The sequence below is a fragment of the Thermobia domestica genome, chromosome 11 (genome assembly GCF_964235325.1).
Source record: "Thermobia domestica chromosome 11, izTheDome1.hap1.1, whole genome shotgun sequence".
NCBI lineage: Eukaryota > Metazoa > Arthropoda > Insecta > Zygentoma > Lepismatidae > Thermobia > Thermobia domestica.
Window position 1 is genome coordinate 46,408,681 of NC_137464.1, and position 72,089 is coordinate 46,480,769.

Consider the following 72,089-nt stretch of genomic DNA (forward strand, 5'->3'; position numbering starts at 1 on the left):
AACATGATTGTGTGATTGCCGACTCTAACCGTCCGAGCAATAGTAAGCATTGTGTAAGTAATTAGCATGTGGAAATTGCAATATTTAGATAGTGGTGCGTGAATTGTAAAATTGATATTTATTTCACATAATGCTTTAATATTGCAGAAGTAATTTTTTACCTCGTATTGTTTGGTTGGTTTGTTTGGATTTTAATGTCTGTTGCAGCATCAAGGCTATGTAAGGTCAGTATCTACAGCTTAATACGAAAAACGAACCATATGAGATCTAACCAGAAATCGAACCTAGGTATCACGCATATTTATAATATGCTAATACATACATATTAAAAATATTGAATTACAAATTCCTATGTTACGATCTATAATAGTTATTGCTTCAAAATACACTTATTTTCTATAAGTTGACTATCTGTTTTTGTTTGCTATTTCACTGTGTTAATAAAGGATTTATTTAGCAATAGTGTATTTGTTAGGCTGGAGAGATAGATAGCGTTTTGAAAGTCTATCTTTGGTTATGAAATAAACTCTTTAAGTTTTACGTCCCACGATTATACTGGCTAGGTTAAAGTAGACGATGATGATGAGAAATGAACGAAATGGTGGAATGAAGGAAGTGGGAGTAAACGAGAGTACCCCGAGAAAACCCATGCACATGGTGTTTGTCCACCACAAAGCTCACTTGGAGAGAGCTGGGATCGAATCAAGGACCCCATGCACAAGAGGTGAACGCTGTACCACTGAGCCACCGCGACCCCCAAATATCTTTGTGTAATTAACCATATAAACAATTTAGTTGTAAATATTCGAAACATATCACGTTAGTCACTACGTGACGCCATGTGAAAAAGAAAGAAAAACGGTATTGAGTTAAGCGATAATTGTTCCTGCAATAAACAATCAAATACAATTAAAAATTAATGAAAATCAAACATTTCTGTTTAAATTATATATTTATAATAATGGACTATTTGCAACAAATATTTGCACCACTCTAATCATCCGATTAGAGAATTATCAGAACACAAAGCCATGTTGTTGTGTTTTTGTTTTTGTTTTTCATACAAATATATTTGTTTATTTCTTTCATCCTTTGGGACACTAAGAACACTTCATGTTTGCTAATATTGTGGAGGGAACAAAACATTTCTGTTCCCATCTCCGGTTTGAGTAAATATATTTTCAATTTAACGTTAAAGCTCTTAAGGGACTCAACAATGATGAAAATTGTCATGTTAAAATATGACAGAATGGGAGTAAAAATTTCACTTTTGAAAGTACAAATAACAAAGTGTAAAAAAAGGATATTGTTGATTATATATGAAAAAAATGAAATTTTTGTTTTTGTTGTGTTTTAAGCATTGTCTCTAATCGAAATTAACAAATTTTAAAGTCTCTTGTGTAATACTGATAAAGATTTCAAAAATAATTTCATTAAATATATCCTATTGTGCTTTCATCAGATAAAAATGAGTGTACTTTAAGAAAGAAGATGCTAAGTTACTTGAAACTTACAATTTGTGCTTGTTCCTATTAGGACTATGTGTGTAATTCTTATGTATGACTGTTATAAGTATGTGCTTTAACTCCCTTCATATGTTTCATATGCGAGCGCGGTCAGAAGCCTATGAGAAAAGAGCTTAGCAAACACTATTTAACTAACAAATTAGCAAAATGGGCATTAACTGTTCTACCAAACTAACCTTTATAGAACTTGTTCTGAATAGTAACTATGAAAGAAAGTTTCAAATTATAGGAAATGATTACAAATAGGTTTAAATTAGTCGTATTTATAATATCTATATCTATCTATATATCTAAATATAAAGAATATACGATCTTACAAACTAAACTGACAATCAAATTGCTTCTAAGAAGTAATATACCGAGTGTTTCAAAATACACGTACGAAAGTATTCACAACACGCTTATGATTTTATATGAACAGTATGACTTCATGATGATGATGATAATAATGATGATGATGATGATGATGATTATTATTATTATTATTATTATTATTATTATTATTATTATTATTATTATTATTATTATTATTATTATTATTATTATTAAGTATTTTGCCTTTCGGAAGTTTCTTGGACTAACTTTTTTTTTTTTTTTTTTTTTTAATTTAGTTTTGGGACTGGAAATGATTCTTCTACGTTTCTCGCTTTTCGGCTTCCTCCTTTAACCTCCATATTTTCTTGTATATTTCAAATCATCGATCAGTTGTGTTCTTTGTCTTCCTATTTCTCGCTTTCTTTCCATCTTTCCTCCTAAGGCTGTAAAAAGAAGATAACTTTTTCTCAAGATGTATCCAATCCAATTTGCCTTTCTACGAAGCATACTGGCTAAAAGCGTCTTCTTCTCTAGTATTGGTTTTAAAACATCATCGCTTGTTACTCTTTATGTCTATTTTATCTTCTCCATCTTCTTCCAATACCTCATTTCAAAGCTCTCTAATGATGTCCACGTCTCTGAACCATACAGCCCAGTGCTGCATATAAAGTACTTGATTAACTTCTTCCTTAATCCAATATTACGCCTGCTAATAAGTTCATTACATTCCAATAACTTTCTTTTCCTGAGGAAACTTAGACACACACACCATGCGAGATGATAAATATTCCATTTAAAAAAAAATATTTTAACAATAGTACATATATAAACTATCCAAGCGGATTTTGTTTGCTGTAAGTTTCTTTAAATGGAAATTAGTACACTTCAATATGGCGATGAACAATTACCACATTACACTCTCATTGTATTAAAAAAACAAAAAAAAAAAAACAATAATTGAACTAGTGAGAAATAGCAAACGTTACGTTCAATTTATACAACCCGTTCGGGAGAGTAACACTACCGGAAGTAACTTTTTTCGAACGCTATCCTAACCAGGTGTTTAAAGTTGATCACAAAATTTATATCATAGGGGTCAAGGTGGAACAAAACGAGCCCTGCGGGGCTTCTAACCCGTTCCTCCTCCTCCTCCTCCTCCTCCTCCTACTACTACTACTACTACTACTACTACTACTACCACTACTACTACTACTACTATTAGTAGTAGTAGTAGTAGTAGTAGTAGTAGTAGTAGTACTAGTACCTCTGCACAAAAGTAAATAAATAGCTGTTTTGAGTATAATTTTCATCTTATTTTAATGAAAACAAGTGTTATGAAATTTAAGGAAAAATCATTCCTCGTGCCGCTCGGTAGTATTGAATTCTACCACTAGATGGTATACAAATCGATCAACATACATAATCTAGATCAGTGATCGCTAAACCGTCACTCGCGAGCTACTAGTACCTCGCGGTGCATTTGCTAATTTGGTTTATTTGATTGTATATGTACTATGAATGTAAGTTTATAGGCAATAAAGAAATGTAAGATTTTTTTTTTAAAAAAAAATGGAAGCTCTTTTGATTTTGAGCTCAGAAACTTCATAAGTTTGACGACCACTGATTTAGATCTAAAGACTTACAAATTGGCCATTCCGTGACTGCCTCATCTAAGAGGATCCATGTTACACATATGTAACAATCCATCTTTGTTTGCAGTATGTGTTTCACCATCTAGAAGAAGAAGATATGTAAAAATTTGTTATTTAACAGAATATTATGTTTAATTATAGCCTATAGATAGTATATAAAAATAAATAAATATAAGTCTACTCCTTTAGTGCAATTAACATACACACATAGCTGTCAGACACTAAGTCATTAGCACATAGATGTTCTTTCACACTGCGTTCTACAATTATTCTTTTCAATCTCCATTCATCTTTCCTACCAAATCTCTATGAATTGAAGTACTGTACATACTTCTTATGGTTGTTGATAGATTGTAACACTGATTTTTTTTCTCTTTACTCTCTTTTCTTATTATTCTCAGAAGGAAGGAACAATTTTTTTGAAGTTCTCCGAGGTAGAGAGTGTATCCCATGGGCCACTTCGTATCTTCCTTCATCCATCACCTTCAATGATGTATCTAGAGATAAGTTGCTGAGGAAAAGATCCCGACGTGAAAATAAGAAAGAATTTAAAAGAAAATGAAAGAAGTAAAAGGAAAGAGGGTAGAACGAGAAGAATAAGGACAGATGGAAGAAGAAGAAGAAGAATTGCAGTCAATGTAAGAGAGGACTGATGTACTTTAAGAGAAAAAAGGGGAGGGCAAGAAAGAAAGAGAGAAAGGGGTCTTTATGAAAGACTCTCCTCATCTCTCTTTCCCTCTCTTCATCTCTCTCTCTACACTTATTCTTTTTAAAAAGTTTGTTTGTTCCGATTTGTGACAAGTGAGATTTATTCCACTTCTTCACCTCTATTTTTTTCATGTTCCTCTACTTTTTTCCCAAAACGATCCAGATTGCTTTGGGAATTAAGAATGAATTGGTGTGTTCTTTTCGACAAAAAAATCTTCTCTTTCTCTCAATAGGAACTTTTCAGATCCTGATGCTTGACGCGTCTCCCTTTCTCTATCTTTACTCTTTCCATCTTTCCAACCCTACCTATCTTTTCTTCCTTCGTACTTTTCCTCTTTTTTTCCCCTTTTACTAGCTCAAGAAGTGAATTACTTTTCGTTTAATTTCAATTATTAGTGTCAAATCATTGCTACTCTTTCTTTGATTTCTTCTGCAATCTAAAGTAGAATGTTAGCTACATAAAATAAGGGAAATGAATAACCTGTTTACTTATCACTTCAATTACAGAAAGTAATTTATTCGTAATGCCTCATGATGGAAGAATTGAATTATTTATTAATTATCGTTACGGCGAAAGATAAAAGATAGAAGAAAGAACCATATTTAAAGGAGTACCTGCATGGATATGGTTTTTCTAAAGTCAGGGGTAGATACAGACAAAGTAATTTAAGAGAAACATTTTTTGTATAAACGGAAGGTTGTTGGCTTCAAACTTATACTAGTAAGTTTGTGATATGATTGGCAGAAAGTGCATAGATTTGTGAAAATCTTGGGATGGAAAAAATTCATTTATTAGTAAATTAATTGTTATTATGATTATGTTGGGAGAACGTTATGGTGGAATGGCTGACATAGTAAGATAGTTATTAAATTTTATCTAGAAGTTTTCTATGTAAGGGGAATTTTCTATGTAAGGGGAAGTTTCCTATGTAAGGGGAATTTTCTATGTAAGGGGAAGTTTTCTATGTAAGGGGAAATTTTATCTAGAAGTTTTCTATGTAAGGGGAATTTTATCTAGAAGTTTTCTATGTAAGGGGAAATTTTATCTAGAAGTTTTCTATGTAAGGGGAATTTTATCTAGAAGTTTTCTATGTAAGGGGAAATTTTATCTAGAAGTTTTCTATGTAAGGGGAATTTTATCTAGAAGTTTTCTATGTAAGGGGAAATTTTATCTAGAAGTTTTCTATGTAAGGGGAATTTTATCTAGAAGTTTTCTATGTAAGGGGAATTTTATCTAGAAGTTTTCTATGTAAGGGGAATTTTATCTAGAAGTTTTCTATGTAAGGGGAATTTTATCTAGAAGTTTTCTATGTAAGGGGAATTTTATCTAGAAGTTTTCTATGTAAGGGGAATTTTATCTAGAAGTTTTCTATGTAAGGGGAACAAATGTTGGAAGACGTACAGAAACGTCCAGAACAGATTAGATACTTAATGATTGATTTTGTTTTAAACTCAAAACAGCTTCCTATGACAGCTTTTGTTTACAACGGCAGATGTTTTTTTTCTTTTTACCGTATCAAGAGCAGAGCCGTAGCTAAGGGGGGGAGGGGGCAGCGGGGCGCCCGCCCCGGGCGCTGATAGCAAGGGGGCGCCGAACAAGCAAGGAGAAAGAAAAAGTGGTGTTGGGCATGAGTAAAAGATGAGTCGCCCCCAGAAAGTATTGACGCCTTATTGGATTAATATTGCTGTCTTTTATCAATGAAATACGTAGATTTCTTAAAAATTTTCTTGCTCGCTTCGCTTGCAATCCAAGAGTTTAAATAAGTCACAACAGATTTTTACTTATTACTTAAAGAGTTATTATAGACGATTTTTTAATGACGTGTGGTATACAAGGTGTCGAGTAATGACTTATAGTGTACGCAGGAGCATTTGCAAAATCCGAAACGAGCAAAGTCGTGTTCGGCGTTTTGACAGTGATGAGTTTGCTGAGTTCGAAACGTTTTTCTACCCAATCGGATTAATCACGAAGCACAGGGGGGCCAAAGCACTGAATTCTTGGCAAAAATAAGAATTCGCAATATGAAGCAGAAAATTGAAAGAAAACCAATTAGTTCGTTATGTGTAGTGGCTACAATAATGTTATTTCGGCATTATTTCATCAAGAACATGGAGTTTTACATCATAAAAGGAAATATTCCTTATATTCGCGCCTAATTATATAACAGATTATATGATTGGCATAAACAAACGCGTGTGCAATATGCTTTGATTTGTCAATTTACGATTGGCTTACATTCTTACACATGAAAGGAAAAAGTGTACTTATTCATTTTACAACTGAAGAGTAATAAAATTGAAGAAAAGTTCTTGCTCCTTAAAATTATTTCAAAGTTCTGGAGGATTCGTTATGACAATGAAGATGCAAGGACGCTTCAAGACACAAAAATTATCTCATTACAAGTTCTCGATATTAATATATTATCAGATATATTAAACATAGTATGATTTACACGCATCGGTAACCTGCTCGAGTTGTTTTATATATTGCATCGTGCGTTACGTGAGCTCATTTCAGGGCTTGATTGGAACATTCTGAGCTGGAGCGAGCGGAGGTCATTACAGTTGATTCCAATGTCACTTTTGTGCACGCGTCACAAAAAATAAAAAATAAAATAAATAAATAAATAAAATAAAATAAAATAAAATATAATATAATAAAAAAATGTTCCGTAGATTGTTTAGCAAATATTGGCGTTTCAAAATGTCGCCACCATTAATCAAATATGTTTGACTAGAGTTTAGTTCTGTTGGTGAATGCCAGAGAAATATGACTAGATGTTGGAATCAAGATGGGTCCTGGGGACAAAGCCCCCAACGAGGCCTGGGGGCAAAATTCCCAAAATCGATCTATAATCAACTTTGTCACTGCGTACATGAGGATCACAAGTCTAATAACCTAACACTTGTTCTCACATTCATCCCAGCTCAATTCAAAAGTAGCATTGCATCCAGAATGCGGTTTTCCTGAAGCATTTTCATGTGCTATTTTTCCCAAAAGTGTAAATATGTGCAGGTTTTCTCTTTGCATACAGTAAGAACAATGTTTCCGCTACGACATATTAAAAAATCACAGACTTATTATGCCATATTTTCTACTAAAATGCCATTCTGTCGTTTGACCATAGTTTATATGCTTTCAGTATCACATCATTTTCCAAATATGATATTAAGTAGGGGATTATCATAGGGATATGATAATAATATTAGCATCATTCCAAATATGATTATTAACTACACATCACATCAACATCCTAAATATACAAAACGATATATACATGTCGGTCGTGTCACCATGTTTACCAACCACTGAATATCTACACGCAATGTAGGAATAGTCGCATTCAAAGTCAATTTCCTATCTTCTGTCACTAAGCGTCGTCTCTCCGGTTTCCGCGGATTACCAAATTTACACGTCCCATGAGTTCATTGTAAACTGCTATCACTTCTTTTCCTGCACACTATCTTATGTGTACACTATTAAGGTTTCATTATAACAAATTATATCGAGTCAATCTTTTACTTCAGTCTTCGAGTTTTTGCTAAGAATTGCCTGGTTTGGTCCTACTGTGTGACGGTGAGAATGAAGGTATGAAAGTGAGAAGAGTGAAGAGACACATTCAAACTGCTGTATGCGCGGGAATACTAAAAAATAAAGGTAAACGAGGGGAACAATAACATTTTCGTACTTCAAACAGTTGTAGAATAGGGGCTTATCCCAACGAAGTTCGACTTTTTCAGACACTAATCACTATCAATGATTTATTTTTACATTCCATTGACATATCAAATGCTTCCAATTTGGAGGAATTTATTTGGGTCATTTTTTCATCATTTTTTTTGTATCGCCAGCATATTATTTTGTGCATACGTGTCCAGTTGTGTGGTGTTTTTATCTATCTACATACATACAAAACATAAGTACACACACTATATATGTACATGTTAGTGTATTTTAATATATTAATTAATAATAAGTACCTTAAATTCGGAATTTTCATTCATTAAGAAATTAAGTAATTACTATAATTTCAGACATATTTTGTACCCAAAGTATATTTTGGATTTTAAGTACAAACACTGAACATATTCTTCACCTCCATCGATCAATATTTAGAAATTCACAAAGAAGGCTCCTTCTGAATTTCCATTATATTTCACAAAATATTTCTTACCGTAAAAAGATCGAAATTAAAATGCTATTGATGCGATCACATACAGAATAAAATTTAATATTTTACAATTGTTACTGGAAATTATTACTCTCACTCATTTCGAACAATTTAAAAGCACATAGTTCTTAATGTATTGAAATTTCATTTCTTATCGATAGTATGAAACGTAAATAGTAGTAACTTTTCATAACTGTTCTCCTACTGAATCTGTATACAACCAAAGGCAGTTTTGTCAAGTTTAACAAAAAGTCCAAAATAACACTCTTGAAAACAGCTCCTATTTTAAAAAGGATACATGATGATCGTTTTTGGTTCTTGCAATGGTCTTCAAAGAAGATTAATAAAAATTCAGTGTAGCATAACAACAAAAGCTGCTTTTCTTGTATATATATATATATATATATATATATATATATATATATATATATATATATATATATATATATATATAATTGTTGGTGAGTGTAGGGGGCGCCGAATTCTACTTCGCCCCGGGCGCCGAAATCTCTAGCTACGGCTCTGATCAAGAGGCGTAGTTTTTGTGTGTGTGAGTGTAATGCAAATCTGTATTACAATTTTTACTCTATATTGATCAACGTTATAACCAGAAGTGAGTATTTTCTGTCACTTCCGATTTGAACAGAGGATTAAGGGAGTAGATGATACTTGTTCTCATATCGGAAAATTGATTCTTAAAGGAAATATTTTTTCACTCTTATCTCTTTTAGCTTTATGTACATCAATATGGAAATTGGAACTTGCAGTGAATTTCCGTTACTTCCGACTTTAGTATGGAGTATAGGATGAAAAAAAATATATTCTAGAGAAGATTAATCGAAGAAACCACTTCTTGCTATCTATTACAATTCTTTCTCTATAGTAATGAACGCTAAAACCAGAAATGTTGGATTTCTATTACTTCCGTTGAATAGATTACCTCCATAGACGAACTCAAGTTTAACTTTTGTCTATTTACATCCTGGCAAAAAAACTGATGGTGATCTATTAAGAGTTGTTTTTAAGATTTTTCTCCGAGACGGACAAATTTACACATGGACAGACAGGTGGGGCGCGAGGAAGTGATAGCTTTTGAATCGCGTTGTTGTTAAATATGACAACGCTGTAAAACCATGATAATGTAGTATATACGATGCAATTTTAGTTGCCATGAACCGGTGTACAAGTAAGCAACGCGCTTTTGCGGTGAATTTCGGCGTCATTGTCAACTGCGGCGTCATAATATGGTTCCGTAAGTTCACGCTGTAACTATATGGATGGAAACTTTATCAGGAATAAACTACAGAAGTATGCAATGAATGAATCCACATGATTTCAACCATGGGTAAAAGTGTAGGGGAACGCGAGGAGACGAAGTCCCCTCACCTCCAAATAATATGTACGGTGTCCCCGCAGTTCCTAAAAATTTCAATGAGCCAAGATAGGCAAGGGGACGGCTTGACGACATGCCGCCACCTACCGTCCTCCTACCTTTTGAGATCCACTTTTACCCATCGTTTCGATATCGATCGCCCATGTGGCGAGGATGTCGATCATCGTTTTGCAAGACTTGTTTGAAAGGCACATCATGTCAAGAAATGGTTATACGAACTGACCTGCACGATTGCCTGATCTGACAGAGTGCAATTTCTTTTTATGGGGAACACTTAAAGGATTGTGTGTTTGCTACTCGTCCTCATACACTGGATGAACTCAAAATTACGATATAGGAAGAGATTTGATCCATTATTGCGGAGATACTGCAGAAAGTTAAGAAAGGAACGTCCAATCGGAAATGCAGGAATATAATTGCCTCAGAGAGGGACAGTATTTTCAAACATGAATTTCTTTTTGTTTTCGTTTAAATGACATACATGTACCTCCTTCTGTTCAGAGTTATGTAATAATAATAATAATAATAATAATAATAATAATAATAATAATAATAATAATAATCATAATAATAATAATAATAAGTATAAGTATAAGTATATATAACATTACCGTGGATTATGGTATTTTCAAAATCTTCCACTCCTGCGCGGCTATTAAAGGGGTTTTAGTTCATGAACTAATCCCCTTAAAAGTTACAGAAACAAAATAAACAACCAATTCATCTTGATTAGTTATTATTTTACGCAAAGGAAAAATAATCATTATTATAAATCTAATTAGAAGAATTGTATTATTGATCAAGTATTCACGAAATAAATGTCTTTTTCTTAATGGTTTTAGACAATTCATCATTGACATTGAACTCATAAATACTGACTGAATGATACAAGAAGAAACGGATACAAAATTTAATAATTTCCTAACTTTGTTTTAGCACTCTGTTGTCCATAAATTTGCTGATCATGTTTTGCGGTTAGAGAAATCGAATTTGTCAGAGACCATTTCGACACTCTCTGAGTGTAGTGGACTTTTAACAACTGAGAGAAGCGTGGTGGGCTAGTGACAATCTGATTTGGGACTTTGGGGAAGATGTAATGGGTTTCTCCAGTGACACAGGCAGACGCCAATTTCTGATTGATTAGCGGAGTGTAATTCCACCAAAATTAGTTTAACATGTGCGGTCCTCGTTTGCTCGAAGATGGGACAAACTTCTGTTGCTGACATAACTGGATGATTTTTTTTCTACTTTTCCAATTCCGTAACTCTACCCTTTTTCATTGCGACTTTTCATTTTCTACTAAGCTTTCGGTGTCACTTTTTCTTTCCTGTTTTTAATCGTGACTGAAAATTCAAAATGAATAACGCTTCAAAGAGTCAAACTGAATAAAATACTCACAGTTAAACATATTTTCTTTTTCTAAGTACCGTATCGGATGAGATTTTACAACCACCATGGCCACTTCCTTTTTCATGTTATTCACAAATGCATATGAAAGCAGTTTTATTTTCCGAAACCACTTTTCTTTATCGAGAGAAGAAAGAAAGGATCTATCTTATAAATCTTCATTTTAAAAAAAACAGCAATATTTAAATAAGATATTTTACAATATGTCACTTTTAACAACCAAACTAACAGGAATTATGTAATAAAGTAAAAAACTCAATTTCAGAGAATAACACAAGAAATTAAAGGGGATCCCAATACAATGTATACACCTTAACATTTTTTACATTGTTAATTTTGAATGTAAATGTTACACTTTCAAACATCTCTTAACTGGTAAAAATGGTATTTTCAGTACCTTCCCATTATCATTGTGACGTCAGAGCCTACCTTGACGAACGCCTACCCAACAAATGGATTGGACGAAGAGGCTGCATCGAGCACCCTCCTAGCCCACCGCATTTGATCCCTATGGATTTTTATCTGTGGGGACATGTCAAGCACAATGTTTACAACACAGGACCAGCACAATGTTTACAATCAATAAGTTGAAAGGAGCCATTGAAAATGAATCTGTCCAAATATCAATTACAACGACTTAAAAAAAAATATAAAATGAAACAGAAAATAATTTAAAAAGAATAGCAAGACAAAAAACTCATGAAAAGGAAAATCTAAGAAGAAAATATTAGTTGCTATTAGTTGAAAATATTAGTTAACTATTGCAATTGCATGAAGAAAGACAACCGCCGTAATTCTCCAAAATCTGTCATATCATGTACAAAATGTTTATATAATATTATTATTATTATTATTATTATTATTATTATTATTATTATTATTAATAATAATAATAATAATTATTATTATTATAATTATTATTATTATTATTATTATCCAAAATGTCAATAAAAGTTTTGATTATATTTCAATTACATTGTATCATTAAATCACAGCTGTTCTGGTTTTAAAGAATAACACTAATTCTCCTTTATGAGATACTTAGCTTCCATTCCTGGTGAGAATCTTTGTACTTTGGGTTCCCCTAAAATGTATAAGTTCGCATTTCATGTAGCAACATTAAAAAGGAACACTCCATTAAAAGTGAAATGAAATTAAATGAAATATTTCAGTTTAACTTTCCACGATTATTCCTTTGAGGCTAAGGGAGACGATGATTAAATCAAGTGAATGAGTAAATTGGAATGAAATGAAGATTACCACGAGAAAACCAACCGTCACGATGTTGCCCACCACAAGCTAATTTGATTAGGGATCGAACCAGGGACCCCCACGCACCAGACGTAAGCGCTCTACCACTGAACAACTGTGCCCACACTGTATTTAAGTAACTACTGACTGAAAGAAACAGAAGTGTATAAATAAATACTTGAATAATATTTATTAGTTTTTCCTTAAAAAAAAAAAAAAAACTTCAGGCATGCAAGTTTTAATGACGACCTAAAAGAAAACTAAAGTCACATTTTAGTGAGAAAGTTAGTGTAAATGAGACAATACCGCATTTAGGTAACTTTAGTATTACATATATTTATAGGATCTTATATGTAAGATAGGAAGAAGAAAATTTCCCTTTACTTCCTAGACATTTCCTGGTACTTGAGTCCAGTTATCTTCTCACAAAGGGAAGAAACCCACCCATTACATCTTTGACAAGTAAACTTTAGAAATTGTAGATACATTTGTCGGTTACCAAGCTTTTGTTAGTATTTTTTTTGTTTGTTATTTATTTGTAAGAGTCAAGTCTTGTAAATTAAATTTTTAACACATTTCCATACTAAATAAACCTCTGAAATTTTGCATAAATGTGTAAATCTGATAACAATATATTTTAGCAAAATATTTACTGTAGCTTCTAGTTCTACCGTAAAATTCATTACACAGATCTGCAAACTGAAACCATTCTTTCTGACGCTATGAATCTCTTATCTCATTCTTATGCATTTTGACGTAATGAAACCTAAAATGACCTCTATTTTCTCCTATAATATCAGGTTTTAAGGCAAATTAATAATATTATTATACATTACATCCTAAGGTGAAAAACCAGTTCTTGCTCTGGAACTTGTAATAGAAATATGTGCTTGCGGGAAAATTTGGTGAATACGGTTCATCTACTTGCCAGTCAGAAGGTAAAGAACAATTGTAGACTACAATGCGACATGTATTATATTAGCGAAATAGGAATAATAATGTAATACGTGGCCCTCAATGATGCTTATGGAATGATTCTCTTTTTCATTGTAGACTTCTTTTGGTGCCTTTCCTTTTGTGAGATGTTATTGAAATATTTTTATAAGCACCCAACAATAGTCTGCTATCATGTTAACATTCTACTTTCCTTGATATCTTCTTTCCATCACTTCACTTCCTGATGAATTAATTCCTTTGACCATCACTATAGTCTCCCAAATTTTCGGGGAAGTAATCTACATGAGTATTCAAGAAATGGACTTTTAAGCTCATGAATTAATGATTTTTTTTTTCAATATACAGCTTAGAGTTCAGATAGAACATATTCTTAGAGCGCTTAGTTGATTCCTGAAAACTACTTCTCGATATTTGTTCTGTTTTCAGCTATAACAATCACCGTTAAAATCGTGTCTCATTTCTATCACTTCCAGTTTGAATAGGTCTTTAAGAGAGAAAACGGTATCTATTTTTAGAACTCTAAATCGTTTACATAAAACAGCTTCTTCCTATCTCTTAATGCTTTTGTTATAAACAGATCAATGTTGAAACATGAAATCCTAGTTGATGTGCACAACTTCGGTTTTAATTGAGACTTAAAGATGGAAATGGAATGTGTTTTTGGAACACTTAATCGATTGCAGGAAACCTTCCTTCTATATCTATTACCGTTTTTACTCTGTAGTCATCAACATTAAAATCGAAAGTCGTTGATTTTTTTTGGCATTACTGATCTTAATATAGATTACAGTGGGGAATATATTCTAGGGACGATTAATCAATTGCACAAAATCGGATTTTGACTATATGTTATCGTTTTCTGACTATAACGATGACATTTAAAACCGTAAGTGGTTGATTTCTGTCACTTACGTTTTCACTGGTGTATATATATTAGAGTGAAAATGACTCTTTATTTATTACGTTTTCTTGTTCCTAACTATTTTGATTTTCTTCCATTTGCGATTGTAATAGAGAGAGTAGATTAGATATGGAATATATTCTTGGTACGCTAGACACTTAACCGATTGCAGAAACCGCTTCGTTATATATTATCGTTTAGACTTTATACCAATCAGTGTTAAAACTAGAAGAGGTTGATTTTTTCCTACTCGCGGTTTTAATAGAAAGATTTTAGTGGGGATAGAATATACTCTTGGAACACTTACTCGATTGCAGAAAATGATCCTTGCTCTCTGCTACCGTTTTCACTGTACAACGACGACACTTAAAGCCGGAAGTGGTTGATTTATGCCATTTCCGGTTCTAATAGAGATATTGGAATGGAGATATTGTATATTCTTAAAACACTTAATTCATTGCAGGAAACTGTCTCTTGCTTTCTGTTACCGTTTCCACTTTGTAGCTATCGATGTTAAAACTGGAAGTGGTTCAATGTTTAACACTTTCACTTTGGGTCGAGGGCTAAGAGAGAAGATGGTACCTATTCTTAGAAAGCTAAATCGATTCCATAAAATTTGCTAATCTTTGCTACATATAGATCAATATTGAAACCTGAAGTCAAAGTGGATTTTTACCATTTTTTTCTTTTGTTAGAGACTTAAAGATATACTTGAAATGTACTGTTGAGACACTAAATCAGTTGCAGAAAATAGCTTCTCTCTATCTTTTACCGTTTATACTCCATAGCGATCAACGTTAAAACCAGAAGTGATTGATTTTCAGTCACTTTAGGGTTTCAGTGTAGGAATGAAATATATTCTTGGTACGCTTAATCGATTGTAGTAAAAACGAAAAGAAGAAAAAAGACTATCTTCGCTATATGTTACTCAACTCGTGCCATAATGATCAGCTTTTAAACATGAAGTGTCTGACTTTTGTCACTTCCGCTTTCGGTAGAGAAATTAGAATAAATATGGGGTATATTTTTGATGACAAAAAATCATACCAGCTGTATATTACGGATTTTTGTTCTAAGGCGATCAACATTAAAACAGTAAGTGGTTTATTTCTTACACTTCCGGTTTGAATTGACAGTAAGCTGCTCCGTGGCTAAGCGGTTAGCGTACGCGCCTTTGGCGTGTGAGGCCCGTGTTCGATTCCCGGCGAGAGCTCATGTGGTTCGGATTCCACGTTAATCAGGGGGTTCACGTCTCATATAGCCTCGCTGCTGAACGGGACGTTAAAATCAAGTCAAATTGAATTGACGGTTAAGAGAGAAGATGGTTCTTGTTCTTTGAACGTTAAATCAATACCAAAAAACCGTATTTCGCTGTTTGTTATCGTTTCAGCTATACATAAATCAATATTGAAGCCGAAAGTGGTTTCTACCAGTTACAATTTTAGTATAAAGTTAACGATGGAGATGTTATACATTCCTGGAACGTGTAACCGATTTCAGAAAACTGCATCTCCCTACTTATTATCTTTCAGCTCTACAGCGATCGCCATTAAACCGGAAATGGTTAATTTCTACCACTTCTGGTTGACTAGGGGCTCCATAAAGAATTCAATTCCTAACGTTTGTCCTACATTTTCACCAAATTTGATTATAATTGGTCAAGTAGTTCTTGCGATTATAGTTATTTGTCTCCAGACAGACAGGGTAAATATCTAAAGCAATTTTGGTAAACCAGACTTCTTAAACAGTAATTTTGTTTATTACAATGACATTATTTTGGTATTTGATTTCTTCTTCTTCTTTTGTCATCCGTTATCGCGTGTGTCTTGTATACGTGCACCATTGTACACGTGTAAGACATAATTGGAAGGTCAAATGTATTCTGGAGTAATTTTGTCAAATTAAGACTACAAATAGAAGTTTTCAAGAACAAAAATATGTAATTGTATTTTTTTTTAGATATATGTGACGAAGAGACTACACTGAAAATATTGTATAACAAACGAAAGATAGTAATCTATCAAACTATTGGAGGATATCCTTAAACAAGGAAACCAAAGATGGTATGGTTGATAAAAACGAATTGGCGACATACATGCTGGATAAACATTAGTCTAAGTATCCACATTTGAACATGAACTGCTATATCGTGTGTGAAACTCTTTGAAGAGTTTGCATAAGTGCAAAACAAATAGCTACAAACATAGAATGTTAGATTAATTTGGTAGCCATTAAGTGCGATATAATTTGTTTCTCTTTTCTTATACTTCTTTATATATATATATATATATATATATATATATATATATATATATATATATATATATATATATATATATATATATATATATATATATATATATATATACCTCTAGTACTGATTAATCGATTTGTCAACGAATGAGTGAAAATGGTATTTCATTCACTGTCTAATTACCTCTTTACTTCATAGCAGTCTCCAAGGGTTTAGTTGTGGTTAGGAAAACCCCTTCACTTCGTAGCAGTCTCCAGGGTTATTTGGATAGGTTTACGATCAGCGGTCAACTGATGCTTGGTTTCTTCTGGTCCCTATTTTATATGACCTCTTCGGATGGCTCGTCTTCTCTCGGTTTCCATCGTGTCTTCCTCTTTAGTGTATCGTCTGCTTATTCGTAAATATCATCACGTGTTGTTATGAGCATGTGCTTGTGTTGTGATGTAGGGATCCTTACAATATTGACTACTTATTCTGCGATAATAAATGGGAAATGTACAGCACACGAACTCTATCAAATAACGTGTTAGAAAATCTCCCTAAACCGAACGACAATACATTGCGGTATATAACTGCTTCTAGAAAAGCAAAACTTCTAAAAGCTCTGGAACTTCCAACAGGAACAGCACCATCTCACTGGAATAATTTTGCGTCATTTTGCAAAACAACATCATGTCATGGATTTAGCCATTTGGAGGCCAGCCACAGCTTGAGTGGAAAAATATGCTGGGCTTTTATTATATTCGTGTTTTTCGTTATTCTGTGCGTCCAAGTTTTTAGTATCACATATAATTTGATATATGAACCAGGAATAACTTCTGAAATTGATTACTCCTACAGATCATACAATTACCTACCAATTGTTACTATTTGTAATCAAGCTCCATTCCTCAAATCGAAGCTTAAAGGTAAGATGATGAAGAAAAAGAAGATTATTATTATTATTATTATTATTATTATTATTATTATTATTATTATTATATAATTCATTAAATATGCTAGAAGTTAGAAATTATAACCCATTATCTAAGAATAAGTTATCAAAAAATATATTTTCTTTTTTATCTATTTAAAACATTCTCAAATTAGACTTATTTATTAGAGATAATATAACTTTACCGTTAATAAAAATTGCTCAGTACAGTACTTAGATTGTAAAAGAATTAATTTATTTTTGAAATAACGTGCTGTAAACTATGGTGTCAATATTATTGTAAGTCTAAATAATCCTTTAACTCTTATCGACGATATATGATTGTCTTCAACTTGATTTGCTGGTAAATTCACTTCCAAAGTTATCACTATATGAAAAAAATGTTAATATCCTGAGGGCTAAATTATTATATTAAACACTTTCCGAGGTACTGCATTTTTCTCGTATATACAGTATTTTTCACAATTTAATAGATAATTATCGTTATTTATATTACTAATACCCCATTGCATTTATGTTCCCCAATGTCTCCACTTATATGTAACATTCTCTCCAGTACCAAAATATTGAGTGTTAAATGTAAGAAAGTAACGAAAAATATATATAGACAGAGAGCTCCTTCATGGCTAAGCAGTTAGCGTACGTACCTTCGTCGTGGGAGACCCGGTTTCGATTCCCGGAGGAAGGTCCTGTGGTTTGGATTAATGGATAGGTCCTGTTTTATATAGCCTCATTGCTGAAAGCTCAAAATCAGCTGAATCTACTCAGAATGTAGATATCATGAAGAAAATTAAAATCTTAGAAAAGGTAGAGTAGAATTACAAAAAATTTCATTAAAAAAAACTGAAACTAGATTGATGTCTAATAATGTTTAAGATTTCGATGTATATAATTTATATGTTACGTGATTGCAATACATAAATAAAAAAATAAGATTATTAATAATGTATAATAGTGTCAGGTTTGGTTTTATGTTACATATATTTTGTATCTTTTGTTTGTTTTTACGTGTCTAGGTACACTTCCATTTATTTTTTGTTTTTTACTGTATGTTGTTTACTTACTGTGTTTTTTTTTTTTTTTAAGAAACAGATTACACTAGAATAATTAAAAATGAATAGTTATATTAAGATGATTTCTATTTAAATAACCTTCCAGCTTTTCTTTTCCGTTTATTTATCTATAATTTTATTTTGTTTTGCTATTTTTAAATGTATGAATCTTGAAGGTACAATACATAGATGTCTTTATTATACTAATAATTGACCAACATACTCGAACTTACTTTCTGTAACAGCGTTTCTATTACGAGTTAGAAAGCAGAAAACCTCAAATTGTTAGAATTTATTTATGGTACAAATAAAGGATATATGTGAGAAATATAGGGTACGTCCGATCTGTGCGAGGTTATGAATTATTATAAGATTCCATGAATTACAATAATGCTTAATAGATCTGATGGTTTAAGTGTCCATGTGTAAAAGATTTTTTTTTTCTTTTTAAGTTTTACGTCCGATCGCTAGGCTAAAGGAGACGGTGATGATTAGAAATGAATGAAATGGTGGAATGAAGAAAGTGGGAAGAAACGGGAAAACCCGAGGAAACGCACGTACATGGTATTTGTCCACTAGAAAGCTCACTTGACGCGAGCTGGGATCGAAACAGTGACCTCATGCACCAGAAGTGAGCGCTCTACCACTGAACCACCGTAGCACCTAAGTATTCATGTGTTTATGTTTGTTATAATGGAATTCGTTAGGATCACACAGTGGAACTTATAAGATTGTGCTTTTAGTACGTCCGTTACTTCACACATTAATTTATGAATTCTGCAATAGATAGTTGAGCAATTAAATTTTGCCAAGTTCGTTAATGGAATCAAACCGTTAGAAACTTTACGGCTAATGATGACATTAACTTAATGTGTCGTTTAAAATTAATGATATTTCCTAATATGTATGCAACCTGTACATCAGAAAAGCATTGTTGAGTGCCTTGCTGCAAAAAGGTCTGTCCCATATCCCATACACAGACAACGTAAGCTCCTCCTAACTCCCTTCGCTGGAGTTTATCCTCCCTTATAATACTGAATAGTGTAGTGCCTATTTAAAATCTTCGTTTAGTTTAGGAGACGAAAAAAGAGATTGCATCGTGTACTTTACTTACTTGTTTATTTGCTTACGCACTAGACATATATATAGTATATACTGTTTTCAGAGCATAATTTGTCCACAAATGCAGCAAGTATTCTGGCTAACATCTTGGATATAGTGCCATTTGATCCACATTCAGAGAACGATTCAGTAGTCTTGGATGCTTTTAATGAACTAACTACGAAGAATTGGACCATGTTGGAATTTATGACTAACTTAGGACCAAGGTAAAGTTTTATTGCGAATACGTAGAGCACCATACCATGAACAATCTGACAGTAATATTAAGAGAGTCGTTTGTGGTACAATTTCTTCCGCTGTAATTATTAAACTTATATAGGGCGGTAGGTAACTCCACAGATAAACTTTGGGAGGTGATTCCTTATATGAAATGAAAGAAAAAAGTTTTAATAAACATAGGTGGAAAAAACGTCTCATTTCAGAGTTATGCACCGAAGAAAATTCGAAAATTCATGTTTCGAAACGCTCTGCCTTAGAAACTGCAGGACCGATCCCAAGCGGTTTAAGGAATTACAAAGGAACTAGTATGCGAACTATCTAAATATCCATGTTTTACCATCCTCCGTTATTGGCGAAACGAACGCGTTATTAGTACTTAAAGGAGTATCCCTATACCTCAATTTACTTTTTACAGTTCGTTTCATGTAGGAAATCACCTCCCAAAGTTTGTAGGTGGAGTTACCTACCACCCTATATATATTGCGTCTCTAGAAGAGAACCCGAACCGTATGCATATATATATATATATATATATATATATATATATATATATATATATATATATTTTGCTTTATTTTGACTTGCAAAATAGTCCTCTTTAGTCCGTGGGTGCTATTTTTTAAAACACCCAATATATATATAAATAAAGTATCTAAGGAATTCCACACCTTGCCTAATTTGGCCTAATTTGCCTAATTTGTGTAAGAGATTGCAAGATTAGCATTAGCGTGTTGTATTCTATTAATGTTACGTTCGTAATTGAAATTTAATTGGCTAAATCTAACCATAAAATTACAAATAAAAATCTACTTTTCGCAAAACTAGTTATGATTGATTATTTTTGGATTCAAATGTTGTTTCTTAAATTTATGTGCTATATGCCACTTTTTCATACTAATCTTCCTCAAGTACGTTATACAACAATAAAAAAAAAATTACTTTATTACTAAGTTTTGAGTATCGAATAAAATGGTATCTGAAAATAGGATATTCTTTTCCACAAATTTGGTTAAGTGTTTTAAATTGCGATATAAATACTTTTGCAGATGCGAAGAAATGATATATGCTTGTGTTTATAATGCACACACATTGAAAGGCAGTGAGTGTTGTCAAATGATGAGACCAATATATGGAACACGTGGAGTATGTTACTCAACTGAAAAAGCTATTCAGAAATCAGGCATGCTTCTTGAATTTGAATTTATACTTAAGTATGACCGAGAAGAGGAAATAGGTATGTTCTAAACTTTAGTAAGAAATAATAGATTGTTTTCCTTTAGATTAGAGAAGATTGGATTTGGGATTCTATGCTTACATATTATTAGTGTATTCAGAAAATTCATTATTTTAAAATAGAATACTCTTTTAGCACGGTGTTAATTCGTTATATTGCCTAATATGCGAAGAGCATCCAGAAAATAAGTTTCCTAAGGATGGTGAACACACAAAAGACTTGGTGGCCTTAAAATATTTCTTGTCATAGATACAGCATAGATGCTACTACTTTACAAAATATTACGTAAGAACTGGAATCCAGACGGTTGTCATGACGTGGAATAAACTTTTGTATTCCACTGTCTTAAAGTCAGCTGATTCGGGGGTGGAACCAGGTTCAATTGTTCATCACTATCAATATACTTATTGTATAGGAATTTCTTAATGTGTAAAATAAAAAAAAAAACACCATATGAAACTCACTCAGAGCATGATAATGATCGTTCGCATACTATCAATGTGACAACCGATCTTCTGCACTTGTTTTATTGGGAGATTTTGACCACCCACTGCATAGCTTGAATTTTGCTCCGAGCAATTTTTCTATCTTGTTACACGTCAAGCAATTTCTGTCTGGTAAACACTTTCATAATGATGAATAATTACACACAACTATCATACATTGGTTTCATTGCCAGGCAGTTGATATTTATGACATCGAACTACAAAATGTTGATCCCACGATATGACAAGTGTCCGAATTCCGGTGAAGAATACATTAAAAAGTAGTGTTACCTCTATTGTATCTATTGCAATAAATGTTTCAAGGTCTGGCAATAAATATTTAAACGGAGCGTACAAACTTTGTTTCTTTACCTTACAAGTTTGGTAAGGTAAGAATCCTTTGTGCTCTGAATACCCCATAATATGTTTAAAAGAAATGTTTGTGTTATTTAGCTTATATATTTTCATTTAAACTTGCTCCTAAATTTTTTATTATATACACAAATTCAGCTTTAACCCATTTAAAAAATTGACCCTTAGCGTGGACAAATGTTTAGCAAGCAATTAACGGTGTTATGCAAGGTACCCATTTACTATACATTGAGCTCTTAACAGTATAAATTGTTACTTAACCCTTTTGGTATTTGGGGCTTTTTAAGGGAAATTTTAGACTTTCATTCAAACAGCTACTGTATTATCACTATTTATCGTAGGATTTTGGCTTGCACCTCATTCTCTTCACAATAAAGCAACCTACCAAACGGACTATTGGTATATCTGTATCTTATATATAAAAGGGGAATTCGAGGAAAATGTAGATTTTTCTTTTTAAAAAGTCCTTTTTTAAAACTTAAGGTTCCTCTGGACTGACCCTAGGGAAGGCGAGAGAAGAAGAACAAAAGAAATCCATCACCTGTGCTCTGTTTGATGGTCATGTCAACGACATATATAGGGTGTTTAATAAGTAATGGTCATAAATTAAACCGTAGATAGTACATGCCAAAACTAACAAAAAAGTCTTAGTAAACATGTGTCCGTAAACGCTTCGTAACGGAGATAAGGACTGTCGAAAATGTGGGAAAATGCAGTTTAGAGATGAATATCTCAAAAAGTATGAATCGGGCAGAGGGCGGTCCAATGAATGACTATCGAAGTCAGACCTGCGCTATGCAGAAATGCGCGCGCAAGGGATTCCCCAAAGAAACGGAGGGATTCCCGGAAAATTGTCCAAGGAAAGGGGGCTCGAGATGAACATCGAGGGCGAGTTTATCCACCAGTAATTCATAAGTCGTGGTACCAGGTCGAAAGCTCGAAAAGATACAACAATGTTTACGGACGATGTTCATCTCGAGCCCCCTTTCCTAGGACAATTTTCCGGGAATCCCTCCCTTTCTTTGGGGAATCCCTTGCGCGCGCATTGCAGAGTTATCAACTATGCATTTCTGCATAGCGCAGGTCTAACTTCGATAGTCATTCATTGGACCGCCCATGTCCGATTCATACTTCTTTGAGATATTCGTCTCTAAACTTAATTTTCCCACACTTTCGGCAGCCCCTATCTCCGTTACGAAGCGTTTGCGGACACATGTTTACTAAGACTTTTTTGTTAGTTTTGGCATGTACTATCTACGGTTTAATTTATGACCATTACTTATTAAACACCCTGTATATGTATTATTGGCTCCCATAAAACCTTTTAGACAACATTTGAGAGAGGACAAAATAAGCCTTTTGTGTTGCACTCTTGAAGGCCAAACACACAACATCATGACCCCACCAACTTCATGAGCTCCTTCTCAAAACACGTGTGACCTGTTTTGCAATGCACGTACGACTGAATAGTAAAACAATCCTGCAGTAATAGATGTCATATAAAGTGTTTGAAAACAATACACACGTATATATCGAAAGGATTAATAATTACTTCTTCCAAATCTCTTCATAACGCAGTAGCAGTTATCTCTTTCAATATCATCCATAAATTGTGATCTGCTTATTCGTCTTCCTCTTCATATACCACTATATCTTCTATTACATCCTTCTAAATACAATTTCTTCAGAAACAACTTTGTAATAATTCGTTTCTTCTTTTCTACCAATCTTAATATTGTTCTTTCTTCTCCAACCAGTTCTGACACTTCTTCATAAGTTATTTCTTTGAGCTTAGATATTTTTCACCATTCTTCCCTGCACCTAAGTTTGGAAAATTTTGAATTAGTTTTCTTTAAAACAAACACACACACAGAGACACTTGCTTCGTGACCACATTTCTGTTTCATAGAATATAATACTCCATACGGAGCATTTAATAGCTTCTTGGCTAGTATGATGAAAGAGTATTAAGGAATTTTATTGAGGAATATGAAATCGTGTAAAAGAAAGTTTAAAAATTGGGTAAGTAGAATCTAAGTAAAATATCTCTGAACAAATTATATAGAGATATATTAAAGAGAGAATATTATATTAAACTGTCAACCTGCTTATCAGAGTTCAGTACCAGAGCTACAATCATTCGTATAACGCACTGGAAGAATTTTCCATAATAGAATTTTTGCTAGTAGATACAGTAGAATTCTAATACAAAATCTGTTCCGCGTACTGTGGCCAAGTTATACATACCAAACAGTTACGAAAATCTATGGCAGCAGGTATGGCAATGCTCGATGTACTTCTGGTTCAGAATTATGGCCAGTCAACGTAGTTTCCGTTACGTGGTTCCGTTGAAGAACTACGAAGGGTATCTGGTTCTACTTCTCTTTTAAGGCTTTCTCGAGTCCACTCATAATTGTCACAATTCTCTTGCCCAAAATTCATTTAAACAGTCCAAATACGCAAAATTCCATTCTACTAGCGTCTGGAAACTTCAGATCTTCTACTTTCGGTAGATATCTCGTTGAAAGCAGCAGGCTGTACTACAGTTGTTTTCTTCATATTCTGGTAGAATGCTAGGTACGACCTTGAGGTGTATGATGAAACTTTACCTTTAAATGCGAACCTTGTTGGTTTCGTTTTCGTACAATTTTTGATTACTTTTGCTCGCAGATCACTCTCAGGATCTTCTCCTGGTAGTACTGCGAGTTGTTTTTGCAATTCGGCCTCCGAATCATTACTTTACCTTGTTGATACTAGCTAGTAACCACCATGAAACTTCCGGAAAATCCCCTTTGCATTCTCAGAACCACTTTATGAAGCACTTTGTACCTATATCTCTATATATGATACCTTTTCATTTGATACACTAGGAAAGATACTCTAACAGCTCATCTAATTTAGTGACGTACCGCCACGTTTGGTCTGCAGGATACATCTCAAACCGCTTGGAGCGTTACCCTTGCGTTCCATTCAATGGGCATCGCTCACGTAATGACTTTTGGAAGTCAGTGCAACGTCCAATTGACAGTCTTCACAGATGCATTTTGACGTTTCGTCATCTGTCTTTTGGATCGGTGAACTCTCTTGCATGGTCATTCTGCAAAGTTTCGCCTGCACATGTTCGCCTGTATGATGGCCGTGTTCTGGTCCCCTTTGTTGGAAAACACAACGCTGGGACCATGAAATTTTGTAATTGCCGTTAACATTCTACATTAAAATCTAAGTAATGTCAGAACCCTTGCTCTTATAGTTTATTATGATCATTGAAACCATATAATTTGCAAGGTACTGAATTGCAACATAATTCTCTACACAACGACTTAGTTTTGGTAACGTTTTCGCCGAGCACGAAAGTACCAACACTTGGAGAAGAAAACACATATACTCTCTATCAAATCGCATATTGTAGTGAAATATGCACCTGACCAAGGTCAAGCCGGTTCATTCTGCGCACAAAGGGAAGGAATTGCGTTACTCGGAACTTCCTTGATAAAACATGGTCAGTTCCAAGACGTTTTCCGGTAGCAGTGATGCTCATAGTCCGCTATAGCTAAGTTGGTAGATTTGTTTCGACCAAAAGTCATATTCAGCATCAGAGCTATGTTATAAGTCAACCTACCGCTTAACTCGTTATCCGAATCACATGTGTCCCCAACGGAAAGGGAACCTAGATCTACCCTATTCAAGCTAGTTCTTTAACCATATAAGCATATGAGGCTTCTATTAAACTAATCAACATAATGTTAAGTTACAATGTATCGTTATACTAGAATTCATATTTTATTACTTTCAGAATTCAATCGACAAATAGCACCAAACACAGGAATGACTGAGGGATACGTATATTATCTGAGCGACAACATGACGTTGGTAGAAATGAGTATATATGAGGGAAAACCTCACAAAATTTTCCCCGGATATAGAGTGGTAACCAAAATATCAATGGAAAATGTAAGTACATACTAACTTCATTCTAATACTTTACGACTACTTTTGGCTGGAGTGTTACATGGTTCTTTTCTAAATGACAGGAAAAGAAATTCATATTTTAGGTACTGCATAATTAACACCAGCCATTTTGGCCAGGTTGTAGTGTGTGAAAAGTAGGAATCGAGTTTCTTAATGATGGTGATATTCAAACTGGAAGTGCTAAAAGTCAACCTTTTAGGTTTTAACTTGAACACGACAGAGTTGAGTTGATTTTGATTTTAACGTCCCTTTCAGCAGCGAAGCTATATGAGACGGGACCTAGTGATTAACGTGGAATCCGAACCACATGAGGACCCGTCGAGAATCGAACCAGGGTCTCCCACGCCAAATTCGCATTTGAACACGATAGGGCATAAACAATAATAGTTCGCGAAAAGCGGTTTCTTGCAGTTGGTTAATCTTCACGAGAATACACATCTCCAATCTTAACCCTCTACTGAAACGGGAATTAATATAAATTCATTACAACTTGCAGTTTCAGTATTAATTGAGAAAAAAAAAACATCACGCCTTTCGCACGGTGTACACATGACACAACTACTTGTACTTCTTTCGTACAAGCTATGTTCATAATTAAACTGATTGCCAAATCCTTGGCAAAAAAATTATAACATACGATCAACGTTGGCAGTTGGTTAGTCTAATAGCATTTTTCCTAATGTCCGTACCACTAGAGTTGATGCATATTAAATCATATCTTCTCTTTAAGAAATTTAAGAAGTTATCTCAATAAGAGAAATATCAATAGAAAGAAGGTGCATGGACAGAAAAACATTAAAGAAATAGTTTTGAAGACTTGACTATTGAGAAGTCTAGATGTTAGTATGTCTGGTTTGAGATTTAATTTCCCGTGGAAATATATACCTGTCATACCAACCTGCGTGCACAAATGCTTCCTTTCGGAGTTATAGGCTGCCGAAGACATTAAAAAAATTAAATTCAAAGGACCATAACTCCAAAACTATGGGACCCACTGTAGTCGGGTCAAGAGTTTACTAAGGAAATAATATGTGCACTATCCAAAAATACATGTTTCGGAATCCTAAAGTACTCAGGCAACAACTTTTGTAGAGGGAGTTTGCCTATGGGCATATAACTTGAAGTGCTCATGAACTACCTCTATAAAAATTGTTGCGGAAGTACCGAAGGGTTCTGAAATTTAGATAATGGATAGGGCCCATATCATTCTTCAGTAAAGTCTTGACCTGACGATGGTAGGTCTCATAGTTTTGAGCTATGGATCTTTAAATGTCATTTTTTTTTTTCATCTTTTCGACAGCCTATAACTCCGAAAGGAAGCATTTGTGCACCGAAGTTGGTCTATACTTTTTGCCTTATCTTGGCGTCAGGAATCATTTCCCAAACGTTGTCTGTGTTGTTTTGAAACACCCTGTATATAAATCGTTTAAATCATAACTTCCTGGCTCAATACTTCTGCCAGAATATTGCTATTCTTATAAGAAAAATATAGCTGCACATCATTATTTCTCCGACAAAATGATAATTTTTAATTCGCTACTATTTACATTAGATAGCAACGGTAAGGAAAAACTACATGATTAAAAAATTCAAAATAAATTTTCTACAACGGTTTATAATCTGGGTAGAAATTCAACGGGATCTTATGTTTTTGACTGCGAAGAATGAACCATAATTTTAATATACCAGCTTATCTTAGCTTCAACGTACAGTCAACGACGAAAGCTCTTTCTGTTTGTTGAAGTTAGTTTCGTAAATAACTTCAGAATGGGAGGACAATCTGAGTATAGGTTTCCGTAAATTAAAAAGAATGTAACTTTCTGTGTTCCAGCTATACCACCGTTGTACGTTCCAGCCTTACCATCGTTGTAAGCTCCAGCCTTACCACCGTTGTACGTTCCAGCCTTACCATCGTTGTAAGTTCCAGCCTTACCACCGTTGTACGTTCCAGCCTTACCATCGTTGTAAGTTCCAGCCTTACCATCGTTGTACGTTCCAGCCTTACCACCGTTGTACGTTCCAGCCTTACCACAGTTACTCCTGAAATGAGTTTTACCAAACGGAAAGAGCTTTTGTTGCTGACTATACAATCTCTATAAACTAAGTGAACATTAAATTAAGTAAGTTTGTTTGAAATTTCATTAATTCCATTGTATTCAAGAACCAGAAATCCTACACGGGGTTTTGTGTTTTCTTTCTTGGCCATTTTATTACAAAATACCAGGATACAAAATTCTTCTTTAAAAGTCAAATTCTATAAGGGAATTATGTCTTATACAATAAACACGCCTCTTATCTAAGAAGTAAATAAGGATCACGGCGAATGTTCGTACAGGATAACTTCTGGCTCAGGTAGTCTGTAAGGTTCTAGGACCACGCAACTAAGAAGCCGACCAGAGGGAGGTTGCTTGTATGATTTTCAGGCATAAGAGTTTCACAGAATTCATGCAGTCAAGAGAAAGGTTTAGATGGATCTCACTGCCCAAGCAGCCAAAGGAAAGAGATATAAGTACATCTGAGAGCCCAAGCAGCCAATAGAGAGAGACGATCAACCGAAGTAGGCTGATATCGAGGTGCAGAAATCAGGGAAGCTCTAGTCCTGACAGAGAGTAAGCACCAACCATCTGTCTATGTGCTTAACCTCTATGCAATTAGCACACTAAAGCATCTGTCGTTCGGTGAAAGTTACGGCTTTTACCTTTTCGGAAGACATTTCTGTCAGTGTAGATTGAAAGTAAGAAGATAGGAAAACCCGAGAGAAAATTTTTGTTTGTTAGAGGGATAAACATCCAGGAAGTTCAGGAAAAAACTTGTATCGATTATGCTGCATGCTTAAGTATATAAATGGCAAGACTATACATGAAGGGGTGGCAAAAGTGCATGGAAAATTGTCTGAATTAAGAAATTATCCGCAAATTGCAAAAAAAAATTGACAATTACTCTTAATTTTGTTAAAATCTGTGTTGAATGTAATAAGATGTGTATTACTAGTGGGGCATCTGTTAGCTTTGTTCATGAATCAGTCTCGATGCCTGTGTCGTCATCTGTGAGGAGTTCGAAGCTACTTCCCTCTCTGCTACCTTAAATTTTACTGCTTTATTTTTGTGGCTTGACTTACTTCCTTTGTTTAGTGTCTATTGCTTTTTCATGGTTGGTAGTTTGTAGCTGATTTATTCTGCCTGTATACATTGGTTTTGAAACGACGATCTTTCCTGTTGTGGTTAACACTTTGACCATTTCGGACAAAACTTTTCTGGTGGCTAATTGTACGTCTATCCACAATCGGTATAGGTCAATCTGTATTGTGGTGACCCAGATTATGATCTGGTATGTAGCTGCTTCTGTTGCGTTGTTTATTAGGCTTTCTGTTGTTTCATTTTCTTATCTTTGGGTTGTTACTGCTATTGATTCTACCTGTATGATTTCGTGATCCTCGAAAGGACCAGTTCCTTCTGGTGTGGTGGTATGGTCTTCTTTTGATATTCCGGTACTCTCTGTATGTATTTTCTTTGGTCTTTTCAAGAAAATGTTCCTTCCTTTTCTCTGTGTGTTGTCTTTACAGGTTGTACTGAAACTTTTATTCGTGTTATTGTTGCAGTCTTTTGTATGCATGTCACCACAGAGAAAACATACATATTGTACTGCATAGAGTACGTCGATACAAGCACAGGTAGAAGTTCCAGCAGGGAATTGGTCTAGAATGTTGTTTGGATTTCCCTACCCTGTAAAATCTGCCTTCAGTTTTCAGTCCGTCCGACGTTAATTTTTGATGTCTACTACATTATTGGAAAATAATCATAAAGGCGGTGCAGGACTCTTCTCCGTGTGGATGCGTATCAGGTGAGTGAATTTGATGTTTTGCTGGTGTAATACTATGTTAAATTGTTCTATGTTTGCCGTGGTTGTCACTCCTTTGATAAAACAACTGTCTGAGTTCTTTTCTACTTTTTTGCTATTGTTTTGGCTATTGGTGGTAACTGACTTATCCTGTTCTTGTCTAGTTATTCTATTTTCTGCATTTCCTTTGTGCTATTTGGAATTCATCTCTTTTGGTCTCTCTAGTGCTTTATTTCTGGTTGCGGTTCTTCTACATTGACCTAGTTTTTCTCCTCTGGGTGAGTCACTTCCTTATTGCTCTTTTAGTGGGCAAGTTTCTGTTCTAGTTTTGGTTTCTCAGGTTGTTTGGGTTTATTTTCCTCCTGTATGCTATCTAGATTTTTGCTTGCTCTTTCTTATTTCCAGTTTTTCGGTTCTAGACTTGTGTGTATACTGCTTACATTTGGTTCTAATAAGGGCCATAACCATCATTTGTGTGTGAGTTCTCTTATCCGTTTTTCCCTTGTAAATGTCTGCTATTTGACTGGTCCTCCTAAGGGTCAATGCCCTGGTTTTCTTCTTACTTACTTCTGTCTTCTTGGTCTGATTCCCTTTGCTGGTTTTCTTGACGCTTTCCCAGGGACAAAAATGATTCTGTTGGAATATCTTAAGGGAGATGTCCCACGTAGCTTCTGATTTGAAGAATGTTCTGTGATCGTAGTGACTGTCCACCATGTAGAACTCGTTGCGATCCATATTCCTGTTGATGATGACTACTATATAAGTCTTCGTTTATGAATCTGCTGCTAACACTTAATATTTTCACCGGTGGGAGTTTCAGGAACGCGTGTACACCTGTTTGAGGTGTATGATGTTCCTTCTTTTACTTGGAATTTTCGTGAATCCTTGTCCGTCCTCGTTCCTGGCTCTGATGGCATACCTCTTTGGGTTTATGATTGTACTGTCTTTTACAGAAGCCAACATGTGGTCAGGATATTATTATATTGTAATATCCTATGTGATGTCGTAAACAAGCAGTTCCACGCTTCAATGTTTACAAACAACACCACATGGTGCAGCAAGAGAATCTCCCGCCAGAGGGACCTATAATCACATGCAGACGACGGCTTCTAGCCCCTCCCATGGAGCAGAAGACGACAACGGAGCAGCAGCGCCACCGTCACCCAAAAGGACCCTATAAATTGGATGGACAAAGGCAACTCGACACCAGTTCTCTGGTGACCCTCCTCTAGTCTGCTACGGGACTACGCCTATCCTATCTCCTGGCTTAGCCTGCTACGGGACTCTGTTTGGGAATCCCAACCTCAGCCGCTTAGCCTGCTACGGGGCTCTGTTGGCAATTTAACCTGCCTCTGCTTGCTACGGAGCATTGGTTCCTTAACTCCACTCCTCTTAGCCTGCTACGGGGCTCTGTTGGAGATCCTGTCTGCGACCACTCGGTAAAAGACTACCTTTTACTTACCTTTTTAAATAGAGACCAAATTGTATAGTATTTTTGTACAAATACTCTTATAGTGGATTTTTATAATAAAACTGGTAGTGGGAGTCTATTCCGGACACTCTTTTTATTAACAGCTCTACCTCTTCCTTATATGAGACAAAAATACACAAAGTTTTACAATATGCTAAAATTAAATAAGGAAGAAATATTTTAAATACGTTAAGTAATAATTTCCCAAGAACTTGAAATATGAAGCATTATAAATGAGAAAACAATTCTGACCTTTTAAAAATTTGGTTTATCTACAAAATATCTAGAAATAATAGTCCCACAAATCTGAGGAATATTTTCAATGGTGCAAGAAACAGATTGTTCTCCTGTAGTGACAAAAGTGTAGCATGAAATAAACTGAAAAGGGGAAATGATGAAACATCTCATCTAACCCTAGATGTTGATTTTGAAGTTTATGGTCCCTTTCAGCACCAAGTCCATATGAGACGTGGATCTAGAACTTGACGTGAGAAGCAAACCATATGAACTTCCATCGGAAATAGAAGCTACATACGTCAAAGATATTCCTAGAAAACCAAAAGCACTTTCTTTTTTAAAAAAATAAATTCGCATGTGTAACGCAACTTCATTAAACGCCAATATGTCAATAATGCTAGATTTGTCATATTCAATATAAAATGGCCACAAATTACGTGAACACTTTTATTAAGTACATACGTAATGATGTAGTATAATATAATGGATACAAGTATCATATAATAACATGGATGTAGTATAATAACATGTAGTATAATCCATATACATGGATAAAAATATTTAACTACCATTCAAATTTCCTACATAACTTGCGAGTAACATTAAGATCATTTCATTTATCATTTCATTCTTTTTGAACAGATTGACAACACCAAATTATCTGAAGGGTTTTTCAGGAAGCGATCTTGTTCTTCTTCACATGAAACGTCATCAGATTACTGCTATAGCGTGATACTTCAAAGTAGTGTTGAGAAACACTGCAATTGCTCTAGTTTTTCCTTTCCATATGACGGTAAGTTTTCTAAACCATTATTAGTGAAAATAGATGTTTATTTAAAAAAAAATAGTTGGTTACATCCCTTCATTCATGCGTATTGAAAAGTATGACGTACTGATTACTAGGCAGGGGAGGATCCAGAGGGAGCGATCCGGACGCTCCCCCCCAGAAGTCTCTTCTGGATCGACCCTGTTATTTGGACAATCAAAACTGCGTTCTCACATTAACTAAGAGTTTTATATTTAATTAGTTTTATATCTAATTATTTTTATATTCGCTAGTAGTGTTATTAATATTTGATATTTATTAGCATCATTCTCCGGTTGTAGGTCTATATTGCGCTAACAATTTCCTCGCGTATCTTATTCTGTTTTTCAAATTAATGTCCTTTCTATATTTCTTGAAAATAACATATCATGAATTTAATTTTCACATTGAAAGTCTACATAGAATTTTAAATTTTTAGAAAGGAAAATTTTATTTTGTGTAAAGTAATTAAATTTAAAAAATAACAATTATTAATAGTTCGTTTGTATTGTCTAGTAACATAACTTGGAATATTGTATCATTGATAAAGTTCTGGGAAAACTTTTGAATTAAGTTTCAGAATCAATTATTGTTTACGGTCATTGCTCTAGTAATGCCATTCTATTTTCTAGATCAGATTTTTTTATATTGATTTAGCCATTTTGTCTGCTCGATTCCATGTAATTTTCTATTGTTCTTTTGTTCATTTGTCCTTTAATTAGGCTGCGGAAGACCACTTTTTGACACAACACTGCAACCATTGAAATCTTCAAGATGCAGTCCTGATATGAATGCACGTAAGTATAATAAATTAATAGATCTAATATGAAATATATTTGAATATGAGGCATACTTTAAGTCATCTTTAATGCATAATTCCTCTAAGGTTGACTACTGCATGACCATTAAGTGAGAGATATATAAGAGTTGGGTAAAAATATAACATTCTTAACTGGCTTTAAGCACAGAAGAACATCTTTTACAATACCTTCAAAGCAATCCCCTACCGTTTCTGTCACTTTCTGCTACACGTGTAGAAGACGTTGCACATCATCAGCAACGTAATTTTGTGTGTTCCATTAGTGTATTTTCAATTCGGGAAATTGAGATAAAAAGAATGTAGATAACTAATTGAAAGAATAAGGTATATAGTACAACTATAATCTTCTATATATTTTAAGTTGCAGTTCATTGCAGGAAAGCCGTAATTTTGTGTGTTCCATTAGTGTATTTTCATTTCGAGAAATTGAGATAAAAAGAATGTAGATAACTGATTGAAAGAATAAGGTATGTAGTACTACTATAATCTTCTATATATTTTAAGTTACAGTTCATTGTTTGATTCTGTTTAAAGCGCCACGTTACTGGAAATTAGCAAACAACAGCTGTCAACGTTGCTCGTGCAAACCTTGATTTGAACGTCAGGAAACCGCAGTTCCTCTCCTCAGCTGCCCGCGTTTATCTTGCATACTACACACAGAGCAGCCTATCACGTTCGCTGCTCTGTTGTGAACGTAGTGTGATGGTGGAATGCATATACGCAAGGGTAAAGCAAGCGAAGAATAGAAAGGAAACGACGATATAATAATATTTTAAATATTATTAAATATCTTGAGGAGCAACAAACAGCCCACGATACTTGGTGGTTCACGTGCTCTTGCGAACTGCACAAGGCGATGCCACTGGTCATATGCCACGGATGATGGCTTCTCTTGTGTTGTAGTGGTTCCCTCATTTTCGCGGGGAGATTGTTATGAAGTCCCTGAAAACATTGTTATACACTGTGCCTACGTGCAACTTCAACCTTGGTCCACACAAGTTGTTCTTCTTTCCGAAACATATTATGTAACTTTCACAATTTTCATCTAGTTTACGGTACTGTTGCTTTTGACTGAATAACACAAAGCCACTGTCACTCGTCACATTTCATCACCTCACATTCCTTTATCACCCACGGAATACTTGTAGTACTGTGACATAACCTTCTGACGTAAGAACAGTGTTGCCACTACATTTATCCAAGCTATGTAAATTGAATATTATGTTGAAACAACACCAGTTTGAAGAAAATTTCACCACGAGCAGCCTGAACTACAATTGAGCAATTCATATGAGCAAACCTAAAGAACAGCTCTAAGAATATTAATTAAATTATTAATTAACAATCGGAAAATAATTAAATAAGATATATTTTTAAAGTTATATTCAAGATTTTCAATCCCTGGTTTTAAATAATTGGAACTTTGCTAAGACCTATTTCCTTGTTATTATACTTTTTCTGTGCTTAATTAGCGTTCGTAATCAATACTACATAACTAAGTTACGGCTGGCATAATCTGTTCCACTGGCATATTCTTATTTCCGCTTGATTCTACTCATACAAATTATGTCCACATTTATTTTTTCCAATGAAATTAGTTTCCTGAAGTATTTCCTTTTCCTTTCATACTTCCTACCTAAAGTGTTGCTGTCTTCCTATAGTTGACTTAATTATATAAATATGCTTCGTTTCGTTTATACACTGCCACTTTCCCTTGATATTCATTTGAATAATAAGTTAAATGATGTTGTGCATCTATGAACATTATCAAGTTCTTCAACGTATTAATACTAATAATATTGTCTTTTTATCCAAACAGTACACATCGTTCCTAGCAGTGCTGAGTGATAATGAGATATATGTCCTGTAGTTAGCTACTGGTGTCACACTTTCAATGCTTTTTACTATTAATATCCTATCTTCCATTTTTCGTACACACTTCTTGTCCATGAGGGTATTCATTGCAGCAGTAAGTTTCAATCTACTGAGATATGTCCTAAGCTAATTTACCAATTTGATAATGCAAGAAAATTCACAATGGGTTTTGCTCAAATCATTCAATAAGGTGTAAAGAATTGACAAATCTGAAACTTAGTCATTTCTTTCTACAAAAACATTTTTCGATAGTATCATAGTATAACTTGCTCTTGTAAAGAAAGTTTGCTGATTTGAGATTAATATATGCTTTTTAGCAAGCGAACTCTCTAGAATTGCCGAAGGAAAACATTTTCGGATTTCATCTGTACTAGGATGGAATAATGCTGGAGAAACCTAGATTTGTTGTTTGATTTAGGGTTTCTAGCGTCCAGCTCAACAACGAGGCTATTTGATACGTGTATCTACAGCTTAACGTGGGATCCGAATCACTGAGCTCGCACCCGGAACAGAACCTGGGTCTCCTGCACCCAAGGCGAGTATTATAACCGTATAGTCATCAGATTGCGTTCAGAGTGGTAATCTCAGTCAGCTTCGTGAGAACAACTTGGAAACAAGACTATGCTTAAATTTATCAATTAATGCTAGTTTACTCAAAGATTAATTTGAATGTTATAAAGGAGGGAGCTTGTAATTTGTTTGTAGTCAAAAACGATTGAGGTAATATATGTGGTAACGATAATTCAAACGACAACAAACGTTTATCACAATTGCTGCCAATCTCGATTTATATAGCGATCATATCTAATACCTTCCTGATGTGAGGTGATATATATATATCATACACATATCATACTTGCATTCTGTTCTTCTTTTCTTCATCAATGAATTGAAGCAATGTTCTGTTCTTTCAGCATCAAAGATATGCAGCTTGGAGGAAACAATCTGTCATTGGAGAAAATATGACTTAATACTAGCAGATTTTGAATCCGGTAGGTGATTATGTAACCTGCTTAAAACCTCTCTGAATGTAACTTTAGGAAGTTCTTGGTTTCCAGTTATTTTGTACTAGCAGCGTTCACCCCGCTTCGCTGCGGTCACCCCGGAACGCAATAAACTTTGTTACTTAGATAATTTTTACTTTTTCGCTTTCAAGTGATATGATAAAAACCATAGAAGATTGCAGTAAATGTTAACATTATATCGCCTGTCATTTATGTTAACCCGCCGAGTGACATGGTCATGCGGGTTGCATATAAATACGTTTATTTTTACCTATGATGAACTAACAAAGGATTTGTACGTTATGGACACTTGAATGGTCAATTATCTCAAGACACTGGTAATTAAAAATTAAAGTGATATGATAAAAACCATCTAGGGTCCAAATCCTAATAACCCCCCAAAAATGAAAGAAATTGGTTCAGCCGTATTAGCGTGATGAGGGAACAAAGGATTTGTGCGTTCTCTTTTATATATAAGATATACATGTACACACATGTCCAAAATGATTGTCACATATCTATAACTGTCTTCTTGTAAGAATATAATTTGATAATGATTTTGCAGGGTACTTTTGATACTGATGCTATAGTGCAATCGGCAAATGTATATTTGTGCTAAATATCATAGGAAAAGAATTATAAATACGAAAATTAGAATGAATAAAACAAAAATGTTGCTAAATGGACAAAAGAAAAGTTTGGTTTTCGTTTTATTGTTCTTATTTACTGCTTTTTTGACACTAAATTTGCCACATACATGTCTTTGCCGATTATACACATACTACCGTTATAAAAAAATACCGGGCAAATTTGCTATCAAATTATATTCCTACAACAACATATTTATAGACATGCGACAATAATTTTGGACATGAGTATATATGCAACTTTAAAAAAGTAATATAAAAAAGAGAATAAGAGCACAAATGAATATAATCAAGATAAAATAGTATCTAATAACGATTCTTTTCGAAATTTATGCTACCAAAAGCAGAAGAAAGTAGCCTATTTGTAAATAGACATAGCTGGAGAAAATGATACTGTATCGTAGTTATTCGTTTGGAATAAGCAAAGGGAATACCAGTAGTAATAATGTTCATCAGTTCTAGTAGGAGATGTGATTCATAAAAAAGAGAACTGTATTGTTTCTAACACTTCACTCAACATTAATTTATTCCAACTGCGAACCGCTTATTGACCAAAAAAAAAAGAAAAGAAAAAAAAGAAAAACGTACTCACTGACATCCAAAGAAAAAGAAAAGAGGAGTGCACGGAAGAACGAATACTTATACGATTGATCAGCTGAACATAATGTTGTTATTATTACTAGACTTACAAACTATGTCCACAAGTGCTGTCTTGTAGAACGGATATATCCGTCCATTCCTCTGTTTGTGTGTCTACAGTTATCAGCACAAACAGTAAGAGACATCGGGAAGTGGTTATTTTGCAACCAATTCAGAGTTCCAATGATCCTTTCAGTACCTCAATTAAATTTCTATGCAGATCGGAAGTGTTATGAATCAACCGTTTTCTTTTTGAACATTGATAGCCGTAAAACAAGAACTATAATAGACGGTACCAAGAAGTTTTTTTTTTTTTTTAAATCGATTTAATGGCTCAAGAAAACGTACCACAACAACCGTACGAAATTTTATAGTATTTCCGGTTTCAATATTGATTTTCATATACCGATAGCAAAAAAGGTAAAATATATGCAAAAGTGTGTTTTTTTCTCAATTGATTCAGCGTTCCAACAATATGTTCCGTCTCCTCTATACCCTTCTATTAAAACCGGGACTGTACAAATAATCTATTTCAAGTTTCATCCTTTATCACTATAGAACAAAAACGGCAACATATGTCTACGAACAAACGATCGATTCAGTATCTTAACAAAATATTTTATCTTCTCTTATATTCCTTACAAAGACTAGAAATGGTAGAAATTAACTACTCACAAGGAACGGACATGAACCTGTCATCCGGACATCTGAATCAAACCTAGTCCATTCGATAAACATTACAAAGATATGTTCACGCACAAAACATTAGGTGCCACGGACAACGGAGTAAATCCTTAGGATCCATTAACCCTGTTATTATAAAGAAAATCGTAGACTCGCAGTGAAATAAATATTGCATCAACACTGTTCATTGGAAAGTCATGGTTTATAGTTCATTATCTTCAGCATGAAACAGGCTTTCCAAAAGTGCTATGTATTGGGGCTCATAAAGTACTTGAACAGGGAAAATCGGGAAAATGTCAGGAAAGTTCCCTTCAGGAATCGTTCCCATCAAATTTGGCCCCCGTCGTGAAATCCGAATCACATTGAAGATACGTACTGATTTCACACTGAAGATACGTACGGTAACTGTATAATTACGAGGAAGGTCTGCCCTTAGTATTATGTCAGAATATATAAAAATTATATATTTTCTATCATCATTACCCTATTTGATATATCGATTTCTGAAGATAAAGTTGCTTTCTTGGTGTCACTCGATATTAGAGATGCAAAAAAGCCGGCTTTTTTGAATCGATGGTTTTTTTTACATAAAAAGCCGGCTTTTTGGGAAAAAAACGAGAATTTTCGAAATTTTGGTTTTTTTCATTTTCATGATTTTTCTATCTAAATAGCTTTCTTATAGTATATTCTATAGTTAGATAAGAATTCCATGATCTAAATGCCATATTTCGCTCTAAAATTCACCATCAAGATGGATGGAGCACATGTTTTACGAATTGAAGCTAACATGAAGAATGTAGTATTTGAGGGCAATTTTAGAGGCTATTTAACTTTATTTTAACTTTTGAATTATCGACATTTTTTTCTTCTTGGGATCATTGCAGTTTGTCGTCTGTGTTTCATTTCTAAGAACTTAGTACTCTAGCTTCTAGCGCAAAAGTTAAACTTACGTTTTTCTATATATCCGTCAAAGCGTACGTTTTTCAATATATCCATCTAACCGTACTTCCACATTTCTGTTATACTGTAGCTGTGCAACGATTTAGCAATAATTTTCCGGATACAACCTTGAATAATAATTTATACAAATAATCAGTAGCGGATTTAGAAACGTACTTTGGGGCGGGTTTCTCTGATTGTTTCATTTTCTAAAATGTCCTAATTTTGTTTGGGATGAGCTTGAAGTTTATGAGTACGGGCATAAATAATACTGCATTTCGTTTCGTTTATATATTTAGCGATAATCTTCCGGATATAATCTTGAAGATCATTTTATACTGGGAATCAGGGCGGATTTAGAAAAGTATTTTGGGAGGGATTTTTTCTTACTAATGTTTAGTTTTTCTAAACATTCGTAATTTTTATTTGACGGCAGCTTAAAGTTTATGAGTAAAGGCATAACTAATAGGTATTTCGTTTGTTTTAGATATTCCGTAATTTTGGGGAACAGGCTTCAGTCCGAAAGACCGCCCCCCTAACCTTCGCAAAACCGTCACTGCTGGTAATTAGTAATAATAACGATTTAAAAACAATAAGAAATGAAGTCGGCCAACTCACAGTACACGCATTATTTCTGCTTCATAGATGGAATGAAGAAAAGTTTTGTCAGAATGGTCGAATGCTGAGTTGAATCCCGGACTTCTCGATAGAAGCGCAAAAGCTCCACTCAGTAATGTTTGTTGTGTAGTTGTATTTATCTTAACTTAAATATATTCCGTAGTCCTTTTTTGGTGGTGGGGTGGGTGGGGAGAGTTCCATAATGATATGAAGGGTGTGAGCCAAGAACATGGTAACTAACAAATTTTCAGTTGCTGAGTTATGCAGCACCAGATAGACAGCAACGCATACCGCTTCGTTTAATCCCTCATGTATAGTCTTGTGTGAAAAATCAGCTTTCCAACTTTCAAAATGTATTGTGCAGTAGAACATTTCTAATTTCTTAAAATAGTAAAATTGTGGGTTACCATGTTCTTACCTCACACCAGAGCCGTAGCTAGAGATTTCGGCGCCCGGGGCGAAGTAGAATTCGGCGCCCCTACACTCACCTTACCAATCATTATATATATATATATATATATATATATATATATATATATAAGAAAAGCAGCTTTTGTTGTTATGCTACGCCGAATTTTTATTAATCTTCCTCTTCTTCTCCTCCTTGGAAAGACCATTGCAACAACTAAAAACGACCATTATGTATCCTTTTACAAATACGAGCTGTTTTCAAGAGTCTTATTTAGGACTTTTTGTTAAGCTTGTGCTTGACAAAACTACCTTTGGTTGTATACTAATTCACTAGGAGAACAGTTCTGGAAAGTTACTACTGTTTTCAACGTTTAATACTATCGATAAGAAATTAAATCTCAATACATTAAAAACTATGTGCTTCTAAATTGTTCGAAATGGGTGACAGTATTAATTTCCAACAATAATTGTAAACATTTTAATTTTATCCTGTATGTGACCACATCAATAGCATTTTGATTTCTATCTTTTTACGGTAAAAATATTTTGTGAAATATAATGGAAATTCAGGAGCCTTCTTTGTGAATTTCTAAATATTGATCGATGGATGTGAATAATATGTTCAATGTTTGTACTTAAAATCCAAAATATACTTTGGCTACTACATGTCTGAAATTATAGTAATCACTTAATTTCTTAATGAATGAAAGTTCTGAATTTAAGGTACTTATTATTAATTAACATAAAGAATGTGTGTACTTATGTTTTGTATGTATGTAGATAGATAAAAACATCACACAACTAGACACATATGCACAAAATAATATGCTGGTGATACAAAAAGTTGATGAAAAAATGACCCCAATAAATTCCTCCAAATTGAAAGCATTTGATATGTCAATGGAATTTAAAAATAAATCATTGGTAGTGATAAGTGTCTGAAAAAGTCGAACTTCGTTGGGCTAAGTTCTGATCCCTTAAGCCCCTATTCTACAACTGCTTGAAGTTCAAAAATGTTATTGTTCCCCTCGTTTACCTTTATTTTTAATATTCCCGCGCAAACAGCAGCTTGAATGTGTCTCTTCACTTTTCTCACTTTCATACCTTCATTTTCACCGTCGCACAGTGGGACCAAACCTGGCAATTCTCAGCACAAACTCGAAAAATGAAGTAAAACATTGACTTGATATAATTTGTTATAATGAAACCTTAATAGTGTACACATAACATAGTGTGTAGGAAAAGAAGTGATAGCAGCTTACAATGAACTCATAGGACGTGTAAATTTGGTTATCCGCCGAAGCCGAAGAGGTGCTGTTTAATGACAAAAGATAGGAAATTGACTTTGAATGCGACTATTCCTACATTGCGTGTAGATATTTAGTGGCTGGTAAACATGGTGACACGACCGACATGTATGTATCGTTTTGTATATTCAGAATGTTGATGTAATGTGTAGTCAATAATCATATATGGAATAATACTAATATCATTATCATATCCCTATGATAATCCCCTACGTAATATCATATTTGGAAAATGCTGTGGTACTGAAAGCATATGACTATGGTCAAACGATAGAATGGCATTTTAGTAGAAAATATGGCATAACATGTCTGTGATTTTTTAATATGTCATAACAGAAACATTGTTCTTACTGTATACAAAGAGAAAACCTGCACACATTTGTACTTTTGGGAAATATAGCGGATGAAAATGCTTGAGGAAAACCGCATTCTGGATGCAATGCTGCTTTTGAATTGAGCTGGGATGAATGTGAGAGCAAGTGTTAGGTTATTAGACGTGTGTCCCCATGCACGCAGTGACAAAATTGAATATAGGTCGATTCTGGGAATTTTGCCCCCAGACTTCGTTGGGGGCTTCGTCTCCAGGATCCATCTTGTTTCTAACATCTAGTCATACTTCTCTGGCATTCAGCAACAGAACTAAACTCTAGTGAAACATATTTGATTAATGGTGGCGACATTTTGAAACACCAATGCTAAACAATCTATGGACCATAAGGTAGAACCATATTAAAAATGGTGTTGATCAATTCAGTATTGTGTTTTTTGTGATGCGTGCACAGAAGTGACATTGTAATCGACTGTAATGAGCTTCCCCTCGCTCCACCTCAGAGTGTTCCAATCAAGCTCTGAAATGAGCTCAAGTAATGCACGATGCAATATATGAAACAACCTGAACAGATTACTGATGCTTGTGAATCATAATATGTTTAATATATCTGATACTGTATTCATATCGAGAACTTGTGATGAGATAATTTTTATATTGAAGCGTCCTTGCATATTCATTGTCATAACGGATCCTCCACAACTTTGAAATAATTTTGAGAAGCAAGAATTTTTCTTCAATTTCATTACTCTTCAGATGTAAAATGAATAAGTACACTTTTTCCTTTCATACGTAAGAATGTAAGACAATCATAAATTGCCAAATCAAAGCATATTGCCCACGCGTTTGTTTATGTCAATCATATAATCTGTTATATAATTTAGGCTCGAATATAAGGAATATTTCCTTTTATAATGTAAAACTCTATGTTTTTGATTAAATAATGTCGAAATAACATTATTGTAGCCGCTGCATACACCGAACTAACTGATTTTCTTTCAATTTTTGTGCTGCATATTGCGAATTCTTATTTTTGCCAAGAATTCAGTGCTTTTGGCCACTGTGCGTCGTGATTAATCCTACTGGATAGAAAAACGTTTTGAACTAAGCAAATTCATCACTGTGAAAACGCCGAACACGACTTTGCTCGTTTCTCATTTTGAAAATGCTCCTGCGTACACTTTGTCATTACTCGGCACCTTGTATACCACATAATAAGTAAAAACTTGTTATGACTTATTTAAACTCTTGGATTGCGAGCGAAGCGAGCAAGAAAATTTTTAAGAGATCGATGTATTTCATTGATAACCGACAGCAATATTTATGTAATAGGGCGCCAATACTTTCTGGGGGTGACTCGTCTTTTACTCATGATCACCACCACCTTTTCTTTCTCTTTGCCCGTTCGGCGCCCCCTTGCTTTCAGCGCCCGGGGTGGGCGCCCCGCTGGCCCCCCCTTAGCTACGGCTCTGCCTCACACCCTTCATATGTTGAATCCCTCTTGTTAAAAATACAGAAAACTTGAGGACTGAGTAAATCGTGATGGTGCTTATATAAAACTGTAGAATTTCAAGAATATACAAAACCAAAAGCTCTAGATGTGCAGGCTTTAAGTGTATCATATAAATCTAAGTATTTTTCTTATGTTTTATTTTAATTTTATTTTGTTCCAAAACAAGGGTATGGAATATTTTGAAGTAAAAATACTACATAGAATTTTGCTACTTATTTGAGTATTTTTTTAAAAGAAGTATTTACTTTTAGGGTTGGCTGGTTTACACCAGCTGTTTTTCTTCTTTTTTTTTTAAATAAACAACTGGTTTAAACCGAAAAAAATAAATAAAACGAACACAAAATGCTAATCATGTGAACTTCATGGTGTCGTTTCCATACATCAAACCATCTGCATTACTTTTATTTCCTTTTCACCTTTTAATCAAGGTGTCCCATGTTCAATTCTCGGTCGAACCACAACCCTTCTTTCATGCGTAAACAAAGTAACGGTTCGGATATAACTTTAAGCGAAAGTCTTCTCCTTGATAACCTCGGTATTACGTAAGGATGTTAAGCCTGAACATACGAAACGAAACTAAATTGTATATTTCTGTATGCTTGAATGCCTGTTGTTTCATAAAGAAGCCAAGGTTGCTTAAATATACTGATATAAATTTATCGATTGCCTACATAGCTTTCAACATTAGCTTGGATTGTACTTTCAATGATATGTACGTACTAAATTTGTAATTTAATACCTCAGTTTTAGCGTACTGATTATGATACGTTGACCTTTAAATTTTACCTGCAAAGCAATAACAGGATTTTTTCCGTTATTGTTTTACATTTAGAATAATGACGGGATTTTCCCGATGGCTAGGGCGGGAGTTTCTTAATTTAAGAAATTTACTGACCGGACTTCTTTAAGCTTATGTGATCTCTTCCAGCATAACCCCGTTGTTGCATAATAATACCAAGGCGAAACAAACTTACTTCTGTCAATATGTAATATAAATACATAAAGCAAAATATCTAAACCCAAAAAAACCTGGTTTAAACCAAAAAAACCTAGTTTAAACTCCCCCCAAAAACGGGTTTTTGGCATTTTCAAAAACAACCATGGTTCTTGCCAACCCTGTTTACTTTTGTATGTAGTAGGTTAAAGAAAATCTTATTATATACATTGGTTAATCCTTTGGAATTCATAATGTAAATATGTTGAGAAGTAAAACTGTTTGAAATATCTTTTCGAAATTCATGGTTTATTTTCGAGGTTTTACATTATTATCGGCATCAACCACTAATTAAATGACTTTTTGTGTTGTAGAGAAGCGAAACAAAATTTGGTTTATCAATTTAAAGCAGAATTTTCAAAAAAGCCCAAAATTTCTCAAGCAAAAAAGCGAAGCAGAAAAAACCGAGTTTTTTTCAAAAAAGCCTGTTTTTTTTCCGAGCCCTTGCATCTCTACTCGATACACACATGAGCAGTTACATTCAATTACGACGATGAGCTCCTTCGTGGCTAAGCGGTTAACGTACGCGCCTTTGGCGTGGGAGACCCGGGTTCGATTCCCGGTGGGAGCTCATGTGGTTCGGATTTCACGTTAATCAGTAGGTCTACGTCTCATATAGCCTCACTGCTGAACAGGACATAAAACTCAAAATCAACTCAACTCAATTACGACGTTTGAAGAATGCCTTTGTTGATTATTGCATAGAGGAAAGTGGGTGAATATCACGCACTTTAGGTTTAATAGCGAATTACGCAAACATTTTGGGATGAAAACCACTAAGATATCAGGAACATATAATCACGTGCTGTAACGTTAAACGTATGTATAAGCTGTTATGGCAACTGCATTACATTATGAGAAAACAAGTGAAAAAGTGAACGAAGCTAATGCACAGTATTCATTACCCCGTAGGGTAATAATTCACAGATAAAGGTCTAATATTAAATAATACTAGAACCAATGTAACATATAAACCAAATATGTGTTTATGTATTTAATAATGTACTACGTACTATAAAATTGAAATACTGAAAACAGAGACAATAAACTTGAAATTACTATACTTGAAGTTAAATAGGGCCTATTTGAAGTAAAACTTGAAATAGGGTCTACTGCAAGCACTAAGACAAACTATTGTCAGTCTACTTGAATAATTCACAAATGTAGTTAGCTGGATTTCTTTCTATGTTCTTCGATGTTCTTCCTTCAGAAATGATTTTCAAATTATTTTTTAGCGTTGATTCAGAGATACCAAACCTTCTTAACACGGCCCCGATTTTTGTTCCTTGTCTAATTGCAGAAGGAGCAATTTGTAATGATTCTTCCTTTCAGCTTTTGCGTTTAGTTTTCCCTCAGTACTTTCTCAGCATCTGTGAAAATAAAAGGGGAAGAAAATTTTGAGTATATTTTGTCCCCTAAGAAACAATGAGGGGAAAAACCGCGCACTAATGTAATACATTGCGTGTCATTACCCCATACACACGCACACAAATTGAAAATAGAATGTGCTAATATTGTCATGTAATTGTTTTACATTTTAAAAGAACTTACCTGAGCAACACAATTTACTTCTTCTTCAAAACAAGTCTAACACACAACGTTTTAATGTCTGTGCTCAAATTATAAACACCTTCCGAGTTCGTCTTTCAACACCTACTGCACAGTTATTATTACGAGCACAGCCAAGTGTTACATGTGGTGTTTCACTCCACGTTCGATACCTGTCAAACGCCATTACAAATATCATGCTCTGTGATATCACAGAGAAACTTCGATGAGCTGAATTATCTTCCTGTGCGGTATTTAGCCACTTTCCTCTAATTCTGAACTCGAACTTCGTTGAAGCTATATCCAGTTGCTATATGAATAGTATATGTATATTTGGTGCAAGAAACTCTGGTAAGAGATCATATAGTTTGAATTACACATTAAATTATGTGGTTACGTCTAACGTAACATGGACGTTGAAATTGGATATTCAACTAATCAACAACCACTACACAATTTTAAGTGGAACAGAAGTAATTTTGTTATGATAATATGTACTGTTAGTTTCTCAGCTAATGACTTTGGCAGTATTCTGCTCGTCTTATACTTTACAAAACGTTGAGCTCATTAACTACAATTTTATGGACGTACTATTTTCTCGTTTTTCAAAAAAAAAAAAAAAAAAAAAAAAAAAAAAAGATCTCACTTGTCAATTTTATGCTTATTAATTATCATCTTATGCACACATGTATGCTTTCATAATTTTAGTTTACATCAAAATGTATTTTTCTATTTGTCTTTTTTCTTTATTTTTCAGACCCTCATTACTCCAGTTGCCTTACAAATTGTCAAGAATATATTTACCTGCAGGATATTGCGATCGAAAGATATACACAAGGCTTCAGGAAAGCACGCAAGCAATGGCTGAAACAACATGGCGAAAATGATATGTAAGCTTGTTGCTTTCTCTTAGAATAAGCATTTTTCTCAATACACAAAGTTATATTTTTAAACTAATAGATATTAATCTTCAAGCAAATTTATTAACCAATCATTTGTAATTCTCACATTTAGATAGCAAAAAAAAAAAAAAAAAAAAAATAGTTTTACACGTTCAGTTTTATCGGGTTTAAGAGTTCGACTGGATTCGAACCTTAAATCCGCTGAAAATGACTAGGGATTGGGGATCTGTATATTGACACACCTTGGTTTGCTAAATCAGCTCCTACTTCAGTCTAAGAATAATCTTTCTCCGACAGTGTTTCAGAGCTTTTAGGAAAAAGGCGGCCATCAAAGTGGAATTTTTGGGTTCATTAGTCTGTTTCCTCACGAGTGAAAAAAAAGGACATGTAAGCAGAACTTCTTTTATGCGTTATATGCTTTAAGAGAAATTTTGTAAACAATTTTTAGAGTAAGTTTCAAACTTTTCTCACTTACGGGAGCATAAAAATTAACGATCTCTCGAGAGTTTAGATTGGAAATAGTAAATGGCATTTTCGTCCAGAAAGATCAGTCTGATCATATCCTTGAAATTCAAATAATCTTTTATCGTAATTCGTAGCCTGAATGGAAATGAGGAAGAGATATAGAAAGTTTGAATGATTTGATAGTGTTATTACAAACAATACGAATTTTAATAGGAAATAAACTTTCGAGGAAAGATTCCAAAAATTTCGTTGTAAAAATATTTCGTAAATAAAAAATGAATATCGGAAGAATAACTTTATTGAGTAATGTAAAATAGGTCAAAGGAGTACTTCAATAGAATAAAACTTATTTTAGCCAATGTTTATCCTAAATTTACTTCCCGCAAAGACGAGACAAGTATATTTTCCTCCACATACATAGAAAATAGAGAATTTGAACCATTTTTTCGACGTTCTTAGGCACTCCTGGTATGAAATTTCTATAAATTTTCCCAAATGAGTTTCCTCAAAGTGGAAACCTAACTAAATCATTTGCTGTATTCGAAAGATTTTTATATTTACCTCATTTTGTCAAAATGTTTGGTCCCTTCGTGAATATAAAATTGACACTAGTGAAAAAAGTTTGTCCTTGTCACTCTTAACTGTACACGTGTGAATAATTTTAATTAGTTTTTCTCTGTATTGCGGTCAGGTACACATACGCATACGAAGTTGAAACTCGATTGGACATGAGGAAATACGTGATAAGTTATTATACAAAATTTTACGTATATATATACCACGTTGATGTAATCGTCAATGAAAATTCTAACAACTTTGTCCCGAATAAAAATTCGGATAAAATAATTTCATACTCATTTATTAAGAAAGGATGGGTGATGAAAAGGGCCAGTTTCTGCCTGCAACGGATTGTTATGCAAGTTGATACCTGTCATCTACACGATATTCCGCATCAAAGGTTGTTTAGATTATGTTGAGATCATTTTTGATTGTCCGTGTAGAGGTCCGGAAGTAACCCTGAGTACAACCATCGAAAAGTCGAGGTGGGTACGGGATAAACAAATTTGCATGGAAAGCGCCAATATGACGGGAAAATTCGTAATAATGTTTTGTTCCGCTGATAAAAGCACATAACATAACCAAATAATGAGACCATAGGTGTATTTGTTACATTATGAGAGCAATTTGTTTAGGAAAAAGTGTGTTCGGTGAACCTGTATTTTCATCAATATTCGTTTTCGGAGATATAGTAACAATAGAGTGGGCACTTGGAACAACACCAAAAGTATATTTCAAGCATATGCAATCCACATCACATATTTTGTATGAGCTTCCATAATAGTAGATAGTAAAGATATTGCTCTTGACTATTTATTTATTTTAAATAATTCTTTACTTTTAGATATTTTGCATAAACCATATCATTTTCGTGCGAAGAATAAGGATTTCAGCTAGTATTCTATAATATTATTATTTTCGGTGTTGTACTTATTTCACCTTGTTCTTCACGTGTGAAAAAAGACTGTCGATAGTTACACTTACATATTGCTTACTTCCATAATATTGTATCATCAGACACAGAGAGATAGGTACAGTCTTAAATCAATTGGATAATAGGATATAGGTAGAAACTAATACAATATTTCCAGTTGGGCAGACCTAGTTTATAAAATTTTTAAGATTCATTAGATATTTATTGATTTGTAACTATATAATACAACTCCTGTTTTCTATTATAGAGCTTGTATCTAACTTGATTTCTTCGTAGAACAATTAGAAATATCAATTTAATATTATTTTCATTTCAGGAGTATTATATCTGGATTGCAGCTCTACTTATCTAGTGATCCTTATAAGATTGTGATTCAGCGTCCAGAAACAATCCTTGCGTGGATCAGTAAGTACCATTTATAATTACTTGCTCTTGTATTTTTAATTTTATACTCTTTCATACACTCCTAAGTATTATTTGGTGCACGTGATCTCGAGTTCAATCTCAGTGAGACAGCATTGAAATTTGGACGAATTAAGGTCGTTCGGATTCTAGGTTAAACTGTAGATTCACATCTCATATACTTATACTGATGCTAAACTTCAGTAAACACACAAACTTATAAGTATTATATCAAGTAGTTGAGGAACAGAGTTTCGTTTTCCATAAGTCTTTGCATGATATTGATGATAATACATTTTATTGCTATTAGTCTTCTGTAATGTTATCCAAATAAAAACGAAGTCTATTACCTAACTAATACCTAATACCTAAGATCTAAGACCTACAAAGTCTAATACCTATGGAACCCGAGGTTCAATGCCGTGTTCACGAAAGCTCTCTGTTGACTTCCATTCTTAGCCAACTGACTCCAGTTTCTACTTTGTATTCCTATTTCTGTGAGATCCATCTTAATATTTCCTCCTATCTGCACCTAGGCGTACTTAATGGTACCGTAGATCTCCAATTAGGCTCCCAGTTAAGACTTTGAAAACATTGTTACTTTCTTACATTCTGGTTACACGACCTGATCAGCTGAACCTCCTAGATTTGATGACTAAATCAATGTTTGGTAAACGTTAAAAATTAAGTAGTTCCTCATTATTGAATTTCCACCTAAGAATTATTATTTATTGTTGAAATTTTGGTGTGAAAATCGTTACCAATAAAATTTCCAGTATTGGCAAATACTTTCCGGTGTTTAATTAGCAATGTCAGACAATTACGGAGTTACTTGAATAGAAAAGAAGAGGAATGTGATCTATAACATTAAGTCAAACGTAATAGTGGTTACTTGGAGTTTGTGAAGATCCTTATTTATATATGGAGATATTTACATCTTTAGATCGACCTGCAGAAACTCGTGTACTTCCATATATATATCTTATTTAGTTCTATATTATCATCAGACACATTGATATGAGACTTTGATCTATAGTTTTTAAGGAGATATGTCCGTGTTTTGGCCACTTGCAAAAAATCTGCCAAGCCACGCTTTGCTATTCGTTGCAGAAGTTAATTTTCGGGCGGTAAATGTGGATAGAATTTTAACATCTCTGTGTTAATTTCTTTCCCTCTATCTTGCCTTTCACGTATATGGCATGGGCTCAAAATTTTAGCACACCTATAAAGTGTTTGTACCTTCTTATTGGAAACTACTGCAGGAATTCGTTTAATTTTTATATCACGCACCATACACTAACTGTTAATGCTACTGAACTACGATTATTTTTCTAGGTTACATACAAAGCCAATAATTGTTTTCTAAACAATTCCAAGAATTTTAATTATGTCTTTTTTTATATTCACCAAAGCGTAATTAAGAGGAATAAAGGAACTATGCTATAATTCTAGTTCAGTAAACAGACGTACGTATAAGTAAGATTTGTGCGAAATTTAGTTACTTCACCGTTAATAGTTTGTGAGAAAATGGTACATGTATGTCCAAAAATGCAATTTTGAGAAATTTAAAATTTAAAATTTACAATGGATTTTCATTAATAAGGCGGATCACATCATTCAGAAAGCACCATAATCATGTTGTGCGTCTTCGGTTGTGTCTTCTTCATCCTTCCTACACCTTCATTCTTAATTCCTTGGCAAGCTTCAGGATTCCCAACTCAGATTTTGTTATACGCTTTATGTCCATGTCCAAAAAATAATTACTGATAACACACAAAACCGCTCTTGCTTATTTGGCTGTCTCCTTCTATGCAATTCTGGCCTGCTTTCATACAATCCAATACAGAACTTGGAACGCAGAATGGTAAACAACAGTAAGGAAACTGATGTGTGTATTCTTTTCGTAACAACAAAGGAAAAATATATTTACTACATTACAGAGGAGCGGGATGATCAAACAACCTTGAATGAACGTCAAAATGGAAGATAGATATATTTAAGCCTGAAAACACAACGGGAGTACACGATAATTTTCATTTCTCAAAGGGAACTTGATATCGTACGAATATAAAACTTTCAGCAATAAAACTTCAAAGACCGTAGATTCTGAAAATGATGCTTTTCAAAAATCGAACATTTTGACCCCAAACACGGACATCCCCTTTAAGGTAGAATTGCCGTAATGTTTCTAATTTCAAAATTTTCTCACTGTGAATCGACCCAGGACCCCATGTACTTAAGGTGTGAGTGATAGCCACGAGCCATTAGGGAGGGCTAGAAATAATAGGGGTGAGAGCACATGTGTCGGCCACACATCAGCCGACTAGAAGCTCATCATGATTATCATCAACAACAACAACCTCTAAAGGCGAAACCTTGTCGCTGCAATGGTAGATACCTCTCTCTGCTATTTCTTTAATTTTGTAGTATATTGTGCTAAGGACTTCATTCTAATGTAGAGATGCAAGGGCTCGGAAAAAAAACCGGCTTTTTTAGAAAAAAAACTCGGTTTTTTCTGCTTTGCTTTTTTGCTTGGGAAATTTTGGGCTTTTTTCAAAATTCTGCTTTAAATCGATAAAGCAGACTTTGTTTCGCTTCTCTATAACACAGAAAGTCATTTAATTAGTGGTTGATGCCGATAATAATATAAAACCTCGAAAGTAAACCATGAATTTCGAAAAGATATTTTAAACAATTTTACTTCAACATTTTTACATTATGAATTCCAAAGGATTAACCAATGTATATAATAAACACATTTTAACCTCCTATATACAAAAGTAAGCAGAGCTGGCAAGAACCATGGTTGTTTCTGAAAATGCCAAAAACCCGTTTTGGGGGGGCAGTTTAAACCAGGGTTTTTTGGGGTTTAAACCAGGTTTTTTGATTTAGATATTTTGCTTTATGTATTTATATTACATATTCACAGAAATAAGTTTGTTTCGCCTTGGTGTTATTATTCAACAACGGGGTTATGCTGGAAGAGGTCCCATAAGCTTAAAGAAGTCCGGTCAGTAAATTTCTTAAATTGAGAAACTCCCACCCTAGCCATCGGGAAAATCCCGTCATTCTTTTAAATGTAAAACAATAACAGGAAAATCCTGTAAAATTTAATTTGCATGTAAAATTTAAAGGTCAACGTATTATAATCAGTACGCTAAAACTGAGTGACACACAATCATAGTCAACGTCTTACGAATGAAATCAGAAAAATAAACACACTGCTGAACAAGACTGCACTTATTTAATATAAAAACACATTTACACGTGACGTTTCGATCTTCTCTCCAAGATCCTCATCAGACGTGAGTGTACGTCTGATGAGGATCTTGGATAGAAGATCGAAACGTCACGTGTAAATGTGTTTTTATATTAAATAAGTGCAGTCTTGTTCAGCAGTGTTTATTTTTCTAAAACTGAGGTATTAAATTACAGATTTAGTATGTAGGTATCATTGAAAGTCCAATCCAAGCTAATGTTGGAAGCTAAGTAGGCAATCGATAAATTTTACCAATTTTAATCAATATATTTAAGCAACCTTCGCTTCTTTATAAAACAACAGGCATGCAGAAATATATAATTTGGTTTCGTTTTGTATGTTTAGGCTTAACATCCTTACGTAATACCGAGGTTATCAAGGAGAAGACTTTCGCTTAAAGTGACATCCTAAAGAGAACTTGGTTTACACATGCAAAAAGGGTTGTGGTTCGACCGAGAATTGAACATGGGACACCTTGATTAAAAGGTGAAAAGGAAATAAGACTAATGCAGATGGTTTGACATGTGAAACGTCACCATGAAGTTCACACGATTCGCATTTTTATTCTTTTAATTTTTTTTAGTTTAAACCAGTTATTTAAAAAAAAACAGCTGGTGTAAACGAGCCAACCCTAAGAGTAAAAACTTCTTTCAAAAAATACACAAATAACTAGCAAAATTGTATGTAGTATTTTTACTTCAAAATATTCCATACCCTCTTTTTGAAACAAAATAAAATTAAAATAAAACATAAGAGAAATACTTAGATTTGTATGATACAATTAAAGGCTGCACATGGTTCTGTATATTCTTGAAATTCTACAGTCAAGCTTTTTATAACCACCATCAAGGGCGCCCATCAGGGGGGTTAAGGGGGCGCTTGCCCCCCCCCTAGAGGAAAATGTACTTCAGAATATTGAAAATCCAATAGGATTTTTACATTAGTTACAGCAAAATTTGAAACTATTTTTGAAACGTCGCTTATACTTGCCCCTCCTTGGAAACCACAACATGGGCGCCCTTGACTACCATCACGGTTTACCCAGTCCTCAAGGTTTCTGAATTTTTAACAAGAGGGATTCAACATATCATTACGGAACAAAAAAAAAAAGACTACGGAATATATTTAAGTTAAGCTAAATACAACTGCACAACAAACGTGACTGAGTGGTTGGCTTTTGCGCTTCTATCGGGAAGTCCGGGATTCAACCCAGCATTCGACCATTCTGACAAAGCCTTCCTTCATTCCATCTGAGAATGTAGAAATAGTGCGTGTACTGGCCGACTAGGAGTGTAGGAGTTGGCCGACTTCCTTTCTTATTGTTTTTAAATCGTTATTATTACTAATTACCAGCAGTGACGGTTTTGCGAAGGTTAGAGGATCGGTCTTTCGGACTGAAGCCTGTTCTCCAAAGTTGTGGAATGTCTAAAACGAACGAAATATCTATTAGTTATGCCTTTACTCATAAACTTTAAGCTCCCGTCAAATAAAAATTACGAATGTTTAGAAAAACTAAACATTAGTAGTAAGAAAACCCCTCCCAAAACACTTTTTTAAATTCGCGACTGATTCTCAGTATAAAATGATCTTCAAGGTTGTATCCGGAAGATTATTGCTAAACATATAAACGAAACGAAATATTAGTTATGCCTGTACTCATAAACTTCAAGCTGCTCTCAAATAAAATTAGAAAACGAAACAATCAGAGAAACCCCTCCCAAAGTACTTTTCTAAATCCGCTATTGATTATTTGTATAAATTGGTATTCAAGGTTGTATCTGGAAAATTATTGCTAAATCATTGCACAACTACAGTATAACAGAAATGTGGAAATATGGATTGACGGACATATTGAAAAACATATGCTTTGACGGATATATAGAAAAACGTAAATTTAACTTTCGTGCTAGAAGCTGGAGTACTAAGCTCTTAGAAATGAAACACGGATGACAAACTAAAATGATCTAGAGAAGGAAAAAAATGTCGATAACTCAAAAGTTAAAATAAAGTTAAATAACCTGTAAAATTGCCCTCAAATACTACATTCTTCATGTTAGCTTTAATTCGTAAAATATGTGCTCCATCCATCTTGATGGTGAATTACAGAGCTAAATATGGCATTCAGGTCGTGGAAATCTTATCTAACTATAGAATATACTATAAGAAAGCTATTTGGATAGAAAAATCATGAAAATGAAAAAAGCCAAAATTTCCAAAATTCTCGGTTTTTTCCAAAAAAGCCGGCTTTTTATGTGAAAAAAACTATCGATTCAAAAAAGCCGGCTTTTTTGCATCACTATTCTAATGCTTTTGAAGTACGAAATTCTTGGTTATTCTCTACACCTCCTTCTCAATTACGTATTTTCTTTCATAATATAATATTTGAAATGAAGAAGTTATGTCTTATCATCTAGCCTAATATCTTAGCTTATCTCTTCTTTATTATGCCCAATACACTTCTACTTTCATGTACGTCTATCTATCTAAACTATATTAACATAATAATGATTATGTTTAACTCTCTTGAACTTTGTTTCTAGTTATTTATCTTTTTTGTAATTCATTCAATTTAAAGGTGACGTCATTGTATTGTATTTGCCAAAATATCTCTTCTAATTTTACTGAAAAAATCTAAGGGCTTTCTAACTTTATTATATTTGCAGGCAACGTCGGGGGACTGATGGGGGTATTTATAGGAGCCAGTCTCATTACCATCATGGAGTTTGCTATCTTTCTCTTTACATTTTTCAAGAACTATATATACGTGAGTACATACTATTTGTAATTTATACTAAAAATCTTCGAACTTAAGAAAACGCATTATGGAAAACAATATTAAGCAAAGTTTCACAATAGCATTCTCAAACAAACTCAAAGATAAAATTACTTCTCTATTCAGAACAGGTCACTATGGTCTATAAGGAATATGAAGGTAATGCTCTAAACGTCTTTACTCAAGGTGCAAAGTGCAAGATTTTATGTGAAAAAACAATACAAGGGCTACGTTTATAATCCAGGCAGTCGCTGGTATCAAATAAAGAAAGGATAATTTTGTTAATTCCAACATGAAGGTAATACTCCACACACTTGTATAGTCTCGGTATACACTAGAGTTTATGTGATAGCACCTTTCTTGACTCACGTTTATCATCCAGTTACCTAAGGTTGGTTAAATCTATGAATCATAAAGGAAGAATGGTCTACGCTTCAGCACATAAAGATGATCTATGTGATAGAACCATTTTTGCACCACTTTCTTTATCCAGGCTTACCCCAATACCTAGTTAACAACGGTTGGGTGTGCCCCTGAATCGCAGTGTAAAGAGTACTATTCAACACTTTTATTGCCTCATTACATTTTGCACTTGATGTAACAGCACCTTTCTCAGACCACTTTTATCATTCTGATGTCTCCCGATACCAAGTTAACAAAGTCTAAGTTAACTAGCAAATCTCATTTGAACGAGGGTAAATGGCAGGAGAGTGCGCCTCCACCCGGAATCAAACATATGTCATCCGGTCGAATGCAAAACAATAGCTCTATCATTACCTAGTAATTGCCATGCTTAATCTGTCGTAAAATGAAAGATGAATGTAGGTTTCTTCTGGGTATAATGATTGATGTTTCACACGGCTGACAGAAGCATGCGTTTTCCTCCTACAAAATTAAGATTTAAGTATTGAGATAATCTGTGGACCATTGGACACAAAAGAGTAGTACATCAGACACCACACAAAAGAGTAGTACAGCTTAGAAGGCTCTGCGCAATCAATAAGACGAAAAATTTGAACTCATGAATTGACAGCGGCAGCTATCTATGGATGTGTAGTTATCTGAGTATACGGAATAATCTACAAAATTTCCAGGGTCAAATTACTACTCCCTATGATGGATATAATACAACAATAGTAAACGGTCAGGATAGTAGTCGGAACTTGTCAATGTCAAAGACAGTTTCAGAAAACATTGTATCATCCGTAGAAGATATTGAAGTTTTTATGCTGATCTATGGTGGGGCAATCCATAGTGTCTTTTTCTGTTGCGGCGAAACCATTAGTACGGATCGTTACGGTGTTGAGCTTCACGAAATGTAGTGCAATCTTGTCTGTAAACGAGGATCATACGTAGAGAGTCTAGTTTAATTCCGATCAAATTTGCTTGCATAGGGGATTAAGAGGTCACTAGTATATGCGATGTCCTCATGCTGCACAATACACAAAAACTTGTCACTCAAGGGAAACTGCAGATTCCCCATCATCAGCAACATGAAACTCTTCCTGATGACTGGGCAGTTAAACGTATCACAAACTCCACAGACTTCGGACTATTTTCACCAGGGAAAATAAATCTTGGGCTAATTGACAGCAAAAGTACGTAAGTGTTGCCGGAAACTGATTTCACTAGCCACGTTTATAGTTTTAATTTTTATTATTTGGCTTTGATAGGCACAACCCAATAGACAAAATAACTAATACTAGACAGAGGATTTAGTACTTCTATGCTGCATATTATTTACATTTTTAGTTTAAGACGGAACAAAGTTTATGAGCTCGTAAAATTACTAAATATATCTGAGTGCAGGAGACAAGTAATAGGTTATTTGGTCTCAGTGTCGGATAATTTTGCTACTATTTCCAAGCAAATTCCAGTTGTAATTTTAATTTGGAATCGGATTTCGTGCTGATGTCACTAGTTTATTTTCAAGTCTTTTCTCTTCGTAACTCATCAAAGATAACACGGTAAGACATTTAAACACAAGAGAAATACAGAAATCGAAGGAAAAGTCAGTGAGACATCAAAGACTCGAATTTTCGCGGTTTTATCCCAACTCCTCTCTATTTCAATAAGATGTATGCATTGGTATCCATACATCTAATGCTGTGGTAATTAGTCTTCTGATAATGTAATTGTCACGAAGCATACAGCGCATACTAACTAATGGAATTAACTGAATTCGAAAAGCACAGGAAATTCTGATGGTAAGAAACATGTTAGGGTATCCTTATATGCTTTAAATTTCTTCAATTTGCTCAAAAGTTTGCAATTCTCCGCTTTTTATCTTCAAAGAAGAGTTTAAAAATAATTAATTAATTAAATCCAAAGAAAAATACATGAAAATATTAATGATGTATTTCTTCTCATGTATTCTATGAGAATAACAAACTGAACGTTTTGAAACTTCGGTATGTTTGATCAGTGAGATATAGAAAGTGAATTATTCTCAGTTGTACTTTATATATTGCTTGGATTATTTAAGAATACTGTTTCGCTAATTGTTGAAAATCGTATAACTTAAGTTACTTTAAAATATTTTAGTAGGCAAATATGAAATATAGTATTTACTATATTTTGGAACACGTTTCCAACAAAGAACGGTAGTTTAAATTTTGAAACAAAAATCTTCAAATTTTATTAATAAATTAAAAATCAAAGCACTATTAATAATGTCTGTATAACACGAAAAATAATTTTAATACAGTTGTGTTGATATAATTAAATTAGATTAATAAGAAATTTAGTAAAGTAAATTAAATTAGGTTATGGAAGGTTAGATTAGTTTAGGGTATGCTAGAAGGTGTGTTCGTAAGCAGTAAATAATAGTAAGGAAAAATAGTAATATTAGGGTAGATTAATTAAGATTCTAAGTAATCTGTTACATACTTTTATCTAATTTCATGTGAACCAAAGTTAGGTATATTTTATTTTGAGCGCTCAGAGCACAAGAGAATTAAGTCCGAAGAATATAATTGTGAGAAAAAGCCATAGTTGTTATTGTGCGCTTAAGTACATGGAAAATGTAACACAGTCCTTTTTTTTTTTTTTTTTTTTACGTCATAAGAGTTATTTGCAGTATCTAGAAATGAATCTTTCAAGTTCTGAAAGGAGCTTTTGATAGAGAATTTATAGATAAAAATAGATTCAAAATGATCAAAAGTGAACTTGATTCCTTTGTGCAGTACAGTTTTTATTATTAATCACCTCCACTTATTTCTAGTTATTTCGGCTAAGAATCACTAAAAATACCTATATTTTCTGCTTTGCTGGTAACATTTATGATTGTAAATGTATATTGCTGTCTGACTTATTTATTTTTAATTCTAAATCTCAGAGCATAGCGCATCTTAGATGATTATACTACACGTATTTACTCTTTACAGGGTTCAATCAAAGCAAGTATGAATAGCAAGAAGAACAAACAATCGTGTACGAGGAATATACCAGAAGAAAAAGGAGAAACATCTAATTTCACGCAAAGAAATGAAAGAAATAATGAAGATGTATCAGTGACCCATTGGTCTACAGGTCACAGGATACTAGTTAGGTCAAAGAGTGATGGAAACCTAACACAAAACCATAACACTGGATAAAAGAGAAATCTAATGTAAACAAGTACTACTAGAAAAGCAAAGTTAGTTTTAAATCTTAACTAGCCAGGAAATGCTTAAAATAATAACGTTAACATAACAATTTTCAATTGATAGAAGACAATATAATAGAAATGTAATTCAAACAGCTTTAATAAAGTCTGATAAATTTTACGATATTCAGGAATAGTAAATATCATATATTAAATTCAATACAAACTTATGATTTCCTTAGCTTCCTAAAAGGAAATCCCAGAGACCATAAGCATTTAATAACCTTTGGTTAATTGATTTCTCTTGCATGATTCTTGGCAAATTAGCTTCAGATCAGTTCAGCCACTTTACATCAAGTATTTACTAACTAAAAAATCCTATTACCGCAAGACTTAGGGGTTTAGTTTTGACAGAAAATTGTAATGATGAACTTGTCATGAGAAATAAAGGTTATTATGGTTGCATTGACAGTGATACAAGTTAAATATTGTATCAAATATTGGTTAATAGTAACTTCAATTTCTTATCTAAGACATAAACGCCATGTTCCAAAGAATGTAACCAAAAACAAGAATCACAGAATATAATTTGTAGACAGCTCATTCATACGGCCTTGTATTTCAAATATTGACAGTGGTCAAAGAAGAAGGAAAAGAGTCTTTAAAAGTGTTTGAAATATGAGTTTTTTACTTGGATCATATCAAATCTACCTATTGTTGAGAGTTACACACATATCCCAGAAACATTTAGTGCAGTAATTCCACATAACTTGCAACCTATGTTGCTGGTCCTTTATATGCGAAATTTATTGCATACCCTTCGCTCTACTAACTCAATGAATGAATTGAAATAGGTACTTTGTATGGTTATTCTTAAGCCGTGTCACTAAGTTTTGGTCTTTTAATTGTTCTGAATAGGAAGGAACGAAATCTTTAAAATTCTTTAAAATATTGAGCAATACAAGAGATATTTCGTTTTTCCCCCCTCCATCCTTCATCTTCAATGATACAACCATAGATCACTAACCGGCTAAAAGAAAAACCGAAGTGGATACAAGAAGAAGTTTTAAAAAAAAATAAAATAAGATGAAAAAAAGGGGATGAAACAATGAGCAGAATGATAGAAGAATAACTGAAACAATAGATGAAAATATTGTATTTGAGTTGAAAGACAGACATTGAAGTGCTTATGAATGGTTCTTTCTCCACAGATTTTTTCCAAAATTTTAGTTTTGGTTCAATTAGCGACAAGTGAGACTTTTATCATATATGCATTGTATATTTGTTTTTGTTCTTGGCCTGTTCCCAAAATGCTTTACTGTATATTACATAATACAAAACACACATAATAACGCTAATTTCAGTGTTGTCATAATACAGAAGTTTTGTTAATGTTAATCGTCAGATTAATTAATCTTGTTTTTTGAGTCAGTACGTAAAGTTGAATTGGAATAAATTTGCAAATAACCGAAAGTAAATATCTTATAATGAGTACAATTCTTTGCCTGTTTTAGTAAGAAATTTATTTCATGGTAATGATTTTTTTTTTTTTTTTTTTTTTTTGGCTTGCGTATAGAGACAAATTGTTGACTGGTAATTGGAATGAAATGCATACAATAAAATTCAAAATTATAGAATTGTATTGTCATTTCAAATTTTAATGAAACCATGTGGTACATTAATTGAAGTTTGAAAATAAACTTAGTGTTTGGAGTTAAAATTAGTCAAGAATAGTGGAGTAAATCCATCCGTAACCTACAAATTTCCTTGTGTGTAAAATATGATAAAACAATATTCATCGATAGCTTTCGAAAATAATCGATTTCGATGCAATACAATGTACATTTTCTTTCAGGCGTCACGAGTTAAAGTCAACTAAAAATAAGAGAATAATTTAGCCCGATTCAATTAAATATAGACTATAAATTTAGTCAAAAATATTATGATTATTATCACATTTAGCGCGTTTTTCTTTACGCTTCAAGAATATTTGTTGCTTCAATTCGTTCGAGGAAACTTCTTAACTCACTCATACATTTAAAAATTGTACTATGGTACATTTCCGAAAAAGTACCAACTTTTTTTTTTTTTTTAATGGAATATAGCGTAATCTTACCTGAAATTGTACTTATATTTCGAAGAACTTCTGAGAAGATAGTTGTTAACGCGGAAGTAATTATGTGGAGTGTATCAACAATTGTCAACGTGGTTGTCTTAATTCTGTATATCTATGATACGATCATTAGATATTAAAACAAAAATGATAAGAAATAGCAAGATTTCTTTTTCAATTTGGATCAGGCATCACAGAATAGTTCCTATCTCGGATCGACTCTTTTTAATAAAACAGTAAGTGGTAGTACCACTAAAGTTCAGATGAGCACAATCTTAGGCCTTAGACCGTAAATCCGAGTCCTCTATCCGAAAAGAACTTACGTAATTTAAAATGCATTTCTACTTTGCTTACCGAATATGGAGGTGCTGCAATTGTTGTTCGTTCTGTTTTCATACATGAAGAAAATTTTATATTTTTATCGAGTTTTTGGACTTTTTTGTAAGTTATGATGATAAAATTGTTAAAAAGGACCCAGCACTCAGTCTTGTAAACTAGTTAATGTGTCACTGTTCACATAACTGCCAGCACTGTCCCACCAATTAAAAAGAACATTATAACCTGAAAGATAGAAACGCCTATAAGAGAAAGTTCTAATAGAGATAGTAAATTATTCTGTAATACATGAGGAGACGAGAGTCAAACATACCACCTTAGGCTAGTGCCTACCTAACCTATACATTAATATGTACAATCCTGGATCTATTACTTCAGGTTTCAATATTAGACCATTGTAATTTGAAGCTCTATCATAGTGTATTAATATCAAGTGCATATCGCTTTTCTTTCTATTGGCATATTATGTTTTAATATACCCAACCACTTTATCTTTTCTATACAGCTTAGATCATGAATTTGTGATTAACAACAACGTTTCGTAATTATTCTCTTTGTTTAAAGTTTTCTCATTATCATTTCACAAATTATTCCATTGACAATAGGAATTATCAGTCGAAGTAAAAACAAATTAAGTTGCATATTAGGAAACTGCTTGAGACTTCCCAATAATAGAGATCCAATGTTCTAAACAAAAATGATAGATATATCAGATTTGGTTACAAAAGTGTGATTGCAATAGAGATGGAATCTATTCTTGGGAAATTGAATTCATTTCAAAAACTAATTCTTGACATTTCTTAACATGTTTGCTTTGAGGAATGCGTTATTGAAATTGAAAATGTTACACTGCAAAAAGTTGATTACGTTAAAGTAACTCAAGTTGTCTACCGTTGTTAGCATGTTACTTCAATATCAAAACCATCGCCTTCCTAGGGTGTCAGAAATATCTAGTAACTGACAGTGAGAATTTAGTAGTTGGTAGTTGTTTCCTTTTGCTATGAGCAAAGGTTTACACGCTGTATTGGAATTTATACCAAGTAATAAATAGGGATGCATTCGAGTCGAGTCGAGTCGAGATTTAAGCCTGTCTCGACTCGTCTCGAGAAAATGTTGTCTCGACTCGTGTCTCGACTCGAAAACATGGTGCTGTCTCGACTCGTGTCTCGACTCGACAGTCTCTGTCTCGACTCGATTCGAATTCGAGTCGAGACGTCTCGAAATTCGAGTCGAGACAAAATATACGAGTTAAAATATACACACACATCAGCCAGACCGTTATGACTATCTACCTAATTGTTAGTATGTCCACCTTTTGGCACGAATAACAACGGCAACGCGTCTTGGCATGGTCGCAATGTTCCTCGGTGGGTCGCTGGAGAGAGTTGGCACCACATATGCACACACAGGTCATCTAATTCCCGTAAATTCCGGGGAGGGGGTGATGCACCCTCGCGTTACGTTCAATCACATCCCAGATGTGATCGATTGGGTTCAGATTCGGAGGGTTTGGGGGCCAGCACATCACTTGGAACTCGCTCCTGTGTTCCTCGAACCACTCCATCACACTCCTGGCCTTGTGACATGGTTCATTATTTTGTCGAAAAATTCCACTACCGATGGAAAACATGGCCGTCATGAAGGGGGTGTACGTAGTCTGCAAGCAGCGTGCGACACCTCGGCCGTCATGGTGCTTTGCTCGAGCTCCACTGGACACATGGATGCTCACCTGAATGTTCCCTAGATAATAATTAAGCCGCAGCCAGTTTGTCTCCGTCCCGCAGTACAGATGTCAAGGAGCTGTTCCCTTTGAACACGACGGATTCGCACCCACACATCGTCATGATAAAGAAGATTCGGGATTCATCAGACAATGCAATGCTCTGCCATTGTGCCAAGGTCAAGTGGTGATGGTCACGTGTTCATTTCAGTTATAGTTGCCGATGTCGTGGTGTTAACATTCGCCATCGTTAGGAGTGTTCGGTGCCCTGTGTGTTCAGACTAGTGTTGTGAAGGCCTGTGAAAAAAAAACGGAAATTTTGGGTAAAAAAAGTTTTTCTTACGGTTTTCCCGAGCTGGGAAAAAAACGGAAAATTTGGGTATTATCAGAATCATCATTTTTGTTAATCACAGAATCATTTTAGTTAATATGTTAAATCAAAGATATATTTCATAGAGATATCTTCATTATTCTATGTAAAATTCCGGAAATTTTGAAACCATTAGAAAAAATCATTTGTTCGGAAATATTGGCAAAAACAGGAAAATGTAGTTTAAAAACTATTTGTTGGCCTGATGCTAGTGATCTTACTTGCTGTAACATGTCTGCAATATATACAGTGGGAAATGGAAAATCCGAACTAATTGGGACCACAGGTATTCGAATTTTCAAATTGTTCGGATTTTCGAAAATGACCAAGAAAATGTCTTTTAGGCTTACATATACTGTACGGTATGTTCTTCTATCGATACAGTGGTTATTCAGTACATACAGTAATTATAATACCGTACGTAAGGCTACTTACATTTAATGTTTCTGAAGAACTTGCTTGTACTCTAAGTCACACTTAAAACTTATAGGCCTAAGAAAAAATAAAAATAAAAATACATGACAAACAATTACATATAAATGAACTTTTGTAAAAACACTGACTTCACATAACGTCGATGGACACGCTATTGTTTGTTTATCGCTAGCGTTAAGACAAAATGTAAAAAGCTTCTAGGGACCGCGTTCGGATTTTTGACGTTAGGATTATCGACGTCCTAGTGTATATACAATGTATTTCGCTAACGGGGAAATACTTAAAGCAACAGGTTTTAATTCTACTGTACACACACATATACCGCACAAGTGAGTAAATTTGAGCAGCGAGAAATATATTAAGTGAAACTTCCGTTAGTTATTGTTACAGACTAACAGAATATCCGTTCTTCGCACGGGCAGAATACGTTTCATTTTTGGACACAAAGGGCACCAAAACTGTCACCAATGAACTTGTGGAGCCCCAAAACTATGAATTTGACATTAATATCGATAATTTTCAATTATCTTTACATGTCACCATCCTCCTTAGAGTACTAATGGGGCTGACTTTCTGGATTTAAACGGTATCTTCTGTTCATATCAGCGAGTATGGATTCGAGGCCATTTTCGATCATATATATATATATATATATATATATATATATATATATATATATATATATATATACAGAGGCGGATCCAAGGGGGCTATAGCCTTCCCCTTCACACTCAAGTATACACTGCATAAAATGGGCTTCAATCCTGCTTTACACTGGATAAAACTGCAAACTATGGTTTAGCCCCTCCCTTGATCATATCCTGGATCCGCCACTATATATATATACTGTATATAATGCTCAAAAAATTAGGGGTTCAGCTGAAATATCACACAAGACCTTAAGATAGTGTATGAATAAGCTTGTGTTTGACTCATATTATCATACAAGAAGGAATGCTTTAAGATACACTAGAAAAATGGGGCACATAAACGTTGGGGCACGGAAAACCTTGTTCACATGGCTCATGACACAAGACGGTTATGTGTGCACCTCTCGAACTGCTCACAAACAGGCAAGGCAACAATTCCTTAATATGTCATATGATCACTTCGAATAGCCAACTGGGCCTCGCACCTGCGTGGCATGGATTCAATCAGATTATCGATGAGTTCTTGGGGGATGTTGTGCCACTCATCCAGAAGAGCGACTTCCAGCTTTGGAATGATTGTTGGGTTTACTGGCCTAGCGGCAATTCGTCTGCCAAGCATTATCCAGACATGCTCAATTGGAACGAGATCCGGAGAGCATGCTGGCCACTTCATCCGAGCGATACCCTCAGCATCCAGCATCTCATCCACTAACCGAGCTATGTGAGGACGAGTATTGTCATCCATAAAAAGGAACGAATCACCAATGGCACCAGCATAAGGAAGAACAAGAGTTTTCGTGATCTCATCCCTGTATCTGAGAGCCGTCTAAGAGCCATTTCGGATGATGTGGAGCTCAGTACGCCCACCAATGCTGATTCCTGCCTACACTACCAGTACACCACCATGATACTGGGATGTTTCTCGCACAAACATGGGATTGTGTCGTGTTCCACACTCTCTCCAGATGAAAACACGTCGATTATCAGGCTCTACACTGAATCGAGACTCGTCAGAGAACAAAACATTGCCCCATTCATTGCGTCTCCACCCACGATGTTCCTCCGCCTACGCTCTTTGATCAACACGGTGTCATGCAGTTAATGGGACACACACCATAGGCCTACGTGCGTACAGATCACCTTCTCGAAGGCGATTGCGGACCGTTTGAGTAGATACTGTGCGTCCTGTCGTTGTTCGGAAGACTCAGAGTTGTGTTCTGACGTCGGTTTCGACGGGCTGTTAACAAGAGATAACGATCGTCTCTGGCTTTGGTTGCTAGTGGACGGCCCTGTCCTTGTCTTCTTCGAACACTTCCAGTTGTTTGAAATCGATTCCACAATCGGGAAATCACACTCTGTGCCACTCCTATGGCATGGGCCACCTCCCGCCATGACTGACCAGCTTCCAACCTCATTGAGGGCCGCGGTGGCTCAGTGGTAGAGCGTTCACCTCTGGTGCTTGGGGTCCCGTGTTCGATCCCAGCCCCTGCCAAGTGAACTTTGTAGTGTACAAACACCGTGTGCGTGGGTTTTATCGGGGTTCTCCCGTTTCCTCCCACTTTCTTCATTCCACCCTTTCACTCATCTCTCATCATCACCGTCTCATTTAGCCTAACCGGCATAACCGTGGGACGCAAAACAAAGATTTTTTCCCTGCCCGCATACAATTATAGCTTAATTTGCAAATAATCGCAAATGGAAGTGTCACCATCGATATTAGTGACCGCGAAAACTATGGATCTGACACTAATATCGGTCATTTTGGATTACTTTTACATGTCTCGGTATCCGACCTCCCCTTCCCCCCGGTGACCACCGGCCCGAATAGGGTGAATTTGTAAGTTAATGTGATCAGAGTTTCACCATTGATTTCAGCGACCGCGAAAACTATGAATTCGACAGTAATATCGGCCATTTTCTACCACTTTTACATGTCCCTGTAAGCGCACCCTGAGACCCCCTGTTTCGAATTTTGAAAAAAAAAGATTCGTCTTGATCTGGGGCCTGGGCCAGAGTACCCCTGACTAAAATTTAGTAACTCTCGGTCCACTCGTCTGGTCCCCAGGCTGCATACAGACAGACAAACACAAACAAACTATTTATTTTATTTATATTAGACTAGATAGATTCTTGCAAATTATGCCAGATTTTCATATTATCTTTCCGAACTAATTTTAAAGACCCGCTCCTATTTATCTTTATATATATATATATATATATATATATATATATATATATATATATATATATATATATATACAGTATATTTATATCTATGTATATCTATATATGTATATGACAAACGCAGGAATTACACCCTAAATAACGCTCTTGGAGGACCCCTTTCTCAAAAAAATTGCCTGGGAAACACTTGTAGAAACTTCAGTTTTCGTGCCAGACGATTACCGAGACCTGGTGGAAAAAAAAAACTCCTTTAGCGATCGAATTAAAAAAATAGTTCTCCTCAGGTTAGTATTCACTGAGAATATTGTTATAAAATTTAAATTTTATGGGTAAATCAGTAGACTTTGAATACATCCACATCGTATCCACTCACTTGCGAAATTGTGTACCTCCAGATATGGGCGGTCGAAGAAAATTTTCTAGGGGTCATCTTCAATGTTTGCTATATTAGTCTTGCATTTAATGTGCAGGGTTTGTTATATTACGTATACGTGAGCCAGGGAGGTTCATTCTTATCAAACATGGAGATTATGAAGGAGTAGATCTACTGTAAAAATATAATAAAAACATCTCTTTCGGATTTCTATCATCCCGCAGTCCAACCCCGAGACGGAAACATAAGAGATAGGCTTTTTGTTTTTAAACAAGATAACGTGCCTAGCGAATGCTTTACATTGTGAAGATTATATTAGTAAAAATTATACGGATATAATTTTACAACTTAATATACTTATCACTAAATTTTGAGCTCCCCGTTGCTATGTGGTTAGCGTATGCGCCTTTCTCGAACGATTCATGGTAGGAGTTCATGTGTTTCAAATCCGACGTTAAACTGTACGTTCACGCCTTGTAGAGCTTTGCTCCTGAAAACGACGCTAAACTATAATCTAATTTAATATTACTAAATATTAAAAAATAATGACTTACCAAGGTGACGTCAATTTGGGAGTCATCAAATCCATTTTATACTTTCACTTAGTCCAGTGAATATTAATATAACAATTACAAGACACACGCGCATATTAATACTCAGAAACAAGTACATACACACGTACACATACACAAATATGAATCCTTCAAATCTATTTACATGTGGTGGACTGCGCTGCATCAAGCACTGTTATCTTCGTCATCATCTTCTCATGTATCTGCATTATTTGATTCATCCACAGATTTGTTATTTGTACGCATCATTCATTTTTGCATTTTCGGGAGGGTTCAAGGTTCTTTCTTCATTTAAAGAGTCGGTTCTCTGTATTGGAAAGAGAATCAGGGGAGGAAGGGGGAATTTATACTTTAAGAATGGATAACATTTTAAGAAATATATACAAAACATGCCGCTTCCGACGCAGCAATGAAGCGTTTCTTTTAGCGGTCATACCCCCTCCCCTCTAAGTTGTAAAGTGAGAAGGGACTGAAACATCCCAGACACTCAGGGTTCAGTTGACAATAATAAAACTATGGTGAGTAAACATCTTGTACAGAGTCACGTTTTGCTTATTTTTGAACATTTCTGTGAATTCAACAATACAACAGCGGAAATACTAACTGGTTTTATTACTCCAACCATCGCTTTAACTAAGGGGTAATTCCCAACGGTCAGTGAGCCATCTAAATTTTCGTTCTTTTTCTGTTCTTCAGAGGAAAGAATGAGATTTTGCCAAGATGCTAAAGTCAAGATGTTATATGCTAAATGGGAGTGAATTATGCTAGATCTAGCACCAAGATGCTAGATATGGCTTCACTGGCGGGCTTCGATATCTACAGAACTTTCTGCCAAAGCATTAAAAAAAAAAAAACAATAGCACAATAGTTTCGATAACATATGTGTGGTCCTTCGGTAGGCTACACATCTGGTAAGAAGCTCATCCCAAAGAGTAGTTTGGACAAAAGACTCGTAGCCAGCTTGTATAGATAATTGAATTCAAATATTCAAGTATCCATTTACTGAATGCCTATATCGTGTATGTATGCATTTGCATGCATTATTTAATAAGTAAATAAAGTACACACACAATTAATTATGTCAGTGATAAACGGTGTTTATTGAAAAAAAAACCCTCACCAAACAATGAAGATTAATCTTAGACTGGAGAAATGGTTATCCTTCGTTTTCATTATCATTTGGCCATGAAACAAACGCCTGACAGATATACAACCCCTATATACAACTATGTGATGTTGGAATATATAACTCGTAGGGTATGATGCTTTACTTTTTCAGAAATTTCAGTACTTCTAGTGAAATGAAATCTTTAGTTTTACGTCCCACGGTTATGGCGGTTAGGCTAAAGAAGGCGGTGATGATGAGAAATGAATGAAATGGTGGAATGAAGAAAGTGGAAGGAAACGGGAGAACCCCGAGAAAACCCACGAGCATGGTATTTGTCCACCACAAAGTCCACACGGCGCGATCTGGGATCGAACCAGGGACCCCATGCACCGGAAGTGAACGCCCTACCACTGAGTCACCGCGTCCCCACGGTACTTCTTGTGTACCCCTATAAATGTAATAAAGAACTAATGGCCATGTTTTTTTATATAAAAATATTCAATTAGAACTGGACAATTTACATAAAATTTGGAATCGACAAATGAAAACGGCACGTTTCTAGCACTTGTGGGTTCGAGATCTCATTGTTGAAAGGATAGGAGACAAACATATAAACTTTTCTGTGAGGAGAAACATATACGCGTAAATCTAGTATTTTAATATATATATAATAATTGGAATAGTTTTATTTTTAAGTGCTATTTTTTAATATTCGCAATATTGAAATTTTTGAACTTAAATTTTTCGCGTGTTTGAAAAAAAAAGAGATATCCTTACTAGTAAAATTAACCTAATACAAACATATTTATTTTTTTCAATTTTTCCGGAAAATCGAAAAAAACGTTTTTTTTTAAAAAAGTTCAAAATTTCCGGAAATTTGACAACACTAGTTCAGACACACTTGTACTTTGCCCAGCATTAAACTCTGATCTTAGTTCCGACGCAGTTCGCCGCCTGTTCTGTTTTACCAGTCTGCCCAGCCTACGACGTTCGACATCTGTAATGAGGTGGGCGCACCCAACCCCTCGACATTTGGACGTCTTTTACCCTTGGTTTCGCCACTTGCTGAAGACAATCACCATAGCACTCCTCGAACACCTGACAAGTCCTACAGTTTCCGAAATTCTCGTGCCGAGTGTTTCTGATCGAGCACTTTCTTCAAAATATTAAAAATTATAGAAAAATTTTCGAGACATTCGAGTCGAGTCGAGATTTTTACCAGCTGTCTCGATTCGACTCGAGTCTCGACTCGAAAATTCGAGTCGAGAAATACGTTTGTCTCGACTCGTCTCGAATTTTACAAAGTGTGTTTCTACTCGAATCTCGACTCGAATTCGAGTCGAGTCGAGTCGAGATTCGAGACATGTCTCGACTCGTGCGCATCCCTAGTAATAAACAACGTTTGACTAACTAACTAACTAACTCTATAGCCTATGGAATCCGGAGGTTTAATGCCGCGTTTACAAAAGCTCTCCATTGACTTCTATCCTTAGCCCATTGAATCCAGTTTCTACTTTGTGGTCCTATTTCTGTGAGATCCATTTTAATATTGTTCTTCTATCTGCGTCTGGGCCTCCTAATGGTCGTTTATCAATTGGATTTCCATTTAAAACTTTAAAAGCGTTTTACTTTCTTCCATTTTGGCTACATGACTTGCCCACCTGAGCCTCCTAGGCTTAATGACCCTAACAATGTTAGGTAAATGGTACAAATTATGCAGTTCCTCGTTATGAAGTTTCCGTCATTCCACACTCTAGTTCGTTTTGGGTCCAAATATTCGTCTCAGATCTTATTCTCAATTACTTTCAGTCTACTTTCTTCCCTCAGAATAAAAGAAAATAGGATTTATGAGCGTATTTGCAAGAGCGGAATTTCTGACATCAGTTGTTGCTATATGCACTACGAACAGTAGAATATGGTCTAAATATTAACAACACGTGGCAAAACTTCTATTTATGTAAATGTTCATAAAACTATTTTCGTGAAGGATTATGGGAAATATCATACGTTGTTCGTTACTTGGTATACCGCTAACCGTTTATGTTGTACTTGGAACCAATACTGAAACAGAAAATGGCTAAATCTACCACTAGTGGTTTTAATAGAGAGAAATAAGAAAAGGGCTGGAACAAATTATTGGAACATTGAACGTTTTAAAAATGATATCACTGTTCTTACTCTACGGCGATTAGCATTGAAACTGTGAATGGCAAACTTCCGTTACAATTCCACATTAGAATCTAGACTGTTTGAATCTAGACTGAATATGTTCTTGATATACATCAATTCATTTAAGAAAATATTTTCTCGCTATCTATATGCTCTGTAACGATCAATATTGAAACCGGAAATGGAGGTATATTTAAACCACTACCTTTGTTAATAAAAGGATAAGAATTCAGAATAAGCTTTCATTTTTTTTTTTTTTTTGCAAAATCCATATGCAAAAAAAAAAAAATGTTTCTCACTGTTTATTATCTTTCCGCTCTTTGTGAAACTAATATTGAAAGCGTACGTTTAACAAGTTTTTAGTTCTTCCAGTTTCAATAGAGGATAAAGGAAAAAATATATATAGTGTTTGTTGATGAGACAGTGAATTTACGTAGTTATCTTTCAGTGTTCTTAGATAGTGATTAATATTGAAACTAAAATGATAGATTCCTAACACTTCCTGTTACAATAGAAGAATTATTTAAAAAAAAATGAAATTACTAGTTCAACATTCTACAATTATCCACCAAAGCCAAGGAAAAAAAGTGATTATGGAGATGAATGAAACTGGCGGAAATAAACGGAAGAAATACGAGAAAATGCAAACATACATACTGTTTGTCTACCATAAAATCTAATTTGCGCGATCTAGAATCGAATCTAGGACCTTAAAATAGAGGAATTGGAACCAAATGTAAACTTATTCTTAGTCAGTGTTTCTTCTATGCACTTTTCCGGGGGGTAAGGGGGGAGTTTCCCCGGATCTAATTGCGATTAGAAACCATCCTTGTGCAGGGAACCTATTCCTGGTCAACCATATTCAAGTCCACATAGACAAAGTTCTAAATTTTCTGTAAATATATCAAAATATTGCCTTCGCATTTTGATTTGCTCCCATTTGGACATTTTCTGCAAAAAAGCCGGTACTTAGAAAGCTATTGATATAAAAGAGTTTTTATTTAATCTGTATTCACGTTTGGCTTAACACAATAAGAGTGGAAATAAGTTCAAATTATGGGAAGCTATCTTCCTCTTGATATACATACAAGGGAGCATCGAAAACTTGGGTTACAAGGCCGATATTTCTGGAGTTTCGTCTATTATAGTGGAATGAGAAGTAGGTAGAAGTTTTAAAACATGGAGTAGGCACCTGTTCAGAGTTTGAGCCACCCACCATTTACGGAACTACTTGTAGGTAAACATAAATGGCGATTCGTTTGGAAAAATGGTGTCGAGAAGAAGTCCATTCAGTTATTCGATTTCTCTGGGCAAAACATGTAACCGCTGCTGAAATTTACCGGCATCTGGTGGAAGTTTGGAGAGAGACTGTAATGTATAGTCAGCATTTAGCAGAAGGGTGTCGAAAGTTTGCAACGGGCCGAGAAAACGTCACGACCAGGAACGCTGTTGAAGCAATTTCTCTGCTACATTATGGACCACATTCCCTACGGAGCAGACCTCGTTCCAAGTGACTTTCACCTGTTCCCACACTTGAAGGAGCACCTATAAGACCGCCGCTTTGCTTCAGACGAGGAGGT

The 72,089-nt window shown here is 34.6% G+C and overlaps 1 protein-coding gene across 1 annotated transcript; it reads left to right on the forward strand.

Annotated features, from left to right (window-relative positions):
* Window positions 1-32,948: 32,948 nt before the first annotated feature.
* Window positions 32,949-58,582, forward strand: LOC145663555 (uncharacterized). Its single transcript, XM_081729665.1, has 6 exons — window positions 32,949-33,070; window positions 35,883-35,960; window positions 46,358-46,490; window positions 48,776-48,864; window positions 54,784-54,884; window positions 58,280-58,582. Exons 1-6 carry the CDS (start codon window positions 33,061-33,063, stop codon window positions 58,487-58,489), a joined length of 621 nt encoding a protein of 206 aa, XP_081585791.1. The 5' UTR covers window positions 32,949-33,060; the 3' UTR covers window positions 58,490-58,582.
* The last annotated feature ends 13,507 nt before the right edge of the window (window positions 58,583-72,089 follow it).

Bases quoted from the DNA above. Each gene is read 5' to 3' on its own strand.
- LOC145663555 (XM_081729665.1), top strand. The intron at 48,865-54,783 runs GTAAGTACCATT...TTATATTTGCAG, and splicing joins AACAATCCTTGCGTGGATCA to GCAACGTCGGGGGACTGATG. The intron at 54,885-58,279 runs GTGAGTACATAC...TACTCTTTACAG, and splicing joins TTTTCAAGAACTATATATAC to GGTTCAATCAAAGCAAGTAT.